This window comes from Dermacentor variabilis, chromosome 1 (assembly GCF_050947875.1).
Source record: "Dermacentor variabilis isolate Ectoservices chromosome 1, ASM5094787v1, whole genome shotgun sequence".
Classification (NCBI taxonomy): domain Eukaryota; kingdom Metazoa; phylum Arthropoda; class Arachnida; order Ixodida; family Ixodidae; genus Dermacentor; species Dermacentor variabilis.
In genome coordinates, this window is record NC_134568.1 from 132,607,335 (window position 1) to 132,679,423 (window position 72,089).

General features: G+C 45.6%; 1 protein-coding gene and 1 long non-coding RNA gene across 2 annotated transcripts; both read right to left on the reverse strand.

The window, feature by feature from the left end:
• Positions 1-15,962: 15,962 nt before the first annotated feature.
• LOC142585324 (nose resistant to fluoxetine protein 6-like) lies at positions 15,963-42,556 on the reverse strand. The gene is made up of 7 exons (XM_075696050.1): positions 42,396-42,556; positions 39,626-39,722; positions 37,821-37,989; positions 35,087-35,169; positions 33,755-33,877; positions 29,835-30,279; positions 15,963-16,591 (listed from the first exon to the last, which is right to left on the reverse strand). Exons 1-7 carry the CDS (start codon positions 42,511-42,513, stop codon positions 16,214-16,216), a joined length of 1,413 nt encoding a protein of 470 aa, XP_075552165.1. The 5' UTR covers positions 42,514-42,556; the 3' UTR covers positions 15,963-16,213.
• Positions 42,557-45,947: 3,391 nt separating this feature from the next.
• LOC142572011 (uncharacterized) lies at positions 45,948-49,313 on the reverse strand. The gene is made up of 3 exons (XR_012825991.1): positions 49,187-49,313; positions 47,266-47,353; positions 45,948-45,991 (listed from the first exon to the last, which is right to left on the reverse strand). It is a non-coding gene; the product is annotated as an uncharacterized LOC142572011 (long non-coding RNA).
• Between the last annotated feature and the right edge of the window lie 22,776 nt (positions 49,314-72,089).

Sequence of the window (72,089 nt, forward strand, 5' to 3'; positions counted from 1 at the left end):
CGTACTGGCTCTGTGGAGGTAAGTTCTATATCATGAGTAAGTACAGAAGTCCTACCAGGCCTCTCAGAGAACAGACCTTGAAACTCTTGTAATAGCTGGTGTAGTTCGGTTTTCTGCTCGGGCGACAGCGGTGCTTTACTGATAAGGTCACTAATGACTTGACCGGTGTCTTCCCTGTTCGTCACTGAGCCTAGTCCTGGAAGCTCGACCGGAAGCTCTTCAGGAACGTTTACCATCATGCACACCACTGCTTCCCTTTGTCTATAAGGTTTGAGCAGATTACAGTGGTAAACTTGCTGTGCTTTCCGCTTTCCTGGCAGACTTACCACGTAGTTAACGTCCGACAGTTTCTGAACAATTCGTGCTGGGCCCTCCCACTGCACGTCTAGTTTGTTGTTTAGCGATGTGCGCAATATCATGACCTCATCGCCCACCTCAAAACGACGGGCCCTGGCTGTCCGATCATAATAAACCTTGGCCCTCTGCTGGGCCTTTGTCATTGCTTCACCTGACAACTCCTGTGCCCTTCTTAAGCGTTCGAGGAGCTTAAGCACGTACTCCACCACGACTGGGTCGTCGCCCCTACCTTCCCATGATTCTCGAAGCATGCGAAGCGGAGATCGAAGCGAGCGACCGTACACCAGTTCAGCTGGCGAAAACCCCGTAGCCGCATGCGGCGCGGTCCTTAAAGCAAACATCACCCCAGGCAGACACAGCTCCCAGTCAGTTCGATGTTCAAAACACAACGCTCTCAACACGCGCTTCATGACGGAGTGGAGCTTCTCAACGGAATTCGACTGTGGGTGGTACACTGAGCTGTGTAACAGCTTTACCCCACACCTTTCGAGAAAAGTTGTCGTCAAAGCGCTAGTAAACACTGTGCCCTGATCTGATTGGATTTCCGCAGGAAAACCAACTCGCGCAAATATGGACAGTAGTGCATTAACTATCTCAACTGAGCTGAGTTCTTTAAGCGGCACTGCTTCAGGGAACTTTGTCGCTGGGCAGATCACAGTCAAAATGTGTCTGTACCCCGTGGCTGTTACCGGCAGAGGTCCCACAGTATCAATAACGAGCCGTCTAAAAGGCTCCGTAATGATAGGTACCAATTTCAACGGCGCCCTCGATTTGTCCCCTGGTTTGCCCACCCGCTGACAAGTGTCACATGTCCTCACGAAATGGTCTGCGTCCCGAAAACACCCTGGCCAATTAGTACTCTTGCAAGAGACGGTCCTTAGTTTTCTTAACTCCTAGGTGTCCGGACCACGAACCCCCGTGTGACAAGCGCAACAGATCCTGACGATAGCATTGAGGCACGACCAGTTGATCGAACTCCACTCCTCGGCGGTCTAGATACTTCCGGTACAGGACTCCACCTCTTTCCACAAAACGCGCAGTTTTCCTGGCGATACCTTCTTTGACATTGCAGCGCACGTTTTCCAGGCTGCCATCCTTTTTTTGCTCGGCTATCAAAGCCGTCCGGCTGACTTTTAGCAACCTATCAAGTCCGTCTGACGTAGGCGCGATGAGCAAATCAGTAGATAGCTCTTCTAACTTTCCCGCGTCGGGCGTTTCCTCTCCAGTATCTGGCGCCTTTAACGTTACAGACTCAAGTTTATTCAGTTCGGGCGTGCTCGGAATATCAGCTTGCTGCGCCTCTGACCCTTTTTCGTTGTTTGATAACGTCGGCCCCGCAACTACCGCCTTTGCAGCGAGCTCCCGAACCTTCGATCTGGTTAAGGCCTGAACACTAGCTTCACCAAACAAAAGCCCCTTCTCGCGCAGGAGGTGATCGGACCTGTTTGAAAATAGGTACGGGTACTGGGGTGGCAGCATAGATGACACTGCCGCCTCTGTCTCAAGCGCTCCGAAAGGTCCTTCAATAAGCACTTTTGCTACCGGCAGACACACGCTATGAGCTTCCACGGCTTGCTTGATCCATGCGCACTCGCCCGTGAACATATGGGGTTCTACGTAAGACGGGTGAACTACATCCATCGTAGCTGCGGAATCGCGAAGCACTCGGCACTCTTTCCCGTTCACGAGGAGGTCTCGCATGTAAGGCTCGAGAAGCTTCATGTTCTCGTCAGTGCTGCCTATTGAAAAAAACACAACTTTTGGTGTTGTTTCCGGACACTGCGCCGAAAAGTGACCCGGCTTCTGGCACGTATAACACAAGCGCGCTCGCCTCATCTCGAACCGCTTTCTGCGTTTGGCTGCCGCCGTCTCTTTACGTTTGGTCGGACTGCTTTCGCTCGCATCCGCACTACGCGTGTCCCCCTTTAATCTCATGGGTGTGAACTTTGGCCTCTCAAACTTCGAGCCAAATTCACCCTTTTGACCGTCCTTAGCTCCGCGAGCCCGACGCGTCACAAACTCCTCGGCTAGCTCAGCGGCTTTAGCCACCGTACAAACGTCTGGCCTATCCAAGACCCAGTATCGCACGTTCTCCGGTAACCGACTATAAAACTGTTCTAGCCCGAAACACTGCAGAACTTTATCGTGGTCACCAAACGCTTTCTCTTCTTTGAGCCACTCCTGCATGTTCGACATAAGCCTATACGCAAACTCTGTATATGACTCACTTCTGCCTTTCTCATTTTCCCGAAACTTCCGACGGAACGCCTCCGCAGACAGCCGGTACTTTTTTAGAAGACTCGATTTCACTGTGTCGAAATCCTCTGCCTCCTCTCTATCCAAGCGAGCGACTACGTCGGCCGCCTCGCCGGGTAACAAAGTGAGCAAGCGCTGTGGCCACGTTTCCCGAGAGAACCCCTGCTTCTCGCACGTTCGCTCAAAGTTAACCAGGAACAAACCAATGTCCTCTCCAAGCTTAAACGGCCGCATTAGGTCAGTCATTTTGAACAATACGCGTTCTCCTGCACCGTGTGCCTGACTTCCATTACGAGCGCGTTCCATCTCTATCTCGAGACGCTTCATTTCCAAAGCGTGTTGATGGTCACGCTCTTCTTTTTCTTTCTCTTTTTGTTCTTTAAGTTCGCGCTCCTGTCTTTTTGCAGTCTCCCTCTCTTCAATAGTCTCAAGGCATTCCGACAGCTCGTCATCCTCAGCCTCTAACTCAAGAATAGCCTTTATCAGTTCCGGTTTTCTTAGTTTGTCTGAGACATCCAGACCCAACTCTCTTGCAAGCTCCAACAATTTCGGTTTGCGCAACGACTTCAAATCCATGGCTGCTCTGAATGCTGCTTTCTCTACTGCTTACTATTGTCTTGCCGCAAACTAACCCGGCAGCAACGACAACCACAATTACCAGCTCTGTTTCTGACACTAACAAAAGCCTGGCAAAGCTCAGAAGAAGAAAGTCCCGCACTCACCAAACCTCGCAGGCAGGAATTCCGCGCAGTCGTTCCGCTGCAGGCAACCAGTCGTCACACAGGGCTCGTTGCACTGCTCCCGGATCGTCGTTGAGCTGCTCAGCATACTGTCAACTGCATCTCTTTGCTGCTGGCCTCCGTTGTCGCGATCTCGCCGCTGGCAGACAGTTGTTTGAAGTCGTAGGCGATCTCACCGCTGCCAACCAGATGTTTGGATCGGACTGCTGGTACGATCTGTTGGGAACTCGGCGCTGACGCCCGTGGTTGTACCTGGGTCGCAAGCCCCAAGGGTAGCGTTGGCCTGGCGGCCTGGGGTACAACTGCAAGCATCCGAAGGTCCCGGCAAAGCATGAGTCGACTGGTAACAACGAAACAACTTGTTTATTTTAACATCGCAAAGAGTTGGCGGTCAGGTTGACCGAAGTAGAGAGACGGGAGAGCACTTCACTCAACAGAAGAAATCGGAGCCCTCCTTTTGGCGTCCGGGGGCAGCTGTTTTTATACTCTCGCAGTTGAGGGCAAGAAGGAACCCCTCAAAAGACGAGCACGTGAATGTACAATGGGCTAATGGTGACGCACACTGTCGTAGCGATGCCGTAGCACCATGTCGAGCACGATCTCGTAGCACCCTGTCGTGGCGCTGCCGGTCGGACACAATGACTGTAATGAGAGGATGGTCCCTGCTTTGGCATCGCCTGTTTCGGGCACAATGACTGGAACGAGATCCCTGCTTTGGCATCGCCTGTTTCGGGCCCAATAACTGGAATGAGATCCCTGCTTTGGCATCGCCTGTTTCGGGCACAATGACTGGAACGAGATCCCTGCTTTGGCATCGCCTGTTTCGGGCACAATGACTGGAATGCGAGGATGATCCCTAGGCGGTCGCATCGCCGCAGTCGCGCCTGGAAACACCTGGCGATGAGTGTTGCGGCGACGACGATCGGGCCAAAATGTCTGCCGCCCCGCCGCAGTCGCGCCGGCAAAACCACGTGTCGCAGGCGAAACGCAACAGAGCCCAATCACACGCGACGCCGAGCGCCGGCCGGCGAAACCTTTCCGAACATGCCTTGCGAACGTAGGTATAGCTCGCACGCTCGCACGCATTCGTATGCGAAGCGCGCGTGTAGCTTGTGGCGCAGTATTGTAATGGGCTGACACTTTCTTCAGCACTCCCTGCGCCCGTTCCATCTTTCAGGCTGCATTCCCCGTTTACCCGAGATTAGCATTGGTGGTAAAATGCTCGCCTCCATCCGCTGCTGTACCGTGTTGCACTCTCGGTCCATGACTGATTAGGGGAAAAGGCTTAGAAGGAAGTGCATAGCGCTTGTCAGCTTGGTGATAGGGGCGCATGAGGCGCGCAGCTGGGACGTAAAATGTTTCGTATACAACAAGAACAACATCAACATAAACAGCACGAGCAGCAACAACAAGCAGAAAGAAGCACGTTTAAATCGACAACATGGCAATTACATATTGCCATTTCTTTCCCATTTTCGCCGTATCAGAGTTTGATTGTATATGAACCGGCATTCCTTTTTATGTCTCCTCTATTAGAACGCGATGTCAGCAGATACGTGAGCACTCTGGAAAACTTGAATCAGTTATCAGTGAGTCGAAGTGGGGTGCATATAGCAGCAAAGATTGCGTTAAGCCTTCATGAATTTTTATTTGCGGCAAAAAACATTCTGAGTTTCGTGAGATCCATACGCGCATGGAAATTGAAGACACCTAACATTCCTATTCTGTTGCGCGGATAAAAATGTGATAAGGATTCACGGCATCTTTTTGCAATCACAAGATACGCATTTCATTACAAGCACAAACAAGGAAAAAAATTACGCCACTTTCTGGCATTTGATCAAGGAGTACTTAATGCGATAGCGTTTTTATGCAATGACTATCTCTTTAGAAAAAGACTTCGACATTAGCTACGACTCTAAACTCGGCCTGACCTGCGACATCGCTTGTGTGACTGATTGCAATGTTACTAGGCCCCGTCTGCGGGCAACTTTACTCAAACAACAAATAAAAACTCGACATTGGTTGTGCTGTGCCTTTCCGTCCGTCCTTTCTTTTAAGTCACCGATGACGGCGGCCGTAGTCATCATCGTCTCCCGAGTCTCATCCTTGCCATTGGGCGAAGCAGAAAATTGACTCGCCATACCGGCCCTGCAAAAGCTGATGTCTAGTGAAGCTGTTAAAAACCACCACTACAACTGCTGAGGAGGGTGTGCAATGCTTTATTGCTCCTCCGGCGCATTATTCGGCCACAGGAGAACGCGGACGTGCGGACTTTCCCTGTGCTGGAATTCCATGGCAATATACGACCAGCGGCAGCCGCTGGTCGTATTGCCGTTTCCTTTCCCTTTGCCGCTCCTCGTATTCACGTTGCTCCTCGGTAGTCCTAACAATGCGTTGCCTACCCATAGCGGCGCTGTGGTAATCAGTAATCTTTATCGGGAAACGTATGCGTATACGTGCTTCGCATTGTTAGCAGGAGCGCCTTATTATCAATTATGGCGTTTGAGTACTTGTTTTGTGCTTGTTTTTTGTGGAAATGAATGCTAACTTTGCTGTATGTTGTATTAGTGATACCAAAGAATGCACGCACTTTTAACTTCAATCGCTAAAAGTGTTGTTTTCCGTGAGGACGCCGCCGCGGAAAACTCCGACCAACTAGAGGCTAACACCTTAGCTGTAAAATAAAACTTTCGCCTCCGCTGCATCCCTCTTATTGCCGGAAGGCCAGACACCAGAAAACAGGCTCATATAGGACGGCACCTTGAGTCACAAAGTAGCTCATATCTATTCCGCGTAATGAAACAATAAGTCACAATGTAAGTCTTGGTTTCCCAGGTAACGTTAGCTAAGCTTTAGAAAAAGAAAGAAAAAAAAACTTCGTAGAATATGCGCTTATTAGACCTATGGTTGTAGATCATCGGTCCTTTTTTTATTTATGTGATATAAGGAGATGTTGACGCACAATTTAAGGCGCCGGCTACTCCTTAGCTCTTCAATGGGTCTAGCCTACAACATACACGGCTCAAGATTACATATCATACAACCTTTTCATACAAGCATCAGAATTTATCAAGCAACGTTTTCACAGTAACAATATGAAATACATAATACATACAATACACAAGCTAAACGACTCTACAGTTCTTTAGAAGAAAGTCTGAAAAATACAAAAGATACTGTCACCTAATCATACGGCCTCTAATCAGCGGGTGGTGCATACATCGTGCAAATGCATCATCACATGTAGTCACAACAGAACGATCAACATAACATAATCCACAAACACATACATGTATACAGCGCCATTGAAATTAAAGGAACTATAAAAGCGTTGGTAACGGCGAACAATGCCTGTTTTCGAGACAGGTTTTAATGCTTTTAAAATGCTCTTCTGCAAGGCCGTTGTTGGCCAAGGGCCTAAAAATATCTTTAAGCTGAAAGGTATGCGGTCTAATGTAATTATGTATAGGGCTGATTTAAGTCGGCGTCTTGGTGTGTCGGGATGTGGGTAATCTAGAAGGAGATGATCTATATCTTCATCTACAAATCCACAATCACATTCGGAGGTTTCCGCACGCCCAATCCCATATACGAAATGGTTTGTGTAGGCAGTGCCTAGCCTTAATCGATGAATAAGGGGATCCATATTTCTGTCTAATCACAATGGAACTTTGAATTCAATAAACGGATCGATGTGATACAATTCCAAGCTCTTAGAATTGTGGTCAAACCACGTATTTCTAATCATATTGAAAGACATTGTCTTTGTAATGCATCGCAATTCATTCTTTGATATTGGGAGCGGAACCACATCATTGAGGTGTGCTTCTCGTGCTGCTTTATCGGCTACTGTGTTACCAGGAATGTTACAATGCCCTGGTATCCGATGGAATGCTATTTCATGCTTCGCTTGGCCTGCCTTTGTGAGGTCTTGAAGTGTTTCGTATATTATACTATCGCTGATTGTTTTTCTTTTTGGGCTGCAAATGTTAGAGCCGCCCGTGAATCGCTGAAAATTATATATTTTTGCGCATTTCTTACTGACGTTATAAATTTTATCACACATATGATTGCGAATAATTCAGCCGTTGTGGAAGAAGTCGCACGGGATAACTTGAATGAGTCTTATTTACTGAGGTGCGGTGTAGTGGATGCTGAAGAGGTTGCTGCACTGGAGCCGTCTTTATAGACGTGTCTGTATCCTGAATACCGTATATATATCTGGTAAAGTGCTAGTTGTTGAGCAGCTTTAATGAACATGTCTCTTTTTCTGAATATCCGCTGTGCTGACAATTGGATTTTTGGACGTGTAAGCAGCCACGGAGAACATTCGATGTCTGAGTTCCAAAATTTATTTCTTTGCAATATATGAAGATTTTCTGGAATTTCTTTATGGACATAACTTCTATCTCGTTTCATTATGTCTAGAGCCAATGGGTGGCTTTTCTGCTGTGTTTGAAGACGGAAATAATGTCGGCACGTTTCTGTAGTTCTCATAACTGAAAACGGTGATTGGCGAGCCTCAGCTATTACAAGACAGCCAGCAGTAGCTCGTGGAACTCCGAGACATATGCGTAGTCCTCTAGCTAAAAGTCTTTGAAGTCGCTCTTCTGAGGTGTGGGAAAGTCCATGAAAGATGGGCGCGGAACACACAATCTTATGTCGTATTAATGTATTGTAAATCTCTTTCGCCCACAGATTAAATCTTGTCTGCTAATTATCAGCGTAATTATAGAAGATTAATTAAACAACCTTTTATTTTTGAATTAAGGGCGTGACTACGAACCAAAGAAACAGCTGTTATTGCATCCTAAATGTTCCCTTTTAGTGGGTTAAAGCACAATATATTCCGCGTAATTATACATACTGTAAGCACTATTAACCTACTTCGTCGTTTTCATTTGTACATAGCCATCATCATCTTCGCTGTTCTTCTACTTCTTCGCGCGTGAGCTGAGAGCGTTGCCTTCTTTGGAATAAACAGCGCTGGACAACTTGATCGGTCTCGGTATTATAAAGTGGTGGAGGTACGTCAAGACCCCGACGTCCTCTCGCGTTCCCGTCCTCCCTGGAGCTCCGTTCCGGTCGCCGCCTGCACCCAGCCACCCCTACAACAATGGACACTTCCAACCCGGGCCCTTCCGGCGCCTCTAACCCTACCACAGAGACGACCCCGCCTGCGGCGCCCTCTTGGACTGTGACGAGCCCTCAGCGCGATCCCCCTGTCTTTGCGGGACTCCGCGGTGATGACGTCGACGATTGGATCGACCACTACAACCGCGTGAGTTCTTGCAACAAGTGGAACGACACCCAGAAATTGGGGCACGTGGCCTTCTACTTGACCGGTGTTGCAAAGACGTGGTATTTCAACCACGAATCCGACATCGCGGATTGGTCCACGTTTACCTCCAAGCTGCGGCAAATCTTCGCTTCCTCGTCTGGCCGTGCAGAAGTCGCCAAACAGAAGCTGGGAACGCGCCGCCAACTTCCCCAAGAGTCTTACACCTCATACATAGAGGATGTCTTGGCTCTGTGCCGCCGCGCGAATTCTAGCATGACGGAAGCCGAACGCGTTCGCCACATCTTAAAAGGCATTGGGCCTGTCGCGTTCAACGCCTTAATCGTGCAAAATCCGGCATCTGTCCAAGACATCACTTCAACGTGTCAACGCCTCGACGAGCTGCAGTCTATTCGTCTTCCACATGACAGCAGCGATCCTCAGGTTCCCCATTCTCCAGATCTACGTGCTCTTATCCGCACCATCATCCGCGAAGAGCTTCAACTACAAGACCTAAAGCGTCCACCTGCTGCCTGCGCCCCAACCCCCACCTTCGACTTGCGCGAGGTCGTCAAGCAGGAGTTAACAGCGATGACTACACCCACGACGCATCTTGCTCCGGTAGCGCTCTCCACACCTACCTACGCGGATGTTGTTTCGCTACCCACCCCTACCGTGACTTCCGTGCCTACTGGCGTTTCCTATGACCATTTGGCTTCGATGGGAACCAGAGCACTTGCTGCGCCATCGTACCCTCAGTGGCGTCCACCTCGTCCGGTTTGTTTTTACTGTGGTATACGCGGCCATATATCTCGCTTCTGCCGCCGTCGCCAGCAGGATGAAAGACGAGGCTATGCTGAGCACGAAAGAGACCGCACTCGCCGATCAGACGACTACTATCCCGGATCGTACTCGTTTCCTCAACAGCGTTCTTCGTCTCCTCCAGCTGCCCCCAATCTGCCTCATAGTTCCCGTTCGGCCAGACGTCGTTCTCCATCGCCTTACCGGCGCTCTACATCACCGCTTCGCCCCACTTCTCATTTTATCGACCAGCACTCGGAAAACTAACTGTTGCAGTTTTTGGAGTGGAAACTGCTTCTTATCGGTCTTCAGAAATTCCTCCTGTTCGCCCGGCCAACATGCTTTCTGTGACTGTCGAAGGTGTTCCCGCGTCAGCTCTCATCGATACCGGTGCCGCCGTTTCTGTTCTTCGGAGTGATCTGTGTTCCCGGCTCCGTAAAGTAAAAACGCCTTATCTTGGACCTATTTTGCGTGGTGCTAATAATGCATTCATTCACCCCGATGGACAGTGTACTGCTCGTGTTCTCATCGACGGCATACGCCACCACATCGAGTTTATCATCCTTCCAACGTGTATCCATGAACTTATACTGGGTTGGGACTTCCTACATTCTGCTTCAGCCGTCATTTCATCTAGAGAGGAAGTTGTCCACATCACGGATACAGAGCTTGAACCTGTTGCGGACTCTTCACTTTCGTGCGTGAACTTGGCCATCGCTGCAGACTACGTCCTGCGTCCTAGTCACGAAGACGTTGTAGCCGTAACATCCAGTGAGATCGCCGACGGAGACGCCCTAGTCACCCCTTCTTCCCGCTGCACTTCTCGCGGAATTCTCATTGCCACCTGTCTCGTCCGGTTTTCACGCGGCCGCACCCTTCTGTCTGCTTGCAACACGACCCCAGATCCTGTGATGCTGTCCAAAGGGATGACTGTGGCAACCCTCGCCGACACTCAACCTATCTCAATAGTCACGCTTTACCCTTCTTCATCGCCAGCACCAACCTCAGGTTTGGATGATTCTTTCCTCCTCCAGCCGTTCTTGGTTCTGACCTAACAGCCGCGCAGTCCGAAGCCTTAATGGTGGTCTTGGCAAAACACAAAGCCTGTTTTGATAGCTGTTCCCCTGTGTTGAGCCAGACTCCTGCGGCTACACACCGCATCGAAACCGATGGTTCCGCTATAATACGACGACGCCCCTATCGTGTATCGCCGTTTGAACGAAAGGTCATTGAACAACACGTTGCTGACATGCTTGCGCGGAAGATAATACGACCTTCATCTAGCCCATGGGCTTCTCCCGTGGTCCTGGTAAAGAAAAAGATGGCTCCGTTCGCTTTCGCGTAGATTATCGAGCGCTCAATAAGATCACACGCAAGGACGTTTATCCAATACTTCGAATTGACGACGCTTTGGACACACTACAAGGAGCGGAGTATTTCTCCAGCCTTGATCTTCGATCAGGATATTGGCAAATTCCGATGAACGAGACTGACAAAGAAAAGACCGCATTCGCTACACCGGATGGCCTTTATAAATTTAACGTGATGCCTTTTGGCCTCTGTAATGCTCCTGCCACATTTGAGCGCATGATAGACAACGTACTTCGTGGTCTGAAATGGAAGACATGCCTCTGTTATCTGGACGATATTGTCATCTTTTCGTCTGACTTCAGCCAACATCTTCATCGATTAGACGAAGTTCTCAAGTGCCTTGCGAATGCTGGTCTCCAGATCAATACAAAATAATGCAAATTTGCAAGCAAGACGATAAAAGTATTGGGTGACGTCGTCTCAAAAGATGGCATCCAGCCTGACCCCGAAAAGATTAGTGCCGTTCTCCAGTTTCCTCGCCCCCAGCAACAGAAAGATCTACGTAGTTTCCTCGGCTTGGCGTCATATTTTCGTAGATTTATACGCAACTTCGCAGCAATAGCAGCTCCTCTACACAAGCTACTGGTTACCGGTACCTCTTTCACGTGGACTAGCGACTGCGAGTCCGCTTTTCAAGCTCTTAAGCGGCATCTTACTTCCGGACCAGTGCTTCGCCACTTCGATAATCGAGCCCCCACCATACTCCATACTGTCGCAAGCGCACAAGGTATTGGTGCAGTACTTCTGCAACGTAATACAGCATCTAAAGAGCAAGTCATAGCATATGCCAGCCGAACACTTTCTCCAGCTGAGCGGAACTACACCATTACAGAGCAAGAGTGCCTGGCTATAGTTTGGTCGATTCAGAAATTTCGCCCATACCTTTACGGCCGCCACTTCACCATCGTCACCGACTATCATGCTCTGTGTTGGCTGTCATCAATGAAAAACATGTCAGGACGCTTAGGACGCTGGATACTCCGCTTATATATATATATATATATATATATATATATATATATATATATATATATATATATATTCATACCTCAAGGGTCCAAATAGGACATTGCATGAGGGTGGGCACGTAAAAGGCGAGATTGATGATGATGAAATTAGAAAGATGAGCCGGAACACTTGATGCCAGATCTAAGGAGTGCTAGTAACGCGGGTGAGCGCAGTTTGTCTCGGAAGGCCACTCCAGTCTCGGGCAGTTCGGACGAAGGATGACTGCAGGAACGTAGTGGTGCGGGCTCGTGGCGGGATTACCGAGTTCGGATGGCCTGTTCGACGAACACGATGAGCCAGCTGAACCATCTGGCTGTCACGAGGTATGGAATAAAAAAAACCTGTGATAGAGGCATAGGCGAGAGATGCAACGACGAGAGGCAAGAGGTGATAGGTCTAGTTTAGATTTTAGTGATGAAACGCTATTGGGTAATATGAGTAATCTGAAAGAATAAATCTAGCAGTACGGTTCTGAACACATTCAAGGGCTTTAGTGAGATTAGTTTTTTAAGGGTCAAAGATAGCACATGAATATTCAAGTTTTGGTCGCACAGGCGTCTTATACGCAACTGGTTTCACGGGTGGTAGTGCCATGAAGAGATTACGGCGAAGATGACCAAGAATTTTGTTAGCTGAATTAATTATGTGGCTTACATGATTTGTCCAAGACAAATTTTTGGAGAGGCGAATTTCTAAGAACTTGTAGGAGTCGGTAGCAGACATAGTACAATTGTTAATCTTGTAGGCAGGGGGGATGTAGTTAGGTCGACGATGGAATGAAATTTACACAGTCTTACTAACGTTTAGGGACATGAGCCATGTAGCGCACCAGTCTTGAATATGAAAGAGGTCCTCCTGAAGGTAAGAGACGTCAGCGACAATATTGATAGGGCAGTATAGGACACAATCATCTGTGAAAACACGTATTACAGAGGTTACAGTGAATGGCAGGTCATTAATGTAGGTTAATATAGGAGTGACCCAAGAACAGTGCCCTGAGGTACACCAGATAGAACGGAGGAAACGGAAGATGTAAGATTGCTAGTATATACAAACTGTTTTCGGTTAGTTAAAGAACATTGAATCCAGTTAAGAACAAGTGGATGGATGTTTAGGCGTGATTATTTTAGCAAAAGACGAGAATGTGGAACCATCGAAAGCCTTTTGGAAATCTTAAAACGGCGTCAGTTGAAATGTTGCAGTCGAGGTTTAAATGAATATCATGAATAAATAAAGCTGACTGCGTTTCGCGTGAGTGATCTTTGCTGAAGCCATGTTGATTAGCGTGGAAGAACTTCACTGAAGTTAGGAAGTTAGCAACATGAGAGTAGATGATATATTCCATGATTTTGGAGCACACGCTGGTGAGTGAAATGGGACGGTAATTACCTGGGGCAGACCGATCACCTTTCTTGAAAATTGGAATGACCTTCCCTGTTTTCCAGTCTCTTGGAACAGTGCCTGTGTCAAGTGATTGCTGAAAAATGATATAGAGTATCGAGCTACTGACACACTTTGTATTTTTTTTAAATTTTGGCATTAATACCGTTGGTCCCACAGGATGATGAGCACTTCAGGCCATTTATAACCTTAACGATGTCTTCTGGCCTAAAATTAATACCCTCCATTGGTGTAAAATCGAAAAATGGTAAATCTGGAAGTTCAATCTGGAACTTCAAGCGGCACACAAGCGCTATAAGAAAATTAAACATTTTTTGCTGATGCCGTATTCTCCCATATTTTTTTTTCGCGATGGCGCATGCGATGGCCTTAAATGCAGGAGAGATTGAACAGCGTGGTTGTAAGGCCCGCCTGAAAGGGTTCTGTAGACTGCTTTATTGATAGTTAAGGTAGGACATTCAAACTCCCAGGGAGCCCAGCGACGCTGTAGTGGTCGCGCTCTACCACGTTGCTGAACTGGTGGCCTAAGCGTGCCATGTGGTTTTTAGAAAATTGTAGAAACTTCACGAAACTGAGTGCTACTGTAGTTGGCATTTGTTCATGCCCATCAGTTATTGAACTTATTTATTCTACCGAAGTGCTAGCAGGGGATCTAACTGTTCGCTAGCTATACTCTGACATCTCGTGAATTCCCCAGATGGTCTTTAATTACCGCCAACTCAACGCGAAGAACGACAGACATTGCTTTCTGTGACCTCATGTGGAGCACGAGGTCGCGGGTTTGATTCTTGGAAGCGGTGGCAGGTTCTGAGAGAGGTGGAATAGAGAAATGCTCGTGTACAGAGCAATGGGTGCACATTAAAGAGCCCCAGGTGGTGGAAGCTAAACAAGAGCCCTGCACTATGTCGTCACTCACAGTCCCAGCGTTGCTTTGGGATATTAAAATCAATCAATCAATCAATCAATCAATCAATCAATCAATCAATCAATCAATCAATCAATCAATCAATCAATCAATCAATCAATCAATCAATCAATCAATCAATCAACAGCTACAAGAAGGACAAGCTATATTTTTCATGGATCATGTAGGTCCCTTGATGTGCACAGCAGAGAAATAAATAGCTCAGTGCTCTTGTGTGGTCAAATGATTAGGAACGATGTGAAAAATCGCGGAAGGGATCATTTGCCCATCCTTGTAAATCACCCTAGCATGCACAATGATATCAGGTGTTACAGCAGACTAACCAACTGGAAAGCTTTTCGATACCGCCTAACAGATCAAATGAATCAACATACAACGGTTGAAAGATTCGCTTAACTTTTGCATGATATTCTGAACATATGCACAAAGGAGGACTCAATTACAAAAAATTTATGCTGGAGTTGACCGAGAGTATGAAAACCTAAGAGCCATCAGACGCCGATCCGAAAGAGCGTACCTACGGAGCGGAAGTTTATAAGCATACAAAAACGCTCAGAATATATACAATGAAATGCGCAGATGCATGGAAAATTTCGGCAAACGGTGCTGGCGCGATTTCTGGGGCACGCTGTCTGCTCAAAGGTCTGTCCCAAGAATTTTATAGTGATTCGCTCTTTAAGCGGACCTATAACACAGAGCTTCCCATTTCGTGCTCTCGCAGCAGCCCGGGACACTTGTGAGATAATAGTTGCAGATTAATTTTGCGACCTTATTACCAGACCAAATTCTTCATTACAAGTGAATTTGATAATTCAGTAGTCTTAGCTATGCAGAAAATTAATGCTCGCTATTGGGCACAACATTCTCAATTAGATTTTGCTTTCACATTAGGCGAGCTTCAATGTGCAATTGCATAATGTCGCCAAAAGTCTGCTGCTGGGCCGGACGGCGTTACGTACAATAAACTAAGAAACCTCTACCCGACAGGTACTAATGCTCTCTTAGACATCTGTAATAATTTATGGATAGAAGAAACTGTACCTGACTCTTGGAAAGTCGCTCGAATCATCCGAATTTTAAAACCGTGTAAGACGCCCTTGTGCCTTGAATCCTTCTGCCCAATTAGTTTGACAAGTTGTTTATGCAGACTAATGTAGAAAATCATTGACGCGCGACTTCAGTGGTGCTGCAACGAAACAGATGTGTTGTCCAACTACTTAGCATATTTTAGAAAACTGAGGTGCACAATAGATAGCCTATAGCCACAATAGCCTATATTGTTAGGTGGCAGTATTATTTGCATTTACACGATGTATGCACCAGCCACTGACTAGAGACTGTATTATTAGGTGACAGTATCATTTGTATTTTTGAGACTTTCTTCTACAGTGTTGTGGCGTTATCTAACTTGTATAATGTATGTACCGTGTGTTTTTTACGTCATAATGTTACTGTGAAAACGTTTTTTGGCAAGTTCTGGTGCTTGCACGAGAAGGTTGTTTGATATGTAATATTGAACCCATTCGTTATACCCATTCAAGAGCTAAGGAGTAGCCGGCGCCTTAAATTGTGCTTCAACATCTCCTTATATTATATCAATGAAAGAAAATGTTTATTTAAAAGGTTGAAAACGTACTGAGGGGCGCTTTAAAGTATTGTTTGCAAAATCAAAAAGAACGCCACTGCATTCTTTTTTAAACCAAATTTGCAGCAATGCAGCAAACTAGCCGTAAATGAATCCCATGTCACTAAAATTTTATTGAATACTTTATTTTCAACAAGAAAAAAAAATTAAACGAGTACCTATCTGCACAAAGGAAATCTGTACATTGCACAAACGATCAATACACACACCACATTGCTATTCGTCAGTAAAATATTTACATCTCTGAACAACACAGCAAGGATTCACACCAACTTGCGAAGCACCTTCAAGTCGCGTCGCGAGCGCATGCGCTTCTCTGCGCGTAGCGTGGCATGGAGTCATGCTAGCCGAAGTGCTTGCGTGCGCTAGCCTGCATAACATTGCGTGAGCCAAGCGCGTTATGCGCAGTAATACCAGCAATCGTTCGCTCAGAATTTTATGGAGATCACGGCAACATCAGCCTGCGAGTCTTTGTCGCTTATATCGTTTTCCCAAGCTGCATTGACCTGACCGTTAAGATGGATGCCGTTGCCAGAGCGTTTAGTCACGTCGGGAAATCCGTTTGCAAGCTGATGCGTCGAAGGAGAAAACTCGAGGTTCGTGCTGGCTATGCTCTTGGGAACAGCCTGGATGGCCTTGAGATCTTGAGCATTGCCCTTGATTTTTGAGGCACTTTGGTTTCCATGCTTCGGCATTACTTTTTGGAAGGCCGTGTTGTCTAGTCCAGCCACCGGGCACTCAATGAAGAGGTAGACGACGATGGCAAACCCGTACGACATGATGACCAAAGCTAAATATATCTGGGTCTGTGAAAAGAAAAAAAAAGGAAAAAAGGGAGAGAGTGAGATCAAGGTGGCGCACGACACTGAATTATTGCACAAAGCATATTACGCTTTGCATAGCCTAGTACGCTTGTCTAAGCGTTGCACGCATAGCCACAAGTGTTCAAACTCGAGACATGAAGGCTGAGGCTTGTTGAAATGCTAACTGCAATTGACTGTGCAAGGTGCTAATTTGTGTCGGCTCGCTTAGCTAAGGTTACTTGCTTTCTGCCTCAACAGCAGTAGCGGAATGGCCAACGTGAAAAATGAAATCCAAATTATGCAGATCCAATGGACATCTTGGAATCTACGTGAAGCGAAGTTTTTGTGAAGCGGTTAGTCTAATGCCATAAATCTGCCTATTTCATTCGTGCGTTTTCTTGGAGTAAAGGAAACTGACGCGTGCGCTATGTGCTCTCCCGTACACGCCATCGCAATGTGCGACACATGCTGTGGTCATCTCAAAGAGCTATAGCTGGCCTCGGCACTGTACAAGCGTAAATGGCCTAATGGTTAGAGCATCGGCCTGCGGTGATGGGGGATAGGGGCTCCTTACCGTAATGGAGGACGTAATTAATTGTTTTTTTTGTAAGAGCTAGTTCGCGATACAGCAGCACTGAGGAGGTCACGGTCAGGAAAGTGCGGGATGGTTCGCGAAGAAAGCTTCGACTTCACATTTTCAGAACTGGATTTTTCGGGTCCGGTTGCTCTAACGAACCTGTTCGTGCTGCAGAGGCTAGTTAAATATTGTACCTATATGTGCTCAGCTGCGGCAATCGTGATACCTTCGAAAGTTACAACCATGAAATTTAAGACGACTCAAGCGACAACATCGACGGCAGCAGAGCTCGCTGCGCTCTTTACCGCCCTTCATGACATCGGTGATGGACCGCCACACAAGTGGACGATCTTCTACGATTCAAAGACGGTGCTGCAGTCTCTACTGTCACCTTTACAACGCGGACCGCACGAACAGCTAGTATTTCAGATTGCAGACACGATGCACCCTATAAGTGATGCAGGCCATGAAATAACCTTCCAATGGCTTCCAAGTCACTGCGGGATTATCGGCAATGAATGGGCCGATCAAGCTGCCCGTTCAGCCCATACTGAGGACTACCATGTACCACGTTCTAGGACTGACGCAGCACAGAAGCTCTGCCTGCTTGCTCGCCAGGGTATCTCGTCGCAATGGAATGAGCCACATTTCAGGAATTCCCGACTATACTCCCTTGATCCCACATTAAGTCTTCGAATCCCATCAAAGCTTCGCCGTGGAGAGACCACGGTGAAGGTTTTGTATCGGCTTTTGTATCGACTGTGGTTGGGCGCTGCTTTTACCAAAGCCTATGCGTTCCGCATAGGGATGGCCGACATCTCAACCTGTGACCACTGCGGCCATGAAGAATCGACTGGCCATATTTTGTGCCACTGCCCGCAGTACAGTCCACATAGAGAATCCCTTCGCCATGACCTCAACCAGCTGGACGACCGACCACTATCGGAAGAAGTAATTCTACACCATCGACAAGACCTAACGTCAAAGAAGGCCGTGGAAGTGCTACTGCGCTTCTTGCGATCTACCGGCCTTTGTGAATGTCTCTAACTGGAACGCCCTTTGTGTGTGTGCATTTTTAACCCTTTCTTCTCGGTCCTCTTTCTAACCCCTATCTCCCAACCCCAATATAGGGTAGCAAACGGGAGACTAATATCTGATTAACCTCCCTGTCTTTCCTCTTCATCTCTCTCCCTCCTCTCTCTCTGTACCTATAGGTGAATGGTTGCTGCGTGCAGGATAGGGTTGCTGGCTAAAAAGGCGATATATTTGGCCCGTATTGTCGTCTAATGCATGCGACCAAGAAATATAGGACACACGCACAGAGAGGTTCAATTGCGTTGTTATGTTTTGTTATTCAGTCAACAATAACATGCTTCTTAACTGATCCTCAGGCATGTGTGTGCTTGTGCATTCAAAATTCTTTGATATTATGCTTGCTATGCAAAGACGCATGTCATGCTGCTAGCTATATTGAGATGTCCGCCGTTTTGAATGCAGTCTTTTTTTGTCAGTTGATGCAATTTTAGTCTACAAAAAAACTAATTATTCCAACTCACTTCAACTACTGAACGGACGGCTTAAATTGAGCAAAGCGGCGTTGTCTTTACTGGGCTTTCTTTTTCTAGTAAACCATGGGGGACGTTGTTCTGGTGATTCTGACTGAATGGTTTGCTGTTGTGTAGGTCTTATACAATCCTCTATTAACGCAGAAAGTTGAGGCGCAAGTTGGGCAATGTATCGTGCGCCCATTTTCCGTTATTGTTTTTTTAATCTGCTCTATTCAGCTGCCTGACAAGAACTGCCCTTCGAATTCTACGTAGCTTAGGCAACCTTGGAATTCTGTAAATGTGTTGAGAATGCAGAAAGTGTTCGTTATTGTTCCCCCCTACTACTACTACTACTACTACTACTACGACTACGACTACGACTACGACTACTAGCTAACTAACTAACTAACTAACTACTAGCCTGGGTATTCTACAAATGTGTTGGAAATTCTGAAAGTGTTCGTTATTGTTCTCTCGTCCTGTACTCTACTACTCACCGCAGTGGCTTAGTGGCTATGGCGTTGCGCTAATCGCGAGGTCGCGGGTTCAAAACGCGTCCGCAGCGGCCGCATTCCGATAGCTGCAAAATGTTAAAACGTCCGTGGGGCATTGGGTGCACTTTAAAGAACTCCAAGGGGTCAGCATTAATGAGGAGTCCCTCACTACTGCGTGCCTCATAATCATATTATGTTTTTGGCACGTAAAACCCTACAATTTTCTAATTATTTGGTACTGCTGCAATTACTACTACTACTACTGCTACTACTACTACTACTACTACTACTACTACTACTACTACTACTACTACTACTACTACTACTACTACTACTACTACAACCGCCACAACTACGTATTTATTACATGCTTACTTCCTACTATGTTTCTTTGTGCCTCTGCATGAGAATTTCATCGAAAAACTTATCTTGTGGTTCTTTGGTTCCAGAATGCAGTAAAACGTTCATGTAGTGGCCGGTGGCTCAGATAGGAAATAGCGATAGTGATGGGCGGATGATACAAATACAATTACTACTTGTCTTCAGTCTTCCCTCTGCTGAATCTCGTGTTCTAACTATACCTTCAGATACCTGGCACTGCATTGCATTTTTCCGCCAAATGTGAATATTACAACGGTGATTCCCAGTAACCAGAATAGTAAACCGCGACTGCACTCCTCTTGTCTTCTTTTATGCGACATGCTTAACCGTTTTGATAGGCGTTCTAAGCATAGCGGTCTACCGATTAAATAGGCCACTAGCATTGTTTCGTTAATTAGCCGTCAGCTTAACGAAGCGTTTGGCGCCGAAACAGTCGTACCTGAAGTTTCACACTTAAGGGCATTGCTAAGGTTAAGAAACGACTTCGGACACTTTCCTTTTGAAAAGGTATCTCTCCACGAAAAAGGGAGTTAAGAAGCGAATGTAGCTTTGCAATGCTACATTGTAATGTAATAAATAAAGAACCGCATAATAAATTTAGTTTATCCCTCATAGTCCATAGTCAGTTTTGAACCTGGCTAGCAATAGGGTATAGTGAAAGCGCGCAGCATTATTGTAGTTAGCGCATTTGCACGGAATCATGCTGGCAGCAGAAAAGCATGTTAGGCCATAAACACGTTCGTAGGGCTTAACCTTGTATGCTCTCCAAGGCGCGAAAGTTCGTCTTGCACGCATTTGACAACACTGGTAGACTGTTACGTAGGAGTCCGAGAAACAATACCCTGTACAGCTGCATCATTACACCAGTGTACACCAGTTTTTCCCGCAGAGAAATTTGAAGACCTGAGCAATGGCAACTAACTTCTTCAGATAGACGCGGTGAGGGCTCCACGAGAGGTTGCGGTCAATGATGACGCCCAGAAAGCGATGCGTCTTAACATAGGATACAGCTTGACCATTGATGGAAACAGGATACAATGACATTTGTTTGCGCGTAAAACCAAGTAATGCGCACTTTTCAGTAGACACGCTGAGGCCTTGTTCTCGGAGATAAGATGCCGTCATGGTTGCCGCCCGCTGAAGCCTGGCTCTTAGCTGAGGGCGAGTCACCGCAGAGGCCCAGATACAAATGTCGTTGGCGTATATCGAGACATGAACTGTCTGTGACAGGTACTCCGCTAGTCCTACCAGGACGAGGTTGAACAAAATAGGGCTCAACACTCCACCTTGCGGCACACCACGGCAGGTGTAACGGTCTGAAGTTGGGCCGTCTTCGGTCTCTAAGAAAAAGCGCCTCTCAGTCAAAAAGTCCCGAATCTATCGCTATATCCGGCCACCAACTCCAACAGGCTCAAGTGAGTTCAGTATGGCCTCATGGGAGACGTCATATGCTCCTTTATATCTAGAAAAAGTGCTGCAGATAGGCGCTTGAGGCTTTTTTGATTTTGGACCCCGGTTACGATGTCAATGACGTTGTCGATGGACGAGCGACCTCAACGAAAGCCTTTCATGGCGTCCGGGTAGATGTTGAATCGTTCTAGGTACCATTCCAAGCGAACAAGAATCACTCTTTCCATCACTTTACCGACGCAGCTCGAAAGCGCAATCGGACGATATGATGAGAGCTGAAGCGGAGACTTTCCAGGTTTCAGAATGGGGATCAAGCGGCTCGATTTACATTGTTTAGGAACGGCGCCGTTCTGCCAAGTCTCATTGTAGTAGTTGAGCAGCTCATCACGTGCGTCACGTCCAAGGTGGCATGGGGCAGCATACGTGATGCCATCAGGTCCTGGTGACAAAGAACAGCTGCAGGTCGCCAACGCAGCATCGAGCTCTTCGAGTGAAAATAGCACGTTCATTTCTGGTACACTGGCTCAGGGATGTCATTTAATGCTGCGTCAGTATTGATGGCCACGGACCCAGCAACCCGTGCACAGAACTCTTCAGCCACTTGAAGTTCAGAGCGGAGTTGGTAGAGGGCCAGAGCAGCAAAGGGCTTCCTTTGATGCGGAGAGGAGTGAATACCCCTAACCGTTCTCCATATGTGCGAGAGCGATTTTCGGGGATCAAGCGACTGACAGAAAGTTTTCCATCGCTTATCTTCCAATTTATCCATGCAACGCTGGACTTTCTTTTGTATGCGTCGTGAAGCCCTCAGAACCAAGACGGACTTCGTGCGCCGATACCTCCTCTCCACCTGTCGGCGTGCCTCATGCAGCCTCTCCAGTTCCATGTCCAAGTCTGTTCGCCTTGCTGACCTTGTAAGCGAGCAGATGGATGTTTTAAATGCCTCTGCGATTGCTTATTGGATAGTGTGTGAAAGGCCTTCCCGACATGTGTTATCCATATCCTTCTTAAACTTTGACCAATCAACTGTACGCAAGACAGTAGAGGAGCGTTGCTCAACTCCTCTAATTTTATGTATTTTGGAATATGGTCGCTTCCATGTGTTCCTATGTCCGTAAACCATTGGACGCTCGAGGCAAAGCGCCGCGACACCAAAGTTAAGTCTAAGTAGCTACTATAGGTCGTGCCTCGCAGAAAAGTGGTGCTGCCGTCATTCACACAGCACAAATCATGGTCGGCAGCAAAGGAGGCAAGACTCCTGCCTTTGGAGTCAATATAATCCAGACACATGTAGCTGTCGACTCTCTCAGAGCGCACATTCGCCATCTGTCAAGGATCCCCGACCATCATTTGGCCTCCGTACAAGCCGAGAGACCTCAAGTGACCTTTTCACGAGTGATTAGCGCTCATAAAGAGTGCATACCGACATCTTTTGCACCGGCGGCGAAGCCTTCATCTCCCCGTGGTGCCTGCGACAGCCTAAAGTGAGTTTTGCTATTCCTGGAATTATAAAAAAGTCCAATCATCCAGCGCCGGCTCTGAAACAACTTACGCTCCTATTACTGCACCAGACGTATCATGACCCCATTCATATATACCGATGGTTCGACCTCACCTACCAGCTCAACTGCCGCGTTCGTCGTTCCAGCTAGACAGGTTACAGTTAGATTCAAATTGTTACACATAACTACATCTACGTCGGCAGAACTTGCAGCTCTCCATGCCGCTACGACGTACATCACCGAACAGCCAACAAAGAAGTGGGTCGTATTTTGTGATACCAAGGCAGCTCCTCCCAGTGTAAAATCTGCGGTACATCACAGGGCTTACGAGCAGATGATATCTGACATCAGGGAAGTGCACCACCAAGCTCTGGAAAGAGGACACCACATTGTATTTCAATGGATTCCTGCTCGCTGTGGCATCGTCGGCAACAACCTAGCTGACAAGGCTGCCCAGTGTGCGCACGAAGATACCAAGATGCATCCAACACCTTTGGCGAGGTCGGACGCTGCCAGGGAACTTCGCCTACTTGCACGCAAGAAGTCACAAGATCTCTGGATTTCAAGTGCCTTTAATTGAAGATTACGCAAACTGGACCCCACGCTACGGCTACAACTACCATCTAGCCTTTCCCGCGGCGAAACAACCTTGCTGTGCCGCTTGTGGTTGGGAGCGGCGTTCACGAACGCATTTTCCTATCGGTTGGGAATGGCCGAGAGCCCGATGTGCGATTCTTGAGGGTGCGAGGAGACCATCGAGCACCTATTGTGTACCTGCCCCCGCTACGATGTACAACGCCTCTCTCTGCGGGAAACTTTGCACCGACTGGACTTAAGATCGTTCACTGAGTTAAAGATACTCGAACCGTGGCCACACCCGTCACTGGCACGAAAAGCGAATCGTGCATTAGTGCAATACTTGAAGTGCACCGGTTTAAGAGACCGTTTATAGTGTCCTTGTGTATGGTGTCCCTCCTACACGTACTCAGTGCTTACTCTCTCCCTTTCTTCCTCTTTCTATTCTCCTTTCCCCCACCCCCAGTGTATTGTAGCAAATCGGATGCTGTTCTGGTTGACCTCCCTGCCTTTCCTATCCCTGTTCTCTCTCTCTCCCTGTCTCTCTAGCGTCCAACTCATCGCCAGCTGTGCGTCAATGACATTACAATATGAAGAATCTGCAATATCTGTGTTCTGTCTTTGTATCATATTAAAGCACACCGTGGAATCGGCGGTGGGTAGAGTGAAAACTAAATACACTATACTAATGGGCGATTTTAATGCCAAGGTAGGCAAGAAGCAGGCTGGAGACAAGGCAGTGGGGGAATATGGCATAGGCACTAGGAATAGCAGGGGAGAGTTATTAGTAGAGTTTGCGGAACAGAATAATATGAGGATAATGAATACCTTCTTCCGCAAGCGGGATAGCCGAAAGTGGACGTGGAGGAGCCCGAACGGCGAGACTAGAAATGAAATAGACTTCATACTCTGCGCTAACCCTGGCATCATACAAGATGTGGACGTGCTCGGCAAGGTGCGCTGCAGTGACCACAGGATGGTAAGAACTCGAATTAGCCTAGACCTGAGGAGGGAACGGAAGAAACTGGTACATAAGAAGCCGATCAATGAGTTAGCGGTAAGAGGGAAAATAGAGGAATTCCAGATCAAGCTACAGAACAGGTATTCAGCTTTAACTCAGGAAGAGGACCTTAGTGTTGAAGCAATGAACGACAATCTTGTGGGCATCATTAAGGAGTGTGCAATGGAAGTCGGTGGTAACTCCGCTAGGCAGGATACCAGCAAACTATCGCAGGAGACGAAAGATCTGATCAAGAAACGCCAATGTATGAAAGCATCTAACCCTACAGCTAGAATAGAACTGGCAGAATTTCGAAGTTAATCAACAAGCGTAAGACAGCTGACATAAGGAAGCATAATATGGATAGAATTGAACATGCTCTCAGGAGCGGAGGAAGCCTAAAAACAGTGAAGAAGAAACTAGGAATTGGCAAGAATCAGATGTATGCGTTAAGAGACAAAGCCGGCAATATCATTACTAATATGGATGAGATAGTTCAAGTGGCTGAGGAGTTCTATAGAGATTTATACAGTACCAGTGGCACCCACGACGATAATGGAAGAGAAAATAGTCTAGAGGAATTCGAAATCCCGAAGGTAACGCCGGAAGAAGTAAAGAAAGCCTTAGGAGATATGCAAAGGGGGAAGGCAGCTGGGGAGGATCAGGTAACAGCAGATTTGTTGAAGGATGGTGGACAGATTGTTCTAGAGAAACTGGCCACCCTGTATACGCAATGCCTCATGACCTCGAGCGTACCGGAATCTTGGAAGAACGCTAACATAATCCTAATCCATAAGAAAGGGGACGCCAAAGACTTGAAAAATTATAGACCGATCAGCTTACTGTCCGTTGCCTACAAAGTATTTACTAAGGTAATTGCAAATAGAATCAGGAACACCTTAGACTTCTGTCAACCAAAGGACCAGGCAGGATTCCGTAAAGGCTACTCAACAATAGACCATATTCACACTATCAATCAAGTGATAGAGAAATGTGCAGAATATAACCAACCCTTATATATAGCTTTCATTGATTACGAGAAAGCGTTTGATTCAGTCGAAACCTCAGCAGTCATGGAGGCATTACGGAATCAGGGTGTAGATGAGCCATATGTAAAAATACTGGAAAATATCTATAGCGGCTCCACAGCCACCGTAGTCCTCCATAAAACAAGCAACAAAATCCCAATAAAGAAAGGCGTCAGGCAGGGAGATACGATATCTCCAATGCTATTCACAGCGTGTTTACAGGAGGTATTCAGAGACCTGGATTGGGAAGAATTGGGGATAAAAGTTAATGGAGAATACCTTAGTAACTTGTGATTCGCTGATGATATTGCCTTGCTTAGTAACTCAGGGGACCAATTGCAATGCATGCTCACTGACCTGGAGAGGCAAAGCAGAAGAGTGGGTCTAAAAATTAATATGCAGAAAACTAAAGTAATGCTTAACAGTCTCGGGAGAGAACAGCAATTTACAATAGGCAGCGAGGCACTGGAAGTCGTAAGGGAATACATCTACTTACGGCAGGTAGTGACGGCGGATCCGGATCATGAGACGGAAATAATCAGAAGAATAAGAATGGGCTGGAGTGCGTTTGGCAGGCAGTCCCAAATCATGAACAGCAGGTTGCCGTTATCCCTCAAGAGAAAAGTATATAATAGCTGTGTCTTACCAGTACTCACCTACGGGGCAGAAACCTGGAGGCTTACGAAAAGGGTTCTACTCAAATTGAGGACGACACAACGAGCTATGGAAAGAAGAATGATAGGTGTAACGTTAAGGGATAAGAAAAGAGCAGATTGGGTGAGGGAACAAACGCGAGTTAATGACATCTTAGTTGAAATCAAGAAAAAGAAATGGGCATGGGCAGGACATGTAATGAGGAGGGAAGATAACCGATGGTCATTAAGGGTTAGGGACTGGATCCCAAGGGAAGGGAAGCGTAGCAGGGGGCGGCAGAAAGTTAGGTGGGCGGATGAGATTAAGAAGTTTGCAGGGGCGGCATGGCCACAATTAGTACATGACCGGGGTTGTTGGAGAAGTATGGGAGAGGCCTTTGCCCTGCAGTGGGCGTAACCAGGCTGATGATGATGATGATGATGAAAGCACACCTATGCTTTACTGTAATTTATTACAGTTCTTCGAAATAATGGATGAAATACACAATGCTTGCTTAAAGATAATGCTAGTAGAGCAAGTGTTGGTTCTTTCTCTTGCGCAGCTGGCTACTCATGGAGCCTCTGAGAGGTCGACGTTCTTGACCAATCGAAAGTTACGTGCTTTCTTAACTAACAGGACCTTCGACTTGCGGAAATGAATGTAGAGCTAGAGGTGGCGCATCTGGAGGATGCATGTATACTTCCGCTGCCTTTTCTTATTGAAATGAAATTAAAAGGAAGAGACGTAGTCACCTTATAATAGTGACGGCTACTCCTTTTCGCATAGCGGAAACAACAATATTATATATATATATATATATATATATATATATATATATATATATATATATATATATATATATATATATATATATATATATATATATATATATATATAAGACAATGAAAAGAAACCGCGTGATAGGGTCAGAAATACCCGCCGTGGTTGCTCAGTGGCTATGGTGTTGGGCTGCTGAGCACGAGGTCGCGGGATCGAATCCCGGCCACGGCGGCCGCATTTCGATGGGGGCGAAATGCGAAAACACCCGTGTGCTTAGATTTAGGTGCACGTTAAAGAACCCCAGGTGGTCAAAATTTCCGGAGTCCTCCACTACGGCGTGCCTCATAATCAGAAAGTGGTTTTGGCACGTAAAACCCCAAATATTATATTATTAGGGTCAGAAATCCGCAGCGCACAGTCCTATACGCCCATGAACATAACAATAGAGAGTTTTAGGTTAGGGGATGCAAGCGGCTTGCGTACACAAGAACTAGGGGCCACGTTACTGCGCATGCGCAGACCCCTACGTCTGTGTGTGTGCATGCGCAGTAGCGTCGCCCCTAGTTCTCGCGTACCCTAGCCGCTTACGTCCCCTAATCTAAAGCTCTCTAATATAGAAGTCAAATGCAAGTTGCACCATAAGGAATTTGTAAACAAAGCCACAAACATACATAAACAGCCGGAATGTATACTGCGATGAGCATATAAACAGATGAGGAATTACACAGAGTTAAACTAATGCACGCACAGAATACAAAAGAAGCATAACACGTAATATGCATGCACTAATAATTAAAAATATTAGAAGCGAGTTATAGTAACATTGTGTGACTATTGAGTGCAATATCTAGTACTTTTTAAGGATGCCTGTCCCTTCGTAAAGATGTTCAAGTGCGTTCAATGCTTTTCGCTGTGCTATTTTTGATTACCATGGGCCCAGCAATTTTGCGAGTGAGAATGGCAGGTGAGGATCAATGGAGTGTAGCTCTTGTTCTAGTTGCCGTCTTTGCATCGCATATATGGGACATTCGAGGAGCAGATGGATGGTGTTAGGCTGCTGAGCACGAGGTCGCGGGATCGAATCCCGGCTACGGTGGCTGCATTTCGATGGGGGCGAAATGCGAAAACACCCGTGTGCTTAGATTTAGGTGCACGTTAAAGAACCCCAGGTGTTCGAAATTTCCGGAGTCTTCCACTACGGCGTGCCTCATAATCAGAAAGTGGTTTTGGCACGTAAAACCCCATAATTAATTAATTAAGGAACAGATGGCGAACATCCTCATCGTCGTGGCCACAGGAGCAAGCCGGGGAATGAGCCCGTTTTATGTGACATAGAAAATGTTTGGTGTATGCTGTCCCAAGGCGCAGTCGATGAATTAGTGTATCGGTATACTTTTCGAAAGCTCCACAGCCAGCTGGTATTTCAGTTGAGGGTCCACTTCGTAAAGAATGAATTCCTTACTATATTCATTAAACCAGGTTGGCATACACAAGTCCTTCTTTAGTACTCTCAATATGCGTTTCGTCTCCATTGGTGATAAATGGATGAGTTGAATTTCTGCATTTTTATGGACCGATTTTGCCAGCGAGTCCGCTAATTCGTTGCTGCTATACCAGCATGTCCCGGGACTCGCGGTAATATCCCTTTATGTTTTCTTTCATTAGCCTGAGTTAAACTGTTCAGTACTGCGTATATCACAAGAAGCCAACAAACACTGGCATCAAGGACAACATAGGGAAATTACTTATGTTTAATAAACGAAATAAAGAAACGATAAATTAATGGAAATGAAAGTGGATGAAAAAAACAACTTGCCGCAGGTGGGGAACGATCCCACAACCTAAGCATTTCGCGTTCGATGCTCTACCAATTGAGCTACCGCGGCGCCGTTTCCCCATCCACTTACGTGGGTACTCATGTTTCCTAGTATAACCGTAGGGAGGGTTAGCCAGCGCCACGACCCACAGACCTTGGCGGCAGATGTAGCATATCCTTTCTGCCGCAGGCGTCACGAGAACGTGATCTTTTTGGGTGAAGGCAACCGGTCAATAAACCCACACATGCTACCTGAAGGCATCAGTATTGCGGAATTCGAGACCCTCGTGGGTCTCGATCCCACAACCTTTGAAGATTGTGGGATCGTTCCCCACCTGCGGCAAGCTCTTTCTTCATCCACTTTGATTTTCAATAATTTATTGTTTCTTTATTTCATTTATTAAGCACAAGTAATTTCCCCTATGTTGTTCTTGGTGTCAGTGTTGGCTTCTTATGATAAGATCTGTAGCAAGGCTTTTGAAGGGAGTACATTATGATACCGGAGGGGCCAAGGGCATTTATTAACCTCCAGATTTTCGGTAAGGGAGTGAAGGGGGTAAGTGACGTACATAACTCACGCCATCGTTGCTGTCCCAATTTTTGCATGTCCTGGTTAGATTTTCGGTATGCAGCTTGACTGTCTCGATAATCTTCAAGCCGTCCGTAACGACGAAATCGACGCTCTGCTTTCCGTCTAACTGTTCGGAGTTGTTCATAGTCTGCGTCGACACTGTACTGCCCTTCCGGAACAGTTGTGTATCGCGTAGCCCCGGAGTAATTACGAAGTACCGATGACATGAACGTGTCCAGGTCATCTACTTGGTTCACTAACGCAGAATTGTATTCTCGAAATAGTTTCCAATTAGTACGTTTAGTTGCTGTAGGAGATCTTGCCGGGTGATAAGAGGATGCGCTATGAGAATTGGGTAGTGGTCACTACCCCGTGCCTCATAATCTGTGCCCAATCTAATACCGCGCGTAAGGTCAGGGGAGGCTATAGTAAAATCAAGACCCAACTAGAGTAATTGTAGCCTCTTAAAAATGTAATCGATCCATCATTAAGCACAGCAAGGCCGTTGCTTCATTTGATGCCATGTTATAAGCGGCTTCTGTGCTTCTCTTGTTATACTTCGGTATTGCGGTTGCGGTTTTTTTTTTTTACACTCCATCACGTTTTCCTCATCCCGCTGTTTTTTCCTCGACCGTGCGCAAGCCATAGAAACCGTCCTGAGAAAGACTTTGTTCTCTTTTAATGACTAATAATTATGTCACACTCTCTCTGTCAGCGCTCACCTTATTGTATTCTCCTTTGCTGCTGTTGTTTTGAAAAAGCTTGCCCTTGGAACTATATGAACATATATATGCACTAGTCGAAAATACGTTGCCTCACATATGAGCCCTATCTGCCTTCCCTAATTCCACATTCCCAAACAAGCCTCCAGCCATCATTTTAATACACTTTTTTTCTGACCTTCCAGTGAAAAAAAAAAAAGAAACCAACTCACGTGTAGGAACGGCTGCTGACTGGTTAGCTCTCGCCCCAGTACAGTCGTGGAGCCCAGTACGAGGAGATGCACCAGGTAGAGCGCGAACGACAGCCTTCCCAGCGGATACATGATGGGCCAGGCGAGGATCTTGGTGACGAAGCCTCCACGGCCCGTTGCGCAGGCGTACATGACCCACGCGATGCCCAGCGCCCAGGAGACGCGGTGCAAACCCCCGTAGAAAGCCGACTCAAGCCTTTCCGGCTGGCGGCCGACCGTCCACGTCCGCACGCCAAGCAGCGCGGCCAGCGCGAGGACAGCGGCCACGGCCCAGGCAGCGCCCTGGACGAGTCGCGACAGCCGATGTCGCCGCGCCGCCAGGACGCCGAAAATCACGCCCACGAATAAAGTGGCGGCGTGCGCGTGCGGCTTGATGTAGATCTCGGTCTGCACATCAGATATCCTCCTGCGCGTTCAGGGCGGCGCGAAATGTCAGAGGAGCGGACACAGTAAACATCTTTACACCCTTAAGCTTTGCCCCTTGGCTAACAGCCTTACCTGCAAGGCTGTAAAAGTTGTATTCTACACGACCGCGAGCTAAAATTACAGATGTGACGAGAAAAGCCGTAGTTTTAAAACTGTACATTAACTTGGACCACCTGCTTCGCACCCATGTATCTGACACGAGAGGTTTGACAGCGATAGCGATCCAAGTTAATTTAATGCATTTTTCGTGTAATCTGTCACTACTATCAGCATTTTTACTTGCAATAAAAAAGTCACCAAATGTGAAAACTTGTCCACATCAATGATTCAATCTTACCCTTTAAATGTGAGGGTATTAGCCCGAACGGCACTCTTACGAGTGTGTAAAGCTTTACTGTGCACGTCGTACTTCGCTCTGTCAACCTAAAGCCCACCATGTCACTGATGCGGCAGAAGAGAGGGAACACTGATACACCATTTAGTGACAGATAGTGGAACCTTTTCAGTTTGACAAGCCAGAAAAGTTCTCTTCCGAAGCTGGAGCCAGCTAGCGCACTCTTGTTAGGCCAATGTTAGACACGTTGTACTGATAACATCACCCTTTTGGACCACCACCAGATACATTATGCAAATTCATATGGCACACAAATCATGGTCGACACGTTAGTTCACATGTCAAGGAGATAAATCAGAAGCAAGTCGAAATTTTCTGTCGTTAGAAAAGAACATATTGCCGTATTTTGAAGGGCGTTGCTGTCATAGGGACAGAAAATTTCGGTCTTCGCGAGATAAATTTCTGCAGTGCCATCGAGACGTCCTGTAGGCGCAGTGGTTTTGATTGTGCCGCAGCTACAGCACTTTCTGTCGTAATCCTAAAGGCTTGCTCTATCGTGACTACAGAAAACTTGGTCACCGCGACAAGACGCCCTAAGCACAGAAGAAGACTTGTCGTGTTTTGGGGCATTTTCTATCGGGTTTATCGATTTGGTTAGGTTGATAAAATATAGAATGGGCTATTTGGCACGGATCGTAGCATACCATTAACGGCACCGAGAAAAAAAATTTAACAAAAAATGACAATCTCTTTTGATAAAGCTTACTAAAATATTAAGGTGAAAGTTACCCTCACATGTTACTCTCTCTCACAAGAGGGTGCTCAGGGGCCCTATGACGTAAAACTATTCCAATATATTTTTATTCCAATCTCCTGACGTCAAATTTGCGTAACCGTCGACGCAAGCATCGGGCTGTCACCCGCAGGGTTGTCTGAACAGACCAATCAAACGCTCTCCTCGTTCATAGGCGGTCACTTGTGTTTACTTGACAAACGAATAACATTGCCTACACTGAGCGGCTTGTCTTACCTAATTGGCTCACAAGAGGCTAGGATAACGCTCAAATGGAGAGGGATTCGATGGGGCTGAACCACTGCACTGAAATGAGATAACCGGATGAAAAGGGTGGTGCCGGCGTCAGCGATTGGTCCGCTTTCCCTTACTTAGCTTGCGGTGGCTCGTCGACAATCGCGGAGGCATGCAAAGGAAGCTTAAGAATGAAACTAAAAGGGATCGTCAGCAAAGAATAGTTGGCAGAATGAGGTCGTAAACGTCTCGAAAGGGCTCGAAAACCTTACACGGATACGCAAAAGGCAAATAAACTCATGCTCTCCGGCAGGTGCGAGTAGCCTTTGCCTTAACGATCGGCGGCAGCCATCTTTTATTCCTTTCGGAACGGGGCAGCCTCCGGCTATTCAGAAGAAAATTCAGTTTTTTTCGGAATATTAATGCATCTTCAACGCGTACACGTCACTTTGACGCGATGAGTTCTTGCGGTTTTGGGACGTCGCGTGAGAGGCTGGTGAAGTGGGTGCAGGCCGAAAACTTTTGACCAATAGCCGAGGGGTAATGGAGAAAAAGCGTGGAATGAGAAATAACTATTTTTCTTTTGTTCGGTCAAATCATGCATAATCACTGTGTGCACGTCATATCAGATGGGGAGCTATCGCGGTTTTCGTGACGTCGCGTGACAGAGAGGTGAAGTGGGAATGGTCCAAAAAATGTTTTTGGCCAATTGCGGAGGGCTGATTGCAGAATTGGAATACAAAAGTTCGGAATAGTTTTACGTTATAGCGCCCTAGTATTGCATAAATATCACTGTAGCACTGTAGCGTTCTAATAGTTTCGACGCTAGGCTTTAGTTCTGTGCGAAGCACTCGCTAATCAGTGCGTTTAGCTCGCCGCATGTGCGCCAGACTGCATAATATGCTCCTAATATTCTGTCACTTATATTGAGTAGCCGTGGTAAAGTGGTTAATACGATTGGCTCGATCGTCACCGAAAGGTCATGGGGTTTGAACCCCGCCCGGAGACAAGCTTTTCTTCTTTTCTGCCCCGCGGTGTTCTGCGATGACGGACAAACCAACTGAAGGAACGTCACTACGAGAGAAGCCGTTTCTGAAATAGAATTGCTACTGACATTAACCCTGTGATGCCGAAACACAGTTACACATCAAGATAATTAGATGACCTTGTTCACCTTTGTTTGTGGCCATGGAAAGTGCATTTGCACACACACAAAAAAAACACAGACAGAATGAAATGGTATTTACGTTATTATCTGACTAGTACCGTAATTATTTGCAATTGCTTTGCTGAACTATCCACAATTGCAAACCCGCTCTTATAGTAGCGTGTCAAAAACGCTGCTATAGTGTATGCGTTGTTTCCCGCGCCTAAATAAACAAAAGAAAAGAAAATTGAGGCATCAACAAAGCGTAGCATATGTGATATATTCGTACTCCAGGGTTAAAACGGAATACAAAACACTAAAGAAGACAGGTGCTCGATGCTTTAAGCACTCAGTGCCACCGCAGTAAACACCGACATTGCATGTTTCCCCGGTGTTCTCTTTCTCTCTGTGTGTTTTTTGGCTTCTTTTACCCTGGGTGCTAAAAAAACCACGTAAAGAAGGCCGGAGGATAGCGACATGTTTCAGCAGCCAGAAGTACGTCGTCCTGTACTTCTCAAGACGACTGCTTGGTAGGGAGTATTGTATTTGCGATATGTGTTCTGAATATTGATAACAATGTTTACTTTCGAAGCTGTAGAACTTTTCATTCGAGGACATTTCTGCGCTTATGAATCAAAACGTATTTCCCCATGCTGCGAATGTGAGATATTTCTGCTTCGCAACCGTAAACGAACACCCGGTAGGCACTAAAAGAAAAAAAGAACTCCCAGGAAAAAGGATAGAAACTGCTAATAAAGCAGAAAAATAGAACATTCTGCAATCTGCACCGAGACCTAGCGCATATAAATGCGACTCCGACGCCGGAAAGAGTGTCTAGGGTATAAAATTGCGCGATATAATTTGCTGGCAAAATGCCCCTTCAAAAACTGTGTTGTCACGCGGCACATGTTCTGCGTTTCACCAGGGAACGTGCCTCGGACACTCACTTCATGTCGGTGGTTACGATGAGGCCGAATGGCAGTGCGTCAATGACGTAAGTCTGTATCAGAGTGGCCAGTGACGAGGCAACAACAATGACGCCCATTAGCCACATGCACGCCTTAGGCCACCTGAAAAAAAGAAAAGTGACACAAAATTATTACAGTCGGCAATGAATAAAACGCAATAATGTGAGTGCGGGGTCTTTAGGAGTATACATTGTTACCTATTCTGACCTGCTCAAATGTTTATTTCCGGATGTTACTTTGCTACGCGTGATAGGTGTTTGAATAAGCTGCATTGGTCATTTTTGTTGAAGCGATTAGGAAAATGGGGCCAGTCAAGATGCCTGACGTGCCGCTTTTACCTTGCCTTCCTCATCACTTATTGCACACCGTATATGTGGGAGAAATAAAGTCAAAGGCCTACTGCGTCGCGTCAGGATGGTCCGCGACCGAACGGAATTTTCTCAGTCGAATTGTTGGCTATCGTAATTGGGCCACTGCGCGAGCGTCAACTATTAAACACAACCACCGTTAGGCTTCTACAGCTGAACTATATTTCCACTTGGCAGCATGGTTCTGGAGTGGGCCGTGGGTCTTGTCGATAAGTGACCATACGCTTATCAGTGACATGCCGACATTTTTTTTGCGAACTTGATAAAACTAGGCTGAGTCAATGGCTAATATTTCTTGCAGGGACAAAAGGGTATCTGATTTCGGCTTCGCACCTACTTAGTGCTTAGTGCTCCTCTCGTTTATTATTGATGTACCGAAGGCACAGATCATGGCTGCGGTGGGCAGCATCGACAAGGACGTGCTACCGTGCTTGTGTTAGAGGAATTATGTGGTAACACGAGCGGGCAGCGAAAAACTGTTCTCATATTGAGCACTTGTTGGTTGAGGGCACAGCCTCGAGTTTCTCTTTTAGCTATAAGTGTCTCAGAAGCTTACGTTCCATTCTACATCTGCAATGAGTCTAAATCGAAAATATCATTTTTGGTAGCTCTGCACTTTAGATAACTAAAAAAAAAAGAAATGCAACGTTCGCGTTGCCGAAGTGCATGGTTAACCGTGTTCTGGCTGACAAGTTACAACAGTTCCACCCGAGCTACTTCATATTTATTTCTGGTTTGCTTTCATCTGCACATTCCTGAGCACTGTGTTCCGTTTCGTTGCATATACAAATCAGAGCGTGGTCAACACATTATCTTTATATTTTTTTAAATGTTAATTAGGGCGCGGAATCCTATTTCAGCAATAGAATTAATAGGTGTGCCAAAATAGGCACAGAAGTTCAGTCACAAAAAAAACACAGATAATGCTTGATTGTCTACTTACTTAGGCATTATGGCAGCCAAGATGATGGTGCTGATGATTGCAAGTTGGTAGTCAACGGCAACGTACCAGAAATGAGGTACGCACTGCGCGAGAAGAAGAGGAAGGTTACGACTTAGATTCGCCGACAGTAATACCATTTAAACCAGGAGCTGTGTCCGACCTGAACATCTTTTCGTAAGCGTTGTAAATAGCCAGCTATTCGAGTGTGCTTTGTTACAGTAACAATATGCACAAATATAAACCACTCAAAGCTTTGGCGCAAAGCTACATGCCTCTAACGATGTGTCAGGAATTGGCAATACTGCGTTGAGACGTATGGCGCATCTCTCGGGGAAAGGATGTTAAGTGGCATTGCTGGATAAACTCACCCTCACCTAAGTAGCTTCCGGCTGCAGTTCTTGCAAAAAAAGTCGCAGTTTCGCCCGAAAGCGAAGCATCGATTGTGATAGCAAATTAGTGGACAGCTAGCTATACGAACAAAAGTGAAAAATGTGCGATTTGGTATGGAAGCATGGCTGAATTCTGAGCGCGAACTATTGCCACACAAGCTAAGGCTTAACCTTACAAGGGTTGAGGATTGGGCGAGTTGATATTGCATTCTAAAACAGGTACAGCGCAACATAGAAAGCAAGAGACAAGCCGAGCCGGCCAGCTGAAGGAACAGAGCGCTCTGTTCCTTCATCTGGCCGGCTCGGCTTGTCTCTTCCTTTCTATGTTGCGTTGTACTAGTTTTAGAAGGCTTAACCTTAGCCTTAGCTTGTGTCCCAGTAGTTCGCGCTGTGAATTTGCTATACGAAGTGAGGATAGTAGTTTTATCGGCCGTATAAGCTTGTAAACATAGGCACACTAACTAAATAACAAGCATGGTGTCACACGCGCACAAGCAAACATGAACACATCTCGCTCGATGAGCGTACAAACGCGTTATCAAAACGCTGGAGTGAGTAAGCGCGGTAGCAGCAGCGAATGAATTGACCTTCGTGCTGCGTCTCGAACCAATGCGAACTTTCTGACCACCTTGGAGGAATGGGAGACGCTGCTGCGTTTGACGTACCCGGCAAGGCAGACGATCGCCCCTGACCGGGCCGCCCACGTCATGGAACTCCATGAACTCACAAACGCGTTGTGCAGTGGGATGGTGAGGGAACCCTGGGACCTACGTGCTCGAATCCCTTGGTCAAATAACGTTCTTTCTAGCGGCGAAAACAGAGCGCGCTGCGAATTCTGTTCCCGTCGCAGAGGGTTTACAAGATACAGCTGCCCGGGCGGGCGCGCGAATAAAACGCACCCCGGTATTCTTGCGTGCGACGGAAGACGGCGCGCTTCCTCCCCGCTTTCCTCGATTGCGTGCGCGAGATTGAGCAGCGATCGTTGGCTCACCCTCGCACGCTTTCACTCGCACCTACAGCACACTGCGCGCAGCGACGATTTTATCACCCTTGTACTTTATACGGAACCTTACGGCGACGGCGACGGCAGAAATGCACCTGGAGGGTCCATATAATTGCTATCGCAATAAATACTGATACAGGCGTGCTCCGAGGGACTACATCAAAATGACTTAAAATTCGAGATCATTTGCGTCCCATTTACGGTGCACCCATCGTAATTTAAGCTACGCCTTTGGAAAATATGTCAGCAATCCACGCTTAATTAAACTTATTGCTGAACCGGCGCGACGGTTCCCCTGCTGTATGGCGTTCGGCTGCTGAGTACGAGGTCACGGGTTGGATTCGCGGCCACGCCGGCCGCATTTGATAGCTGCGGGATGCAAGAACGCGTGTGTACTTACATTCAGATGCACGTCAAACAGTGTCACGTCATTAGAATTCATCTGAAGCCCACGAGTCCGGCGTCCCTTATAATCCATTCAGCAGTTCAAGACCGTTAATTCCCATGCTTTCATTCTGAGAACCATTGCTGCACTGTTCGTAAAGACCAAGCTTGCGCATTTCAGAGTACTTTATTATGCTTAATTACCCCATGAGTTATTTACTGAGGACTAATTACCTAACCTTACGAGTATTAACTTTTTCGTTTGGATAAGAAAATCGCAGACGTCACGGGAAACAAGATTCGAGTGAATGCAACGCACTTCCTTGCGTGTAGTCTTCTGCTTTGACTGGAGAGTGCTCGAAACGGTGCGAAATTACTCTTAAGCGGTGGGATCGCGCGTCTCGTAGGCCTCGCCTTCAGACATGCTGCGGGAAACTAAACTGGTTATTGGTTTGACAGGACGACTCCATCGAAGCGACTTGGTGTCGATTATGCTTCCCACCATTGTAGCTCCTAGCAGGTGATGAGGCTGCAATTCAGAATCACACGTGTTACTTCTCTACACCGATAAGCTGACTAGAAAAGTGGATGTATTACAAAACATCTATCGCCAGTTACCAAAATTAATCACCCCGCTGTCGCTGAGATAGAGCTGTCAGGCCAGCCAGAGTCGGGTTAGCTTATTTCCAAGCCGCCTGAGATCATGCATAATTTTTGCTAGTCTGCATGAAAAAATAATTGTGTTAAACTTTTCTCGTGCGCTGTATACTATAAGATAAAGATAAATACAACCAGAAAGTGGGCATGACAGGTTTCTGATTGCTGTCTCGGAATATGGGCTGCTACACAGAGGCGGGAAGTGCCTTATGTACGGAACCAAACTTCGGAACTGCTGCTTTCGTGTGCTTTCTTTGTGCTGAGTGCGGTGTTGATTTATTTCGGCACTGCAGCTGCTCACCAAGTCCCCGAAGCGCTCGACGTAGTTTTGTGTCATTGTGAACATCTTCCACCAGTTCTTGTCACAGGGGTCTTCGAACGAATGCCTGTGTTCTCTCATCATCGGACCGTCAATCACAGCCGGTAGGATGTAGATGAAGCCCATGACTGCCGCCATTGGCACAATCAGCCTGCGAGCAATTCCATTGAGACCGTCAGTGAGGGGTCTACGCACCGCTTTCTCGTGCATTGATTCACGCGAGCTGTTCTCTCACTAGATATTGTCGCTCTGGTTATGCCGCACCTTATACGGTGTTAACTTTTCACACGAATAAATCAACTTTTCAACTGATAGGATCACAACAAGCCGAAGCTCAAATAATGCTACAATGGCACTAAATATTGTGGAAAGGCCAGTAACTTTGCACGTTACTTGCATGTGCACGTTAGAACAGTTTCAGCCGTATATTGAGAAGCTTGGAGCAAGAAGAAGGCGTATGAAAAAAAGAGAGAGGGAGAGAAAGAAAGATAGATGGGAAGAGAGATAGAGCAGCGTAACTATAAGGCTCACCGGATGTAACGTCTGAAGAGTGCCACGATGATAACGAAGATTGGTGACATTTTCAGTCGCGGAGATTTCATTACCAGGTAGCCTGAGAGAAATCCCCTGAAATAAGAAGGCCAGTAAGCTTTGTCACTTGGTGCGTATGTGCCTTCAGACTCATTAAGGAAGCCGCGCTGTAAGGCGAAACATTCTGTCCGTTATTGCGTTCGTTCGTCCATCATTCTCCATGAATATCGCCTTTTTTATGTGTTAGTATATTGTTGGTAATTCAGAGAATGCTGATTATGGTAACTGTACCCTTTTTTTAGTGTAGGCTTAAAACAATCCTCAGTGATGAAGTGTGCAGTAGTTGCACTAGAATATTATCGTATTCACACAACCTTTCATATCAGTTACTTCTAAGCTATACGCTGCTCATGCTGTTGTAGTTGTTTACTGCCATTACTACAACAAAATGGAAAGAAACCATATGAAATGTCACTGACGCGAGAAACTCATCATTGTGTTTGGAATGGGATTAAAAATGAACATCACTTCAATTTTATGGTATTATTTACAGGTACTGAGCAAGTGATTGCCCACTAGAATATTACGCAGAACTTTGACAGCTTGTTTCTGTTAATGCGGACACAATTCATGTAGTCTTATGCAAATTTAGCTAGCGTTCTCTAGTCCGGGCCGATTCGCTTGTTTTCGCACGGAAGGACGCTTCATGATTAGCCACTACTTTGGCTATAGCAAAGTTTACTGTCGTGTCTGGTAGTTAACGAAGACAGCCCATTCGTGGAGGGTTTTTTGCGTGCGAACAAGTTATTCAATTAAGTCCTTAATTAGACACCGCGCCTTAGTAGCTTTTCTAGCAATATCTATGCACGATCGTTCAAAAGTGCATCTTTGTTAGGATGCAAGATAAGGTGGACAAATAACTTTTGTGGTAATAAGTAATTGCAGCGAAAGCAGCAACGCACTACTGACTGGCTACAGACAGCATGCAGAAAAGACTATTTATCGGATCAGTTAAAAGTTTTTCATAAGTATGCATTGTTTATCGTACGGGCTGTGTGATGGGCTGTCGGCCACAATTTTTGAATAGTGAATTAATAAGGTGAACAAATGTCATACACATGTAAGTTTTTTAACACATAGTGATTATTGTATACAAATTTTTTCCCGCATTATTGGGGCACATCACTGCGTATAATGCAGCACAATAGTTACCAACAATATTCAACAAGACAAAATTCTCAAACTGAAATCCTTACGTGATGACGAGGAAGGTCTCAACCGCCATAAACGAGTTCACTTGGACAGTAAAGGGGAAGTCCTCCCTAATCCTCTTTAGAAAGCCTATGCTGTCAGCTGCAAAAGAAAATTGCGATGATTTGGTGTTATATGATTCCTTTCCGTCTGAAACTTAGCATTTCCGGCTGCAAGCATTTATGTTACGTAATGCGATTGAGCCTTTAGTTTTCATAATTCGCCCCTGTGTTGCTTTCGGACGTTAAATCAATCAGCCAACAAACAAACAAACAAACAAACAAACAAACAAACAAACAAACAAATAAATAAATAAATAAATAAATAAATAAATATTGTACCTGCAACTGTTTGTTTTGTGGACCAGTGAGTTTTTTTCCCGCAGTCCTTACTGTAGTGTTATTCCACGTAGCCGTAAGGGGTTTTTCTCTCCCTCCTCACTGCGGCCAAGTCGCAATCTCTTTTGAATAAATAAGTTTTGTTTTGGCTCTACTATACGGTAGGTTGCTTAGTAATTGATTTGTACGTTTCATGCTCTATGTCCTCGTCACTACAGTTATGAAAATCTTTTTTTAAATGTGCTCCTCGGTTCTCCTTTAGAATAAAACTGCGCGACATTCTTGGCCCGAGGCAAAACACTGCTTCCTGGCAGCGTGAACCGAAATGATTTTAAACATTTCTGAGAACTACGGGCCGTAATCAGACTTTAGGATCAGTTCGAGCCTGTGCGTATCGACAGATATACCGGGTGTCCCAACTATCATGCACCAAGATTTAAAAATAAGCAAATGGCACGTCGTAGCTGGACAAAAGCAACGCAGTGTTGTTTGACGTCGCTTGGAGATACTGAGATTATTTTTTGCATCACGCTTAACTACATAATTAGTCTTAAGTAATTAATCAGCTTCTCAAATATTATAATTTGATGAACAGTGTCAACGAGAAAATTGTAGAGCAACGTGAAGAACTTCTGATACAGCCTTCTATTGCCGAATACGTGCTACATAAAAGTGTTTTTACGAGCGTGAAAGAAGCCCGCGAATACATGCAAAGTGCCTCGAGCGGCCAGTCGCGCGGCAATTTTGCGTGCATTTGCGAGCTTCTTTCACGCTCGAGAAAACACTTTTATGTAGCACCTATTGGGCAACAGAAAGCTGTATCGGGTGTTTTTCATGTTGCTCTACAATTTTCTCATTCACACTGTTCATCGAATTACGATATTTGAGGCGTTGATTAACTAATTAAGACTAATTATGTAGTTAAGCGGCATGCAAAACATAATCTCAGTATCTCCAAGCCACGGGAAACAACATTACGCTGCTTTTGTCCAGCTACGTGGTATTCGCATATTTTTAAATCTTGGGGCAGGATTGTTGGGACACCCTGTATTGGCCGCTTGTATGTTTGTCTGATAACTGTTTACATCTTAGTTTTCACTCAACACCTGTAGTAGAATGCAATGAGCGTTAGTGAGGCAAACATTTCCTGCTTTCATTAAAAAATATTTCTTTTTCTCCTCGGCCATTGCCTCTATAAGGCCTGTAGTGCGTTTTTAATAAATAAAACATGTAGTATTACATTCATACTCTACGTCACGTCGCGATGTATTCTGCTTTAATATTTCATAGATTTCACGAACGACGTTAGCAATGCCTTTCACACACGACCGATAAATGTGCTAAATCCTCCCAAATATGGCACATACAAAGGAAAAAAAGAATGCACAATTTCGCCCGAAAGGCGAAGCATCGATTGCGATAGCAAATTAGTGGAGAGCTATACGAAGTAAGGAAAGTAGTTTTATAAGCCGTATAAACTTGTAAACATAGGCATACTAGCTAAATTCACAAGCATGCGGTCATGCGCGCACAAGTAAACATGAACAAATCTCACTCGATGCTCGCGAAACTCTCCTCCTCTTTCCCCTCCTTCCTTCTTTTTTCGTCACGTGTGAACACGGCATATATATGCAGATTCGAAACGAATAAAATCAGTTGATAGTTTGCGCTCTTTCCGTCTTCCTCGTTCTTTTCCTGTGTTCGTTATTTATTCCTAACATAGCCATGCAATAACTCCTGCAGTAAGTTTTAAACTACTCGCTGTCAAAAGGCTGCATTTTAGTACCATTCGAAATGTGTCCAAATCCCCAGTCGCTTTGAACATAGCTAATGAACTCGGGCGAGTTGGTGGTAATTCAAGTTTCAGCGCCAGTGTCGTGTTCTTCTTTTCCTTCGTCTTTTCTGTTTTGCGCTGTTAATTTCCGAAACATAGCTATGAGGTGGTGTTAAAATTCTTGAGCCGTGCCTTCACGTGGCGACTTCTATCATCGGCTCCAAAGCAACGTGCCATTCCTCACGTTTTTGTGCTACCTCATACGCCCACAGGTGTAAGGCACCCATATAGGCACGCACAGGTATTTTCGCATGAACACAAGTGCTGCGAGGTGCAGGGGCGGCTTACGCCTCCATAGTTGCTCAGGCAGGGGCATTAGTATCTGTGACGGACGTTGGCTGAACCTTGGGGCTCTCGCGCCATCTTGCACTAAGCTTGGCACTACAAAAAAAAAAACTTTATGTAAGCTATCAACGCTGTTTACTCGCTGTACAAGATCAACGATGCGATGGCTGCATTAATACACGCCCGCAAGAGGAAGCAAGAAGAGGACAGGCGTCAAGTTTATGTGGGGACCCATTCGAAGGCCAGAAGCTCCTGCCGCTTTCGTAGGCGGACTAGCCTCGCTGACCGGGCTCGAGTGTGCGAGTCCTGGGTACTCACAGCTGGCGTGCACGTCCCGGACCATGTGGCTGTGACCCAGTACGACCCAAGTGGCGGAGAAGACACGCATGCCATGCACGAAGCCCAGGTCGTTGGAGTAGTCACCCCAGTTGGGCATGTCCACCAGTTTCGTGAAGCCTTTCCGGAGTGAGAACGACGTCACGATACTGGAAAGGTAGCCTGCGCGACAAATTATTCTTACTTGGAAGACGTCGTACGGTCGTAAGAAAACAACACACGGAAAGTGTTTCGTGCAACCTCTATATTTTTTTGTTGTTGTCACCTGACCATGCACAGAAGCCGGGATGGAAGTAAGTAAGGCATAAAAATAAAGTCTATACATGGCTGGACTTCATGCGGATGCCATGGCTTTGTATACAGGCAACCTGATTCGGGAAGGAATCCCAGCTGGTAGCCATCAAATGCACGAAACCAAGGAAGTTATCATTGAGCACTAGTGTTTTGAGCGCTCTACACAGAAAATATCAGAGAAAATTAGCCCCTGGTAAAGTGGTGACAGGTCACGTAAGGCGATTGGCATGCGGGTGATGATTCCAGCCAGGCGTTAGGCGTGCTTAACAATGTTTTTTGTTTATTTATTTTATTTATTGATACTGTGGTCCTCTTTCCAGGACCTTAGCAGGGTGCATACAAAGTGAAATTGAAAAAAATATAAGTACAAGGTACAGCGATACATAACATAGGTCACTCGCGATGTGCAAATGTAAGCAGTTACTGAACAACACACAGTAAATCACTCGCTACATAACCATAGGTGCGACTCAGATAATGGCAGTGAGCATTGGGTTACAACGTCATCAGTAAGATTATTCCATTCAACAATAGTTCTGGCGAAAAAGGAAAATTTGAAGCAATTCTCTTTAGTAATTAACGGTGTTATTGTCTGTGAGTGTCGATGACGTCTAGCATAACCAGTAGAGAAAGTGATAAAGCGTGATGTATAAATGTTGTAGTGCCCTTTTATTAGCTGAAATAAAAATTTTAAACGGCATGTTCGGTTCCTTTGTGTCACATATGGCAATCCACTTCTCTCGAGAAGCTCTGTAATTGAAGTGCGGCCATACGAATTATATATGAATCGTGCTGCCCTTTTTTGAACTTTTTCTAGTTTAGTAATGTTTCTTTTAGTAAAGGGATCCCATATGACAAACGCGTATTCCAACATTAGTCGAATGATGGCATTGTAAGAAAGAAAACGCACAGGAGGTGTAGCGAATTTTAGAGCGTCTTAGGAAAAATAGTTTTCGAAGGCAGTTTGCCGTGACAATGTCAACATGTTTGTTCCACGAGAGAGTGTTAGTAATCCAGAGGCCAAGGTATTTATATGCGGTTATCTCAGAAAGCTGATGTTTTCGGCATTGTAGTTGCATAATAAAGGCTTATTTTTTAACGATATTCTCATAAAGACAGTTTTATCGAAGTTAATTTCCATTTGCCAATCATTGCACCAGGGAATTTTTTTCGTACAGAACACAGTCATCATGCAGCGTACAGCCTAATACCTACAGAAATCTGATCCACAATGTCATTTATGTAAAGTAAAAATAGAAGCGGACCAAGAACTGACCCATGGGGGACGCCAGAATCAACGGGCACCTTATCTGAACTGGCTGAATTTAGTGTTACAAACTGACGTCGGTTAGTCAAATAACTCTTTATTCAGGCGAGTAGTTTGTTATTTTGCAGAATGTAGCTTAGTTTATGCAGCAATTTGTTTACGTCTGTTTGTTTACCCTCGTCTATGGCTGCTGCAAAGTCATGAATGATTTCTACAAGTTGAGTGTTAGTTGAAAATCCTCGCCTAAAGCCGTGCTGCATACATGTAAGTAGCTTATGCTCTCCAATAAAAGCAGTTATATGTTTGTGAATAATATGCTCTAACATTTTACAAGCTGTTGAGGTTAGCGAAATTGGACGGTAATTCTGAATGAGTGTTTTGTCACCAGACTTGTGCAAAGGCACGATTCTGGCATCCCGCCAATCATCAGGCACTGCAGCTTCGTTTAAACACCTAGTGTACAGAACATGTAAGTATTTTGCACACCACTCAGCATAACGTTTCACGAAAGCATTTGGGATATTGTCTGGTCCAGGAGATTTTTTTACCCCAAGGTTCAGCAGCAGATTTAAAATGCCATGTTCACTTATTACCACATCAGGAATAGGAGGTACGGACACTTCAAAAGGCGGAAGACGGCCGTCATCTTGCGTAAATATGTCTTTGAAATTTTTATTGAATGCCGTCGAAGCCCCTGCATCATCCTGCACGCAACCACCATAAACTACACGTCCGTCGTTAGAGCGAGACTTCGGGCTGACCAATCTCCAAATTTTTTTGGGTGACGTTTTGATAATGGGTGGCAGTGTTATAACGGAATAGTTTTTCTTGTCATGCGCAATCCTGTTCTTCACCTCTTCCGATATCTGTTCGACCATTAGTTTCAAGTCAGACCTGTTTGTCGGTGTCGCTCTCTTCTTTAGGCGTTTCAATTTTCGCTGCAACTGCAGCGTTACTCGACTTATCCATGGAGTTCGAAAGTTATGTTTTTTAGCTATCCTTTGCACGAAACGCTGAATGCATTCGTGAATTACCCCCTTGAAAAAAAGCCACAATTCATTCACCGAACAAGTGTTGTTTCTGAAAGAGTCATAATTAAAACTGAGAGCATCAAGAATAGACTCGTCTTCTGCTTTAGAAAAATTAGGAAACAACTTGACATCGCCTCGCTGTTCCAATGCGAAGCCCTCTAACGTCAAGACTACTGCTTTGTGATCTGAAATGCCGGAGGTGAAGCTGCAGATCACTTTGTCTTTAATATTCCCACTTATAAGGAACAGATCAAGGATTGACTCAGAACCGTTTTGAATTCTGGTTGCCTCATTTACAACTTGCAAGAGGTAGAAATTGAACACAATGTTTAACATTTCATTCTCGACACTTTTGGCACTGGTTATCTAAAAGGTGTTCCAGAGCAGATTGGGAAGGTTAAAATCACCTGTCAGAATCAGTTTGTCTTCAGGCTTTATGTGGCGATGCATATACTTGTTCAGCTGTTCAAATATTGTGGCAGATGAATTCGGAGGCATGCAAACTGCTCCTAAAAGGTAGCAGACTTTATATTTATGTAAAGTTTGCAAAATAGGCTTTCCACGCCTGTTACGTCAGACATTGCTATAACATGAAATGAAGATTTGAAAAGAACCGCTACGCCTCCTCCTCCTCCTCCTCCTGCGAGGAAAAGCTGCGACACTAGCTAACTAGTTCATTCTTCCTTACTTTTTATTCGCTTCATATCTGGTCTCTTTCAGTCTTTCGGCTTAGTTTTTATAGGGACGCTTTGCATTCTGTTCATTTAAGGACGGAAGCAATCGCGTTAATGGCTGTATTTCGAGTAGGTGTAACCATTGTGCCTGCGAGATTTCTCTCCAGCTGGACGATGTGTCAAACAATAAGGAACTAACCTGTGATTGCTTTTTTCGTGGAGCCCTCGTTGTCGTTCCCGGATAGCATTGTTTTGTAGATGTCGTAGCCAGTGCCGAAGAACACGAAAGATATCCACACTCCAAAGATACACCTTGAAGATTGAAAAGCGACACAAAAGGAGACTTAAAGTTGGCTCATGATAGTAGCACATTTACAACAGCGCTAGCATCATTAAACGCATGTTTTGGAAACATCGAAAAAAGTCTCCTAGTGACAATCCACCTCCGAAATAAGCTGTAGTGCTTCTTAAAGGGGCCCTGCAACCCTTTTTGTTGAAGTCGTGAAGAGCATTTCACAATAAAGGACACAATTTTAGAAGATTTTGCAGGAAAAATATATTTCAATGCGTTCAGTAGGAGCATTGAGATTGCCCTTCACACGACCTTCACACCTTCCATAGTGCTCCCCGCTCGTTCTCCAACGGCTTGCACGGCGGAGGCTACAACGGAGCGGGGCAGTGCGTACCCGCAACGCTCCGCCCACGGAACGTCACGGTCGCGCGCGATTAAAATTTGGCTTTAGATGCTAACGCAGACGCCACTACTTCCGGTTTTGGCGCGTAAACTCAGGTTGGCGCCCATCTGCCTCCCAAGCAGGTTAGCTGAAGCTGCGCATCTTGCGATAACCGGTGCAGTGCATTTACCACTCTCGCCACTTCTGCAGCCATAACTATGCCGGACGTCCCCGTTTCGCGTTCAATTTCAGAAAACAGCTAGTGAAGTTCGTTTCCAACAAATTCCAGAACTGCGAAAACGACAAACGCCACGTTCGTGCACAAATTCTACGCACATAACGAAATATATGCACTCGAACAAGTAGACGTGCACTGCGTTAGCGGTCAGCAAAACTTGAGCGACGCCACAATTTACGCTGCGGTGGCGCAACTCGGGCAGATAACGGCCGCAGAAAACGCAAGTAGAAAGCTGATTTCTTCATGTGGACACTTTGAACATAGTGGCATTTCGTAATTTTTCCTAATCTCGCCAGCCGCTATAGCGTATCGTACGTTTTCATTTTTCAGCGTCTCAATAAATTCTCTCCAATTCATTTCTTCTTTTCCCTTTCTTTCTTTCTTTCTTTCTTTCTTTCTTTCTTTCTTTCTTTCTTTCTTTCTTTCTTTCTTTCTTTCTTTCTTTCTTTCTTTCTTTCTTTCTTTCTTTCTTTCTTTCTTCCTTTCACAGCAATTGCGCAGGACTGCCTTTTGGCTCTTGCGGGTTCTGTTTGTCAACACGTAAGCACGACTCCGCAAGGCAACATGAACTAATGATGGTTTTGCAATTTTTCCCCACTATAAATTTCTTAATTTATGTGGAAGTAATTAGAACAACACATAGCTCGAAAATGGCGCAATAGGAAAATACTTACAGGATTACGCTCTGCCTCCGATCCAATGTAACTGGCTCGTCGATTGCGCACCATTTAACATTTAACTGAGATCCAAGGTTTTTCGTGACTGAGGGCAGAAAAGACAGAAAAAGCACAGGATTCGTTAAAAAAAAGTTGGGTTTCCAGCCAATTTCTCCAATAATCTGTATGTTCGCTATATTGGATTGCTTTAAAATTAAAGACCTTTAACCTGCTTTAACATTAAAGACAAAAATGTATGTTAGAAAGGCTGTTAATATTCTGTTTAGATGCAGGATAACATTTCCAACTGTATCGTTAAGGCATGGTTGGGATAGAAGAACAAGTGATATTTCTTTTCTTCGCAATGAAACGGTTACTCGATGGAGTGGATTCTTAGTCGAATTATAGGGAACGTGCAATCAAAAAGAAAATGTTTTGAGGGGCTGCTCGATCAGTGCAGGGCGAGCAACAAAAGATTGAAAAAAAAAGACGGGGGGGGGGGGGTATTGTTTTCAAGTAATACGATGTTTGTATAGTTGGGATCACCTCATCGTATCAAGTGGTTATGATCGAGGCGAACAAAATGTGACACATCCATCGACTCCACGTGCGTCGAAAATGAGCACTTTGGTCAAGCCTAAAACTGGAAAAGATGCAAATAAATCGCATGACTCAACAAACAAACAAAAAAAACCAAAGAACCTGACAATATTTATAGGAGTGTGCGAATATTCGAAACGTTCTGATAAAGAATCAAATACTGTCCTATTCGATTCGGTCTCTCAATCGAATAGTCACTATTCCTAAATGCGTATGTTTTTCGTATACCTTTCCATTATTTGAAAACGTCTTCTGCGTCCAATTTAACATAAAATTGGAGCAACATTACGGCAAGTTTTCACCTGTGCGGGCATAGTATCGAAATAAAACATGAGAAATTGCGTAGTAGAGTCCACTACATCCCGTATGTAGCCATACTTTACAGGCTCTATATACAGCGGCCCTCTGCACTCTCAGAAGAGTCAGGTGCACGCAAAGAAACGACTTGTTTGCTCCTAATGCTCCATTTTTGCTTTTGATAATCAGCGCTTTGTAACGTACTATATAATTACAGAAACGTTATAACTTTTAAGAATACTAGGATGCGAACATCGTTTTATATTAATACGAGGTCGCGGGATCAAATCCCGGGCGCAGCGGCAACATTTAGGTGGGGGCCAAACGCAAAAAACATGAATACTTCGTTTAGCGCAAAACAAAATACACAAGAAAGATGACCCCCCCCCCCCCCCCCCCCCCTAGGTCAAGGCGCTACTCTCAAATGATGAATTCGCACCAACTAGCCCGCCAACGCATTGTGCAAAAAACATCTGTGTACCGTGCATTGGGTGCACGTTAGAGAAATCCAGGTGGTCGAAATTTATCCGGGGTCCCCCACTACGACGCGCCTCATAATTAAATCGTGGTTATGGCACGTAATAGTCCAGAATTCGATTAAATGTTTATATTAATTGGGATAACGGTTGTTCATTGTTCGAAAAGTATTCGAGAACTATTGAATATTCATTTTGATTTGATTTGATAGGCTTCTGGCCCTATTCGGTTCGTATTCAATTCGGTCTCAAGATTTACTATTAGCACTGCCATAAATATTTTAATTGAAGGCCAAAGGGCCACTCGCTCTGTCAGAAAGAGGCAAAGAAAAGATTATATTTTTAAACCTTTCTGCCTTGCATTAGCTATTGCTCTTACCTACGTACTTCTGAGCTCGAACTGAGAATGTTCAATGTTAGAGGACTGCCATTTCTGAGTGGTTTGTGAACGTACGTCTGTGATATATTTTGAATATTCCCATGGAACAACAAAGAGCCGGTGCCATTTTCTGCTGCAGACATTTCTGCATATAATCATGTTGACAAGAAAAGAAATGCCTCCTTACAGTGGTTAATGATGACCTGCAGGTCTTCTCTTTGGCACAGCGACGGCACACAGAGTCCAACCTTGTACAGTGGCACGGCAAGTCGAGAACCACTTTCCGCCTGCTTCGACAAGTTGCCGACGTACTGTCAACAGATGTTGGGGGCAAAGAAAAGCGGCAGGGTCAGATACGTTCAGAAGCGCTGTCTTTACATAATTCTTAATTGGAGTTGTTTATGTGACATGTTTTTTTTTTCGTCTGGTTTTGCACAATGGTGCAGAAGCCTTTCTCTTTCTCCGGTGTCTGTGACGTGTTTGTAAACACTATATGACATTATTACTACCGTTCAAACATCAGACTTTCAGAAATGGGATGTATATTCTTAAGCGAACGAGGGGTAATTGTACTGAATATTATTTACAAGATATATTTACAAAAGCAATTGCAACCGACAGCTCGAGCCAGAGAGAAAATTCATCGTCTTCTTCGCTTTGGTGCCCGCACTCATCGTCTAGTAGATGTGCGCAATACACATAAAGCCATATCATCTATTTGTCATTTATTTGTTTAATATTTTTTTCATTGCAATTATCTGCCTCGCGTTTGGCTGCGAACTTCTATACAGATGAAATATTTCACTTCACCCATATTACCTCTTCATTAATTTATAAATATATAGTCGGAGAGAATCCAGTCACATATTGTGTTTGTTGGCAACATTTCAACTCCATAATAATTAGATCAATCAATCTATACGATGCTGGTTTTCGAGCCAAGCGATACGAGTATGCATCGGTCAGCAAGGTGAAGCAGGCTGGGAAGTCTCATACAAAATTTTCTTCACTGTTAATAACACGCGAACAGGAATTGCAGTATAGCACTGCAGCGGTAGTTACAAGCATGACGTTAGCTTAGGAATGAGCTTGAAAACTACCACGATTTATGTATTGTCGTGCATGCGTTGGCCAGCGATTTTAATGGCAGTCTCTGTACTAAAACACCGAGTGCTTGTAAATTTTGTGCATGATCGTCAAAAAAGAATAAAATAAAAATAAACATAAAGGGTAGGTGCTCTCTGGTCTTCACTCAGCATATACGGGGAAGCAACTCGCGAACAGAACAGGCGTGGGTTTTCTGGTTGGCGGCTGGTGGGGCTACCGCACCAGATGACGACACGTGCAGGGGGTCAGTACGATACGGCTGGTTAGCCATTATGAAGCTGTTTCTCAGAACAAGTTTTGATAGATTTAACACAAAACATCCTGACAGGAGGCTTAAATTTCGATCAGGTGACAGCCGGGATGAACAAACCTGGTACATAAGACGCATGTATTATAGTTAGTGAGCCTCGAGAATTCTGCAGGAGCTCGAAAGCGATATCGACCTCGTTTTATTCACATACATTCATTATCCAAGAGAGTAACGTGATTTATCTCGTTGCAGTGATTGTAGCTGGCATCGTAGGTGTCATGCTCTGGTTCTCAAAATAGCGGTATGCTTTGGATCGTTATTTCATTACCGCCTGATGCAGATCTTCTCGAAAATCTATTGCCAACGTTTCCTAAATTTTATAAAGGCGCTTGAATTTTCCTTGGTAATTTCTAGAAGTATTCGATCGCCTTCCTATATAGTTGGTCATTGACATGATACGCACGCTGGCAAAAATGTACCTTTCAATGAAGAGCTTCTCTCTCACTCTCTTTCTCTCTCTCTCTCTCTCTCATCTGCACACTGCGCAGTGTACATGAGCTGTTGCCGAGAGATTAATCTCATGTCAAAGGACCTCTGCAGCATTTTCACCATGCCTTCACAGCATGCACAGTCAAGGTTTGTATCTTGATTCTTTTGCGCCGCTGTGCGATATTTCTGTTGATGGTCGGCGTTTGTGTTGTCCTTTGCATTCATAATTTCGTCTGTGTTTGCATATCTGCCTTTTAATCACGTGATTCACCACTATTCCTTCATGGTTTATCAAAAAGTAACTAATAAAGTCTATCTGGTCGTTAACGACTCATTAAGAAAGAACCGAAAAAAAAAACATTTAGTGCACGAGGTCAACAGCAAGCTTTTTCTTATCTTTAATGCAGGAAATTCGATGTTCTGTTCGTACACGCACAAGCCCCGTCGCATAGAACATACACCTCCACGTGTTGTGGTTTTCACCCTAACTTGAGCAGATGTTTGTTTGCCAATCTCATTGGTACCCACCTGAAGACCGTAGTGCTCGACGAACTTGTTGACGATGACTCTCAAGCTGGGCGAAAACTCGGAGCCATCGTGTTCCAGGTGCACCATGCAGTATCTTCCCTGGAAGAGGCCCTCATCGTGCCTCACAGCCAGGCATTGATCATAAGCACCGTACGCAGCGATGCGGCCCTGCATCGTGCCGGCGTGCGGTCTGCCAGTCGCGTCCACCACTGCACGTGACACGGGATAGCCCTCGCATGAGTGTGAATAGCAGGTGAAAGAAGAGAGTGACTTTGAGGCAGACTGGCAAAGTCTTTCTTTCGCATAAACCTTCTGCCAATGGCAGGCGGGCTTGTCGTCACCTCGTTCGTGACCACGAAAGGCACGAGACCGTCCTTACGAAGTTACGCAAATGAAATTTACCCATGAGAGTTGCCTTTGTAGCTTCGCGCTACTGTCGTGTGTATGACAATTTTCCTTTCTTCCACCTCGCAGGCTTCCGCTCAACTAATTGCGATGTTCTTGCGTATACAGACTGCTCTGAGAATGTGGACACATTTTGATAAAGGAAAGAAGTGACAAAAGCCTATGTTCCCTAGATGATCAGACGGACGGACGGACGGATGGACGGACACATTGGGGTAGGAGACGCGCCCTCCCTCGATCGTATCAGATGTGTTTGACGGAGAACTCCAGAAGGCTAATAGTAATAATAATAATATTTGGGGTTTTACGTGCCAAAACCACTTTCTGATTATGAGGCACGCCGTAGTGGAGGACTCCGGAAATTTTGACCACCTGGGGTTCTTTAACGTGCACCTAAATCTAAGCACACGGGTGTTTTTGCATTTCGCCCCCATCGAAATGCGGCCGCCGTGGCCGGCATTCGATTCCGCGACCTCGTGCTCAGCAGCCCAACACCATAGCCACTGAGCAATCACGGCGGGTAGAAGGCTAATAGGGACTGGCTTTCTCGTAACAATGGGGCCACGTTTCGCAGAGCCATTCGAGTGCAAAATAACGCGCAGTTCGTAAGAACAGGTGGCAGCCGCTCGTGGCAGCTAACAAGACTAAACCGAAGCCAAATGACAGAACACGTGTGGCTAATGCAGGAACCAGCAGGTCAAGGCGAGGAGAGAAGCTAAGAAAAAGCACAAAACAAGAGGAAGCAGCACGTTCACACAATTGGACGAACCTCACGTGCACATTAAAAAAAATGTTGCTAAGCGCACTTGTGGCGGTCGGAATAATACTGCAAAAATATAGACTTACCGACTGGCTTTGAGGTAAGTTTCTAACACGGGTTTGTGTGCAAATAATGAAGTGCTCTGCACATACTCATTAATAAAATAGGATCTTTGGGTACTGTCTCGTTAGGGTAAGTATATTAAATTTGAAAAATTTGAGGGTTATCAAAGCTTAAAAACGAATTTATAATTTCAACTACCCACTTAACGTACTGTTTACAACCCGCCTTTTTTTTCCCCTTCTACCTGCCGAGGTGTTTTAATGGCTGTAGCGCTGCTAAGCACCAACTCATCCCGGCCACGGCTACCATATTTTGATGGGGACGAAAAGCAAAAACGCTCGTGTTCGAGTGCACGTTAAAGAGCCCCAGGTGGTCGAAATTAATCCGTAGTCCCCCACCATACCTCATAATAAAATCGGGGTTCTGGCACGCGAAACTTGAGAAATAATTTGTTTTGGTTCTAGTTCAATTGAAACGAACACAATTAAGACCCTGGGAGCAAAGATAAAGTACACATGTAGTTTTAGAAACCACAAGAGCAAGTTAAAAACAAAACAAACTGTTGCGATAACTGTAATAAAAAAAAAAAACGTTTTGTCGGGAACGCTAGCGAAACATCAAATTTTTGCTGCATAAGACATGCATAATAACGAAAGCTCTAACACAGTGAACTTTTGCGCTATATAAATGCAACGCATTCCTATGTATACAATTAAGTGAACGCTTCTTTTGTTCGCATAATATGCTGCGCCTGATGCCCTTAACAACCAATCATATTTCTATACGGTTTCCGCCATGCCTGATAACTTTCAAGCCTCCGCATTCGACTGTGCGACATAAATATGCCCGCTTTCGCAGTGGGTGGCATCCGCAAATGTTTGCTCATTGCTCATTTGTTACCAGACAGTTTTCCTTGCGGCTCTTTCGTTACGAAGAGACCACAAGACCATCGAGCACATCTAGTGCGTCTGTTCTTGTTACGGCGCCCAGCGCCTCCCTCTCCGGACAATGTTGGGTGACTAGAGGTAATTTTCAGACGCAGATATTCTTGGGCCGTGGTCACGTGCAACACTAGAGAAAAATGAGACGGTCGCGTTAAGTTGAGTCAGTTGACCTCCGGTAACTCGATGACCGTTTGTAAGTGTATGCGCATCTACACGTGCGTACAGATATTTTATTGCTTCCTCCACTCTCTTTTCCTCTATTCATTTCTTCATTCACTTCACTCAGCCTGGATTCTCCCCAATTTTAGCACGCAATTCTTTTTTTCTGTACCGTATATTTCTTCTTATTTTGCTACCTTTCGAACCCTTTATCACCTTCCCTCAGTACGGTAGATCCCATCATACCTTATAACCTGTCAAACCCTTTGACGTACCCCTTCACAAATTTCTTGTTTGACCATCCAACTGGGCGGATCCATTCAGTCGCCTCCTTTCCTTTCTTTGCTCCCTCTCCTTCTCTCTTTGAGCTGCTTGCTATAGCTACACTTGACCTTGTGCAACTTTTGTTTTGGCTTTGCCGTCCTCGAACACTGCGTCCGAGTATCTGAGCATGAGTTTTATTCCCGGCAGCTGCAGCCTCATCTTGAGTGGTGTGTCGTGGAGAAGGGACCGTGCATTGAGACTTATGAGCACATTTATTATCTGTGCGCCGTCCACAGCGGCGTCCTCCGTCGCCAAGCAGTTCGCTATAGGCTCCATGACCCTAAAACCAGTCAGTGTTAACTCGCTAGGTTGCTCACATATAGCGACGTTCTTTTCTGCCACTGCGCGAAGGGAAGCGCGAACGATTCACTATCCGGCATCCACGTTAAGCGAATAAGGAAAGTGTTCCCCCTCTTCGGAACGGCAACCTTTCAACGAAGCGGATGACGAAATCTACTCAGCTGGAGGCTCCCTGCACGTTCCGCGGACATGGAGCTTGCGGGCGTGTTTTGAGATTGACTCTTTGCCGTCGCGGTGCGGGTCGCACACGTGTAGATTACGCGCCACGAACTTGGAGCGTGCTGCCAAGCACGCACCACCTTCGTGGCGCCCTCGCGCACGCGCAATGAACAGATTTATGTGCGCTTATCCCGCTTTTCCTTCTACGCGGAGCCTGACAATCTGTGCAGCTCTCATCAAGTCTAAGCCAAGACACGTGCCGCTTGAACTGTCGCGGGAGAGCTTGCACAAACGGAGCCCTGCGGAACAACTTAATGATGATGTGCACTGTATACAATAAATAAGAAACGGCGATGCTCGTTCCATTTATCAGGGACTCCTCTCGTCTACAGATTCGAGTGAATCGGGGATTGTTGAATGACTCTGGCTTTTATTTGTACGCATTCGTGTCTCGCAGAATGGGTTTTCGCCGAATTGCTCTCGTAGAGAGGGAGAGAAAGAGAACACAATTTAGGCGTTAACCTTGGCGTTTCCCCATTCTTAGCTAGAACAAAGCATCTCGTACGCTTGTGTGGTAGTTGGTGGGTTATGATCCCGAACACAGACGTTTAATTTTTATTACCCGTACAGAAAACGTCTAAATTGTGTGTACATATTATATTGACTTTTTTTTGCTTTGAGGGGGGAGGGGGGGCGGAGGCAGGCTTTTTGTATTCATATTGACCTTATCTACATTGTAAATTGCCCCTTTGAAACAGCGCATTACACGGAGAGAGCGCTTTTCATCTTTAATATCGCCCTCGGTTCTCCCAACGAGCCTATCATGTGCTATCATTAAACGCAATTGAGTGCTGAATGTCTGTTTCACTCGCTTTTCGTGCAACTCAGTGGAATTTCAGGTGTGCGTATTTTACGCCGCTGCGCAAGAGACGCGAGGAGCGGAAGCCTTCATCATCTTAGGAGCACTTATTATTTGAGCTTCAACACATTTTTGCTCGGTGACAAGCGGACAAGAGTCGGTTTTACGTTTATTGCTGACAAAAGGATGGAAAGCTCGAACAGTTGGTGTACATGCATCGTGAACTACAGCAGTGCGACAAAACGAAATACCGATGCAAAGAAGGCGGTTCCGACTCTTTTCCTATCGCTTTCTTAACCTTTGGCTTCAGTCTTATAGCATTGTTATAGTTCATTATGCATTTATTACTCGCCTGTGCATCAGGATATGAAGCAAATAGCATATGAAAGTATACCGGTGGATTATTTACTTAGAGCTACAACTCTTAGATTCTGTCTGACGCAGAATGAGAATTGTAAGCAACAGACTGCATTATGAGAAGAGAGCCGTATTACACCGTCGCCTTACATGTCGTGCAGCTTTTCAGCCTTGTGAAGTGAAACGGCCGCTTCATTGCATTCCAGAGGATACCTGTACTCTGGAGCTCGACTGGTAATGGGCTAGCCGATGCCAAAGCAAGCAAATGATTTTCTGAAGCCATTGAAGTAGATATCGCATGTATTCACGAACGGTACAAGCGGTTTGCTTCCAGCATGCGAGACTGCACAGTAGTTCAGGGTACGACCACACCAGCGCCACATGTGCTTGCGAGAAATACACGTTGGCTGGAATTTCAGCCTCCCTGCTGCAGCCAAGCGAAAGGGCTCAAGGCGTTGCATCAAATTCGCCTTGGCGTCGCATTCACGCGACGCTCGTCTTACTGGCCGCAACGAAAGCCCGAAATGCGTGCTGTCTTGATCGCTGTAAATGTGAGCAGGCACGAATAGGCTACCGGGTGGCTGCCAGTACTGCAAGAGGAACCTAAAGGCGCTGTGATGGAGTTCCAACTAGGGAGAATGACAAAGCCACTAGAGAGGCTGGTAACTACCGTGTAATATGAAGAGAAGGTTAGCAGACAGAAAGGCGGCCGTTTCAATTAAGGCGTAAACACTAGTAACCGATATTCTAGTCCGGATTAAAAGAAAAAAAAAACAGAATTGGGTGGAACACAAGCAATATACACAAAAGAAAACCGATGCTCTAATAGAGAAGCAGGATGGGTGCCGAGGAAACGGAAGCGTAGTCGACTGTGGCAAGGCATTGGGAAATGAGGTTAGGAAATTTGCACGCATAAGATGGCGTGAACTGATTCAGCACAAGTAAACAACAACAATAATAATATTTATAATAATAATAATAATGGTAATGATGATGACGATGCATTAAGGCATTGGAAACAGCGCTCACGAACTCGACAAATAAGAATCGCACACAAGGTTGTGCGTGCGCGCCTTCCTCGTCTCGTTCGTGGGCGCTGTTTCTGTCACTTAACTAGCCCCGGGTACGCGTTCTTCCTAGACAGAAAATTTGCTTATTCTCTTGCGAAATAACATAGGACTTGAGGAAACTTTGCACAAAGCCTAAGAGGCGTCTATTCAATGAAAAGAAGGGTGCTGTATCATGCAGCAGCATGCACCAGCCAACGCGCGCGGTTGGCAGGACAGTGAAGTTTGGAAGCAGGGGATATATCACAAGTGACACGCACGGTTTGCGAGCATCTCGCGTAGGGGCTTTGTAACGAATTGACCTTTACTCCTGGTGAATATTTTATTTTTACGCATTTGGAGCTGTGGTACTGTGGTACTGTGGTTTACTGTGATACTGTTACTCCGTCATTCAGGTAACCAGTGCTGCCCGCCGCGTTGGAGTCCCATCGTCAGGAATGAGGCTGGATGCATCCGGTGATGCCTTGGTGAGCGCTCACGTGCATTGTGGACGTTTTCATCGGGGAAAGCGAGTTATCCGCCGTGGTTGCTCAGTGGCTACGGTGTTGGGCTGTTGAGCACGAGGACGCGGTATCGAATCCCGGCCACGTCGGCCGCATCTCGATGGGGACGAAATGCGAAAACGCCCGTGTACTTAGATTTAGGCACACGTTAAAGAACCCCGGGTGGTCGAAATTTCCGGAGTCCTCCACTACGGCGTGCCTCATAATCAGAAAGTTGTTTTGGCACGGAAAACTCCATAGTTAAAAAAAATCGGGGAAAGCGAGATCTTCCTCTCTGAACTGTGCCGCGGGACTACAAAAGCACACGCGGCAGCCCTTCACGATGACCCAACGTCAAAATCTGATCTACGCCTCAGCCGTTTATATCTGAGTCATCGTATATTCCAGCGTAATCGTTGGTGCTCGCGCACGCCTTAGAATGTACATACTTTTCACATCGTTAAACAAGGTTCGGTGACAGCATAGACAACATATAGAATCACCCGCAGTGATGATGTTATGGCTATGGCGTTGCGATACTAAGCCAGGGAGCGCGGGATCGAATCCCAGCCGTGGCTGCTGCATTTCGATGGGATTGAAATGCAAAAACATCTGTCTACCGTGCAATGGGTGCACGTTAAAGAACCCCAGGTGGTCAAAATTATTCCATTACAGCATGCCTTATAATCAAATCGTGGTTTTGGCCCGCAGAACCCTGGAATTCTTTTTTTAGCAGATGGAATCGGTGACAACATTTATTTTGTAACTTCGTGCGAAAATCCGGGTGGATGTTAATTTTCCCTTTCAACAGTCGAGATAGTTCCGATGCAGTCGCGTCTTGCGCGGAGCGATAAATTTAAGAATTCTTGATTTGACAAATACAGCAGCGCTAAGACGTGCAACCACGAAGGAACAAGGAAGAGACACAAGCGCTGACTGTTAACTAAATTTTATTGACGGAAGACGGCCACCTTATAGAAGCCGAAAGGCAGAGGTGAAGTGGAAGGGAGCGATACGATCAGGAAAAATGACACCGCGCATCGATCAACGTATACGTGCAGGCAATCAACAGAAACAGAAGCAGAAAAAACAGGAAAAGGCAAGAGATACTAAAAGACAATCAATTCAGTATTTGGTTGATTCTAAAAGTTCAAGCTCTGCAGTAAATAGCGATACTGAGGGGGTGCTTACGCACTTGCTGCCATATTTCTTTATGTGGAACGCTTCCAAACTGACGCGCGCCGACTTGTCGGTTCTCTTACCGAGAACATCTGTCTCTATCAACCGAGCCTCTCATCCTCTGCATTTAATTGCGTGCGCGACCAAATGTGCGTACTCGTCTTTTAAATCACTTAAATCTCAGGCATGGTCCCCTAAGTAGTCATTGATGCAGCGGCCAGTTTGGCCGACATAAAGAGTTCCACATTTCAAGGGAATAGCATAGACCACTCCTGCGGAACATTTGACGAACTGCTTGTCATGTTTTACCTGACAACCTCTTTTTTTAGAGTTGCAAATGCGTGGGCGCAACTGTGCCAAATTGGTGCCGAAAAAAGAACGGACACCGCAGGCCTGTTGGCCACCTTCGTGAGGTTGTGCGAGGTCTTGTGCAGGTAGGGCACAACCAAATGATTGTCGGTCTTCCGACGGTCATTTTTTTTCTTCGTGTTCCTAGTTTTAGCTTTTGAAGGAGGATCTCAGAAACGGCAGTCAAGACCGACAAGAACAAACCCCGCCGCCAAAAGTCGGCTGGCCTGATTCTCAAAACTTTTCTGCATTAGGTGCGGCCGCAATTTTTGAAGAGATGAATCCAAACAGTGCGACGCCATAGCTCTTTTTACAGTTTGCGCTGAATCATATGGCAACAAATCCTTATTTGCTCGAGGGAAGTAGCCCCAGCAAACGTGCTTGTCACGAAAGGTGAGTCTCAGGTCTAAAAACTGTAAAACATCTGCGTCAGGTAGTTCATGGGTAAAATGTAGCCCAAGTCCATGTTTGTCAAATGCGTTTAAAACTTCACCTTCACTTACTGTAGAGAGGTAGGTGAAGGGCGTCTGCATTTTTAAAAGCACTAAAGTATCATCAACCTACCTGAAAACCTTTAAAACAGAACCCCCGAAATAGAACTATCCAAAACTTTATCTACTTTTGCTAAAAATATATCTCAAAGAATTGGGGCCACGCAGAACCCAATGCAGATACCGCTGCGCTGCAAAAAAGGCAGGTTGCCAAAGCAATAAAAGTAGATCTCAGGTAAAAATGCAATAAAAAGATAAAATTATCTACTGACAAGCCTGTTGAATTCTGGAAAGACACGCCGCCGTTTCCTTCTGTGCATTGCTTAACAGCTAACAATAGCTGATCTTCAGGCACAGAATAAAACAAGTGTTGTACATCTACGGAGAAACCAAAGCCAATGTTATCTGTGCTTTCAAGGAACAGCGTAACATCGGTAGATTTCTTTGTAAGGAACGGATCATCAAAAGCAAGTGTTTTGAGATGCTTTTGCAAAAACCGACTAACGTTCGTCTGCCACGAACCTTCTCCACTAACGATAGCCCTGAATGGATTTTCTGGTTTGTGGGTCTTGGGTGTAAAAAATGCGTTTATGCTACTACCTCTTCTTTTAGCAATATCCCTCGCAAGCTTGTCAAGATTTAATTCCTTACAACAGTTTATAAACTTTGTCTTGACCTTAACAGCAGTTTTCTTACCAGGCACAAAATTCTTATCGATCGCCACTTGGGCTTTTTGATTGTACATTCCCTTTGGTAGAACAACAAACCCAGTCTCTTCGTCTGCTTGAACAAGCATAAGGTTATTTCTTTTAAACAGAGAAACCACACCATTTAACAGTCTTTTGTGACTCTGCGCGTCAAGAACGTTTGGTGAGCACTTCCGCAGACAGTCTAGACCAAGAAGGCAGCTGTCCCGGTCCTCGTAATTTCTCGCTTGGTGGCCAGCAGGCATGGGGTGTCTGTTGTTTTTTCGGCACCCAACAAGCTGGCACAGTTGTGCTCACGCATTTACAACTCTAAAAAGAAGAGGTTGTCAGGTAAAACATGACAAACCGTTCGTCAGGTGTTTCACAGGAGTGGTCTATGCTATTCCCATGAAGTGTAGACGGCTTTATGTCGGTCAAACCGGCCGCTGCATCAATGACCACTTGGGGAACCATGCCCGAAATTTAAGTGATTTAAAGTATGATTACGTACATTAGGTCGCGCACGTAATTAAATGCAGAGGATCCGAGGCTCGGTTGGGAGAGACAAATGTTCTCGGTAAGAGAACCGACGAGACGGCGCGCGTCAGTTTGCAAGCGTTCCACATACAAAAATATGGCAGCAAGTGCGTAAGCACCCCCTCAGTATCGTTATTTGCTGCAGAGCTTGAATTTTTAGAAGCGACCAAATACTAAATTGATTGCCTTTTAGTATCTCTTGCTTTTTACTGTTTTTTCTGCTTCTGTTTCTGTTGATTGCCTCCACGTATACGTTGATCGATGCGCGGTGTCATTTTTACTGATTGTATCGCTGCCTTCCACTCCACCTCTGCCTTTCGGCTTATATAAGGTGTCCGTCTTCCGTCAATAAGATTTAGTTGACAGTCAGCGCTTGCGTCTCTTCCTTGTTCCTTTGTGGTTGCATGTCTTAGCGCTGCTGTATTTGTCAAATCATGTATGCACCAACTCGCCCAGAAAGAAGTTTTAATTAACAATTCTTAATAGGTGAAAGGCGATGGTAAGTGTGTCAGTAAATCGACTACGTGCTGGCACACGCAAGTAATGAACGGAACTCAATATTAAAAGAAAAGCGAGCGATACAATGAAAAGCCGCCGGCAAGACTTATCTAAATAAGGTTATCATTCTTGCGCACGTTAGTGCGCAGAGAAGCATAAACTTATTTAGTTAAGGAAGTATGCCCTTTTACGAGTAGGCAGCTCTAAGAAAAAGGGCTCGCAGTCGTTTTGTGATAACGGCTGCACATCACAAGCCACACCACCGACGACGAATGTGCACGGGCGAGCTGATGTGCACGTAAACACTATAGCCATATATATAACCATGAACATAGCACCTGACGCGCTGTGATTGCCATGACACTACAGCATGGCGGCCGCCCTTGAGTAGCACTGATTGTCTAAGTGACGACAAAACAAGGTAACGCATTTCGGTAGAACTCGAACTCTCGCACACGATACCAGCTCACCAGTGTTGCCGAAGGCGGTGTTTTTAAAATTTCTTTGCTGATATTTCAGTGAAGCAGAAATTGGACGCCCTTAATGGGGGCCGGCTGCTCCTCCTCGCAGAGCACGGAAAACTAAAAGCTCGAAAGCATCGAGACAGTCAAATAACACAAATATTTGTCATGTTCCGCACAAGAGTAAAGGAAGTCACAGAAAAGAGTAATAGGCGACGTTGACTGCAGCAAACGCTACGCGCTCTAATGCTCTTGTTTCAATTTTAGCTGATAGTGCATAAGACAGGGACGAAGATGAAGACGAACGAGTGCTGCAAACGACATAGCTTAATGTGTTTGCAAACTCATTATATTGGAAAATTCACTGTGGAATTTATGAATCCCCCTGAAGTGCACGTACAAATGGGCTCCTACAGACAAATAAAGGCCATAATAGCAACAACTCACTCTGCACAGCCCAGATGTCAAACCTCCCCAAGGCCGGGCCAATCTTCATGAGGGACCCGATGCATCCCGTGGAGAGCCGTGGGTCGTAGATAAGCTCGCTGACAATCGGGTACAGCTCTCGTGCCAAGAGGCGCGTCACCTTCTGTGATATTGCCTCGTACGCCTCTTTCAAGGGGTCCGGTTTGGCCGTCGTTGTCGTGGTCGTCGACGTCGTCGTCATAGCCGTCGTCGCATTCGCCGTGGTCGTGGCGTTGATCGGGGGCACATAGTCTCCATAGCGGCCTTCGTGTTGTGCTGAGGCAAACGTGGTCGACGCCAGTAGCAGTGAGAGAACGACACCGCACCGCCTCGCGTTTGGCCGGACCACCATGATGTTCAGTGCTGTCGCGTTCGGTTGATTAAGAGTTTAGACAGCAAGCAGGACTAAGTACGGGACTAAGCCCGGTGGTCTTGGAGCTTCAGGCCGACAAAAGGCCGACTGAACGCTCGGCTATCTGGAGTGGCCTCAATAAACCACTCGGAAATGAGAAATCGCATTACATCACAAACGAAGAGCGATGGAAGGGCGAGAGAACGAATGTAAATGGTGGGAAGCAGCGGGCCGCAGCTTCCTTCATCTATCCATCCTGGCAGCTGCGCTTCTTCCCACGGAGCAGCATGGACTCGCCCGAGTTCAACGGGAAGCGCTGGCCTTGAACATGGCTAATTCCCAAGCATCAGGAAATACTAAAAAAACAACAATCGCAATAAAATTAACACGTTGGTCTGCGGAGTCCACGTGTGTTTCTCCGAATCATTACCGATGCTATGACACAGGCACGACACGCAGCCTATACGTTTCATATTCGCCTCCTCCTCAGTGCCGAGCTTGGCTTTTGTCGGTCACAGCTTCCGATGACTTCGGTTTTGCCTCTGGCCATGCTCCTACGCAAGGCTGAGAAGGTTACCAGGCTGAAGGGTCACTTTGGTGTCTACCTATTTCTCAACATTCACAGGACGTTCCTCGCACACTGCCGCTTATGTGGAAATAGGCACACGCGCGGCGACAGATTCATTAAATTTCTCGCACTTTTCTCACCGAAGCTGTGTCGGACTAATGACATAGAAGCTCTCGAGGGGTAATCGCAATGAAAAGGCATGAATGTTCTTATGTAACGTAGTATCTGATCAGTTGTCAGTTCTAGGTCTTGTTCGAGTTTACTCTGAGCGAGCTGTCAGGGCGCGCATACACGCGAAATTATAGTAAAAATTTCACTTCTTCAGAAACATTGCAGCTGGTATTCATTAATAATAATAATAATAATAATAATAATAATAATAATAATAATAATAATAATAATAATAATAATAATAATAATAATAATAATAATAATAATAATAATAATATATCGAGTGACGACAGACTTCAAACAATCTGAGTCATTTGTAACTTTGTACAGGATGTCCCACCTAACTTTAGCCAGAGTTTAAAAATATGCCGATGCACTCTAAGGCGACGCCACCAAATGAATGTTGCTGACTATTGCATGGAGTAGGTCACACTATTTTTTTTATTCTGCTTAATTGCATAATTAGTAAAGATTAATTAACCAACTTCTGAAGCAACAAAATTAGGCAAAAAATTCCTATTAGGAAGTTGTAAGCGCTTTGCAAAACGTCCGATTAAACAGTTTCCAACTTTCTATCTATAAGGTCTTAATGTTTTCCGACTTACTGCAGATGCCGGCGAAATAAAAAAAAATGCACGTGACATGTCCGCTTGCGCGCCGTGATTTCAGCGCTCCCAAACAATCCGCGTACAAACGAACATAGCATTTAGCTGGGTGTGCTACCGCTGCGCCTGCTTATTGCGATCATGAACCGCCGCGAGAGTTGCACATCGGTGGCGTAAATCGCACAGCCAACGCCTGTGTTGCTGCCCTGTCGCTTTTTAAGCGGCAGCACATGCTATGCTCGTTTCTATGAGAAATGTTTGGGAGCACTGCAATCACGACGCGCAAGCGGGTAAGTCACGTGGTATCTTTTTGTATTTCGTGGGCATCTGAAGTAAGCGGAAAAACACTAATACCTAATGGGTAGAAAGTTAGAAACTGTTTAATCGGACGTTTCGCAAAGCGCTCTACAACTTTATAATTAGCATTTTTGCCTAACTTTGTAGCTTTACAAGTTGGTTAAATAATCTTGACTAATTAGGCAGTTAAGCAGAATACAAAAAATAGTTTCTCTTACTTCATACAACAGTAAGCAATATGCATTTGGTCGCGTCGTCTTAGAGTGCATCGACATACTTACAAGTTATCGACATACATACAAGTTAGCTAGGACACCCTGTACAAGAGCGTATGCCTTCCACTTCTTGAGTACGCCTCCGCCGTTTGGGGCAGCACTTGTAGGTCAAATTGTGAACTTCTCCAAAGTGTCCAAGAAAAGTTCCCATCTATGGTTAAACATCGATTCTGTCAAAATCCTTCCATCTCCATGGAGCCTACCCTCACCTATACACGCAACAAATCGTAGGTTCTTTTTCTCCACAAATTAATACATGGAAAAATCTGCTGTTAGCACTTGCTTTCTAATGTTTGCTTTTACATTGCACAGAAAGACACAAGGAAACAGGGCGCCTTTCAGCCTTCAGATTTTTGTGACCCTCTATCTAGAGTGCAGGCGACACATAACGACTATTCAGAGTGCCTGCATATCTTCATGCCTAATTTTGATATTTTCCTGAAAGGAGTTGCAGAGAAATTTCAAAAATTGAACAAAAACTCTCATATCTGTTGCGTGTTCCGTCATTCTGTAATCCTTTTTCTGTTTCTCCACTTTCGCTTCGTAGTCTCTTCGTGTGCACATTTTCTGCTCTGTTATACACTGTATTCGCGCAATTATTTTTTTTTGTGTGTGTTTGCGCTCGTGTATATGCGTGCATGTGTGTGGGCGTGCACTGTTTTTTCCTGTGCATCTTTTTGCCGGGTGCACCAGCACCAAGTCCCTCGAAGTTGTTCCTCCAAGGATCAAAGTGGTGTGATTCGGATATCTTTTCCCAAAATGCTCGCGGACTTCGCACGAAGGCGCGTGACTTTTTCTCCAATGTCATTTCGTCTTCTTTTCCTATTTTTGTTATTTCCGAAACTTGGCTCTGTAGTGAAATTTCCTTTTCAGGCTTTTTTACACTACACTACAACATCTTTCCGCAGTGTCCGGGACTTCAGTCGATTTAAACAAAATGGTGGTGTACTGATTGCTGTTGACAGTTCGTTGAGATGTGTTTGGCACATCTACATAGAATGTGTACAGGAATCGATTTGTCTTGAAGTCAGCATAACGCACTGTGAAAAATTGTTAATTGGAACGTTGTACGTACTGCAGAACATTTCCTCTGTCTTGTTTGATGAGGTCATCTATTCTATTGAAATTGTCTTATTTCCCCCTGACAAGCACAGACTAATCCTTTTGGTGATTTTAATATGTTTGGAATTGAATGGAACACGCTTATACATTCTTATTATAATCATTACACAGAGAAAAAATGCAACCCGTTGTTGGACTTACTGTCCTTCTGTTTACTTCAGGAGCATAACTTGATCACCAATTACTGTGACAACGTTTTAGACCTTTGCCTCTCGAATGATCAAGTGTTAGGTGTCTCTCGTTTTGACATTTCCCTTGTGCGTCCCGATAGGTTTCACCTGTCACCAAAGATAACTGCCTCTGTTTCAGCCCTGAGGCAGAGCAGCTCCAGTGGCATGTATGAATTCTATCGCTTTGCTTTCAAGCATGGTCATTATGTCGGTTTATATGATGTCTTGTCCACCACCGTTTCGTGACTGGCCACAAACAAAACCAATGTTGATGGCCAAGTCAATCAGTTTACGAAGTTTGTTTTGAGCAGTATGCGCAAATACATTTCCCACTACTGTCCCAGACGGTCTAAATATCCCCACTGGTTCTCATCCAAACTTAAAACTGCGCTAAAGTATAAAAATTGCGCGCAGCGTAAATCGAGAAGTCCTGTGTCTATTGAGTGGAGAGAAAAATACCGATTTCCTCTGACTCTCTTCAAACGCTTCTACAAGTGAGATCACGATTCATATATTGCATTTTTGGAAAAGAGCGCATCCGACCGGCTGGCGGAATTTCAGAAGTAAATCCGCAAGCGCTTTAGGAAACGTGTATAGTGTTTTCGCCTGCTATAGACTCTTGCAGAGTATAAGTGCTTGCAGTCGCGGAATCTTCTGCTTCCCATTTCTCATCCTGACAAAAAGCTTCAGGTTTCAATGCTGGAGTCAGTCATCAGCACACGATGGTTCCTGCGTCTAGTGCTGCGTTGTTTGAAGAAAAGCTCGTCAGCGAAAATGCCTTAAGCGATTTAAGCCTTCCCTATCCTGCGGCCCTGATGGCGTACACTCCGCCATTCTAAAAGCTTACGGCAATATATTTGCCCCAGTATGGGCATCTATATTTAATGACTCTTCGAATACTTCCACTTTCTCTGACACCTGAAAAACTTCTCGTGTTTATCGTGCATTTAAGTCTGGCCGTAAAACTGATGTCTCGAATTATTGCCCGATTTCTCTTTTCTGTGCCCCGCCTAAGATTTTTGAGCTTGCTCTTCACAACATATCGTCTATTAATGCGAAGAACTCATTGATTCCGAATGGGCATGAATTTCTCACCGGGTTTCAGGACACCGATCTCTGCGCAGGTAATTCAGAGGTGGCAAGTTGACACCATTTACTCTGCAAAGATTTTGATGAAGTCAGACACTCACTGCTTCTGATCAAGCTTACGCGCTTTGGTGTTAACTTGCTAATGTTAATATCTTGCGCAATTATCTTCTTGGTAGATCATGTTATGTTAACGTCAGTGTCCAAACGTCTTCTTTTTACATGGCAACTAACGGAGTCCCTCAGAGATCAGTATGAGGACGAGCCCTATATTAATTTTAGAGCGCAGCGCTTAGACGCCCGTTCCTGCGGCGAGAGTCCGCGTCGGCGGTGTAACCGAGCGAACGAGAACAGCGAAAGCTGAAAGAGCGAACGCGGAGCGTAATATGAAAAACGCGAGCCGCGGACAGCGGAGACCAATGAGAGAGTGACCTCCGCGCGGGAAACTGATGTCATGCCTACCCGCACAACGGCTCGATGCGTACTCGTAACTGGTCTCAGCCGGACCGGTCGTTTCGTACTATCGTCTGCTCGCGTCAGCTCTCGCTCGCGCTTGTTTGGCTTGCTTGGTTTGGTATCGTCCGTGCCTGTTTCGATTGTCATGCTTTGCGATTGTTTTCTCACCCGACTGTATGCGCGACGCGAATTGTGTAGTACTTTTGTGGAAGCCAGGCGGCACCAACGATTACACTGGAACCTTCCACGAGACATGTATAAAAGCCAACGTTCTTGACCTGCAGATAAGATTTTCGGCGATCGCAAACTCCGCTACATGTCCCTCACAAATTATTTGCCTCAATATATCGCGAAATGAAAACACGTATAGAGCTACGCTCACGTTTCGCATTAGGGAGTATCCTAACCGTGGATGATTTTTTAATAATGAAGTTCTTTCCGCTATTCCGAATTCTTCCTTCCTTCTGTATACCGATGGCATCAAAATATTGATGCGAAGGCATCAAATGGCCCATTGAGCGAAAGCCGGCGTCTGTAGCAGCGAAACGGCACCTAAATTCCCATTCGCTGCGGCGCCATGTTACGTGCGCGCATTGACGGTGCCGAGCGGGCGAAAGGGTTCACCCGTGGCGCGCTGCCCCGCCAGGTGTTGCGTGAGGGGAGAGGGCATCGCCACGACGCCACGTCACGCTCGCTCTCGGAAGCCTGTGTTATCCGCGCCTTCCTTGTATGCGCAAGCTCTCGCCTGCGTTCTAACTGCGCCTCCGGTAATCGCTACATAGAAACTAATGTATAAAAAAAGCACATTAAGTACGAAAAGAAGAACACTTGTGGTGGTGAGTTTCGAACCGACGCCTCCACGCGCAGAAGCCTAGTATTTTATCTACTGGGCTAAACCAGCGCCACCTAGATAGCAGGCGTCTGATTATGACATCATGCTACTTCGACCTAGACTTTCATTGCTAAGCCCCGCATTGTCAAAATCATTGCGACTTACTCGGCAGCGTCCCTCCTTAGATTCTATGACAGTCGGGCAAGGTAGCGTGACGTCAAGGATCGAAGTGCACCGGCCTTGTACTATCTAGGCGGCGTTGGCCAAGCGTCTCAACGCGCTCGCTTGCCTGCGAGGAGTTCAGAACTCGAAGGAACACTCAGCGCCGTTCACTTTTACATTAATGCTTTCGCATTCACAATTCATAACAAGTGCTTAGGTGTCTTCGGATCTTTTAAATACAATTCATATGGTTGATGACTGTCGCATGATTTTTCTCAATGATGCAAAGATAATGACCTCACCTTGAATTCTGCTAAGACCAAAGTCATTACTTTGGTCTTAGTCAAACAGCAAGCATTTATTTTTCTTATTCTGTAGATTCTGCACCATTGTGGGAAGTCTGTGAGATCAATGATCTCGGTGCCCTTTTTGATGCAACCTTACAGTTTTCAGCTCACACTAAATGCCTTGTCGTGCGGGTTACGGGCTCTCTTGGCTCAATTTGCAGACTTTCGAGGGAATTCAATTCTCCTATACACCGTTGCGCTAGTTGTACACAACAATCTGGCTTCCTCAACTCGAATACGCGCCGGTGGCCTGGAATGGCATTTCTAGATCCAACCGTGACTTTATGGATCGGGTCCAGAAAATTTTTCTAAGCATATATCATCGCCACTTTTCTAACACAGACACTGGATCTTGTTCTAGCACTGTTGGATTATTGTTATTGTTATTGTCCTCACTTCGCTGCCGACGTAATAGCGCTGATATTCTGTTTATTTTCAAAGTATTTCGCGGTATCCTCCCCTGACCCGAACTCGTCAATTGTATCATGTTTCGTATTCCGCGCAAGATCCCGAGAAAACATGATCCTTTCCGTGTTCTTGCTTGTCATCGCAAGCACTCAACCGTCCACATACGGAGTCTTTATAACGCTAAATTTCATTATCTCTATATTTTTTTAATTACTCGCTGTCGCTGTTCTTTTTGCGAGCTTTGCGTTGTTGTGTCATAGTTTCAGATATCGTTAAACTGCCCTTCTCCTCCTTGTTCTTTTATATTCACCTTGGGCCTTGTTGTACGCTCTACTTTCCAAGATTGTTTTTTTATGCATTGTTATTTTTCAGTTATATATTCCCCTGCAGTTTTTCTTTTAAATGTATGCTTGCGCCAGCACTCAGACCTCGTGGTTGTTCCTCGGCGTGGTAAATAAATAAATGAATGATCGATTGATTGGTTGTTTGATTATTAATTCTTAGTACGCCCATGTTATTTATGAGGTCGTAGTTTATGGGCTAACCTCCTGCGATATTCCATACAATTCCCACGTGGCAACCAATTCCGCACTCGGTGGTATTGTTCTTCGTATCATTGTGATTCAGTGTTATTTCGGCTTGCAGTCGTGGTCGAGTGGTTAAGGGGATGGACTGGAAATCTGTTATTTCGTCATTGACGCCATACTTTTCAGTCCGCGAAATTCTGCATTAATTTTCACGCCCTACTTAACCCCTCCCCACCACTTTCCCCTACAAACTTTTTATTATCAAGTTACGTATACATTACCTATACCTACATCTTACCCGCCGCGGTAGCGCAGTGGTGGTTATGGCGTTCTGCTGCTTAGTCCCAAGTCGTGGGTTCGATTACTGGCCGCGGCGCCCGCATTTGGACGGACACGAAATGAATAACATCAACAAGAATAACAAGACACAACAAAGGCACGCTCATACGCTTAAATTTAGGTGCACGTAAAGGAACCCCGTATGGTCAAAATTAATCCAAAGCCCCGCCCCCCCCCCCCTTCTCCCCAACTACGGCTTCCCTCATAACCCACTGTGCCACTCTCAGGACTTTAAGCCCCAGAATTAAATTAAGCTGTTCTTCTATGTGAGGTTGACGAATAATTCGGGTGCATGTCCGTTGTGGTCTATATACTACCTTGGGAGCGCCGAGCATTAAATCAAAATACGGGTTATTTTCGTTGGCCTCAGAAACTCTGTGGCATGCATAAACAGCGTCAGGAGTTTTCATTGTGTGATTCTTTTCAATCAACACTTCGTTCACTTGAGTTTTAATCAGAATAACGTTTAGTATATCACTGAGCATGTAAACCTTGTTTTGTAACTTATTAATGATCAAGAACCTCCTGCTTACCTTTTTACGTGTACCTTATTTTGCAAACAATTGCTGACTAAGAGCTTTAATTTTTTTGCTACTTTTCTACCACACTTCTTATGGTGAATTCCAATGGAGGATTCTGAGAAGCCGACCGATTCCACGAAAGGGGCACCGCTTTCAGCCGTGAAGCGACGCCTCTTAATGCGCGATTGAAACACAACCCACGCCGCCGGAGCATAGCGTGAGAGCGGAAGTATTCTACGGGATCCAGGCGTTAGCCAGGATATCTCGCGTGTCGTCAGTTCAAGCGAAAGGTCCTCTTGAACGTCCACTCTTCGCTTTCAGCATCGCCGTCTGTGCCCGATTCCTCGCTCGTATGAGAACGTTAGATATCCCGTGTCGGAGCTGTCGCTGTCGAGCAGCAAGAGCCATTCTGCGCTTCACGATGTGTCCGCCATTACAACAAAAGTCGGCCGCGACAACTGCGCCGCAATCACGCTCGTTGAGCACAGCGAATAAGCACGCGTGAAGGAAATACGTCACGCAGGGTCGCGGTCCACTCCGCCGGTTCCCGCGGAGCAGCTTGGACTGCTTCACGGAGTGGTCGTGGCTCGAAATCTGGTGCCGAATTCACGAAACGTTTTTTTCACTAGTGCTGTTGGCCTTCGGTTGGTTGCCTTCGCTATATGCCCAGCATGAGGATTGGCTGGAATTTCCTGTTGTCGACAATACTAGCGCAATAGCTTCTTGTAAATACGGGCCCTACTCTCGATCTCTCATTGGAACGCGCGACTCGCACCCTCACTTTGTTATTGCAACACATTTGCTCCGAAATGACCGGAAGGAGTTGCGCCGACACCACCACTGGAATTAACCATTATTTTATTCACTGTTCTCTTACTCTTTTGTAACGCGCCAGTTTCTTACTTCCTTTACATAAGCTACTGTTCATGATATACAGAGTGTTCCAGCGAACACTTTCAAAATTTTTTGAGGGTTACCTGTGGCAGATATCACAATTCTAGTTTATGAGCCTATCTACTCGAAGTGGCGGACACTACTTGCACAAACAAAACAAAAAAAATGAAATGCAAAATCGACGAATTAACAAGAATACACTAATTAACTTTTTAGCTAATTATCTTATGACCCATATTGCAAGTTACAAATTGTAACAGAGGACTTCGCAAGGCGGATCCACTTGGAACCAATTCTCAGGACGACACCATGTTTCTAGATATAAATTCCCGAACTTTGCGGAGAAATGCATTGTCGTTCCAGTTACGTGTGTGCTTCAGTGCATGAAACGACGTTTTGGTAACAAATTAACTGGAACGCCAATGCATTTCTCCGCAAAGTGCGCATGCTTAATGAACGGCTTGCGTGCTTTGACATCAGCTCTGTGACCGCTGTGCGACGAAATTTGGAGCCCTGGGATTCCGTTATTCTTTTCACTTATTGCATACCAATCCTCTAGACTTTGTAAGCCTCGATGCCATGAGGTAGCAAGCTAGCGTTTATGGTCCAGTAACCTGCTCCTATGTTCGCGTACTGTGTGACGCCTGCGGTTCAAAAAACTGTTCGCCATTGTGGCTGTGAGTTGGGTTGGCTCACACTACCCGGGTTATTCTTGTGCGCATACACAAATATCTGAGAAGGCAGACGAGAGGATGGCTGCTGCAGTAGCCTAATCGGTGAACCACGGCATGCGTAATGCGGAACACGTAGTTAAAGTTCCCATCTGCGGCAAGTTGTCTTTTTATCCACTTTCATTTCTCTTTTTCCTAACTATTTCTGCCGTCAACTTATTTAAACATAACAGTTAATTTCTGCTGTGGCGTGTCTAGCTCGAGTGTCTGTTTTATTCGGTTCTAACAAACAAAAATTGAGCCCTTGGGTCCTCTCACTCTTCTCACTATTCCCTTAGAAATGCTTGTTGGATTCGAAGGCGACTTGGC

What these genes read in the sequence shown, in the direction of transcription:
- LOC142585324 (XM_075696050.1), bottom strand. Translation starts at nt 42,513, where the DNA reads ATGCCCAACTGGGGTGACTACTCCAACGACCTGGGCTTCGTGCATGGC. An exon ending in CCGGGACGTGCACGCCAGCT is followed by an intron (nt 39,723 to 42,395) that starts GTGAGTACCCAG and finishes TTTCTTTTGCAG; the next exon opens with CTGACAGCATAGGCTTTCTA. An exon ending in GTCAGCAGCCGTTCCTACAC is followed by an intron (nt 16,592 to 29,834) that starts GTGAGTTGGTTT and finishes TTCTTTTCACAG; the next exon opens with ACCCAGATATATTTAGCTTT.